The 70,489-nt window shown below is 39.2% G+C and overlaps 5 protein-coding genes across 12 annotated transcripts; 2 read left to right on the top strand and 3 right to left on the bottom strand.

Annotated features, from left to right (window-relative positions):
• Positions 1-1,304: 1,304 nt before the first annotated feature.
• cdhr2 (cadherin related family member 2) lies at positions 1,305-17,241 on the bottom strand. Of its 4 annotated transcripts, none has more exons than XM_063490770.1 (31): positions 16,844-17,241; positions 16,271-16,316; positions 15,923-15,979; positions 15,781-15,840; positions 15,534-15,673; positions 15,389-15,439; positions 15,215-15,304; positions 14,671-14,760; positions 14,457-14,579; positions 13,236-13,382; positions 12,912-12,987; positions 12,729-12,838; positions 10,655-10,870; positions 10,401-10,550; positions 8,500-8,661; positions 8,339-8,400; positions 7,989-8,232; positions 6,531-6,770; positions 6,360-6,429; positions 5,694-6,278; positions 5,530-5,604; positions 5,351-5,400; positions 5,108-5,259; positions 4,795-4,891; positions 4,607-4,695; positions 4,423-4,491; positions 4,108-4,243; positions 3,021-3,142; positions 2,822-2,935; positions 2,644-2,721; positions 1,305-2,322 (listed from the first exon to the last, which is right to left on the bottom strand). In XM_063490770.1, the coding sequence occupies exons 1-31, from the start codon at positions 16,952-16,954 to the stop codon at positions 2,139-2,141; spliced, it is 3,996 nt and encodes a 1,331-aa protein (XP_063346840.1). In that variant the 5' UTR covers positions 16,955-17,241; the 3' UTR covers positions 1,305-2,138. The 4 variants fall into 4 exon arrangements, with proteins under 4 accessions (XP_063346840.1, XP_063346860.1, XP_063346850.1 ...); XM_063490790.2 differs by having other exon boundaries at positions 1,307-2,322; positions 16,271-16,396; positions 16,844-16,952; XM_063490780.1 differs by lacking the exon at positions 16,271-16,316 and having other exon boundaries at positions 1,307-2,322; positions 16,844-16,946.
• A 3,989-nt stretch (positions 17,242-21,230) lies between these two features.
• Positions 21,231-35,103, top strand: rnf44 (ring finger protein 44). Of its 5 annotated transcripts, none has more exons than XM_063490741.1 (11): positions 21,231-21,529; positions 25,985-26,119; positions 26,305-26,527; positions 26,714-26,881; positions 27,300-27,473; positions 27,594-27,755; positions 29,783-29,898; positions 30,624-30,711; positions 30,958-31,079; positions 31,164-31,263; positions 31,358-35,103. In XM_063490741.1, exons 2-11 carry the CDS (start codon positions 26,013-26,015, stop codon positions 31,418-31,420), a joined length of 1,323 nt encoding a protein of 440 aa, XP_063346811.1. In that variant the 5' UTR covers positions 21,231-21,529; positions 25,985-26,012; the 3' UTR covers positions 31,421-35,103. The 5 variants fall into 5 exon arrangements, with proteins under 5 accessions (XP_063346811.1, XP_063346797.1, XP_063346829.1 ...); XM_063490727.1 differs by having other exon boundaries at positions 25,927-26,119; XM_063490759.1 differs by having other exon boundaries at positions 21,232-21,529; positions 25,927-26,119; positions 26,714-26,833.
• Positions 35,104-35,561: 458 nt separating this feature from the next.
• faf2 (Fas associated factor family member 2) lies at positions 35,562-41,712 on the bottom strand. Its single transcript, XM_063490716.1, has 11 exons — positions 41,611-41,712; positions 40,701-40,769; positions 40,470-40,604; positions 40,115-40,191; positions 39,884-40,022; positions 39,694-39,779; positions 39,367-39,458; positions 38,474-38,651; positions 37,310-37,481; positions 37,080-37,223; positions 35,562-36,816 (listed from the first exon to the last, which is right to left on the bottom strand). Exons 1-11 carry the CDS (start codon positions 41,671-41,673, stop codon positions 36,634-36,636), a joined length of 1,338 nt encoding a protein of 445 aa, XP_063346786.1. The 5' UTR covers positions 41,674-41,712; the 3' UTR covers positions 35,562-36,633.
• A 1,419-nt stretch (positions 41,713-43,131) lies between these two features.
• pin4 (protein (peptidylprolyl cis/trans isomerase) NIMA-interacting, 4 (parvulin)) lies at positions 43,132-45,718 on the bottom strand. Its single transcript, XM_063484227.1, has 4 exons — positions 45,566-45,718; positions 45,325-45,392; positions 44,110-44,229; positions 43,132-43,415 (listed from the first exon to the last, which is right to left on the bottom strand). Exons 1-4 carry the CDS (start codon positions 45,600-45,602, stop codon positions 43,257-43,259), a joined length of 384 nt encoding a protein of 127 aa, XP_063340297.1. The 5' UTR covers positions 45,603-45,718; the 3' UTR covers positions 43,132-43,256.
• A 431-nt stretch (positions 45,719-46,149) lies between these two features.
• On the top strand, positions 46,150-49,524 carry nek12 (NIMA-related kinase 12). Its single transcript, XM_063488690.1, has 2 exons — positions 46,150-47,248; positions 49,328-49,524. Exons 1-2 carry the CDS (start codon positions 46,150-46,152, stop codon positions 49,522-49,524), a joined length of 1,296 nt encoding a protein of 431 aa, XP_063344760.1.
• Positions 49,525-70,489: the final 20,965 nt, after the last annotated feature.

The following is a 70,489-nucleotide window of genomic DNA, read 5'->3' as shown; positions in this document are numbered from 1 at the left end:
GATGAAGAGAAATGCGAGGAGCCAGTGCAGGAGGTGAGCTGGGATGAGAAGGGGATGACGTGGGAGGTGTACGGAGCTGTGGTGGAAGTAGCCGTGCTGGGCTCTGCCATCCAGAAACACCTGGAGAAGCAGGTGAAGAAGCAGAAGAGGCAATCCTCCATGCCACCGCCTCCTCCGCTCAACCCCTCAGCTACACCCCTGACCTCAGAGATAGCCCAGGGGGGTTCAGGTAAGGGCCGTGCAGGGAGGAGAGGGGAGCATGATGGGAAAGCGGGCCGACGCAGAAGAAACCCCTTCCGCCTGCTGATGGAGAACATGCAGCAGCCACACTGTTGCTCCAGAGCTCATACCACTGAGTGACAGGAGAGAAAGTTTACATGGGATCCGATACACGTGGTTGCTATCCAGTGCATCCACTGAATGACGTCGTCTCGATGGTGTGAGAAAAAGAAGGAAAAAATTCACACCTTCACTCAAGACAAGCAAGCACAAAAGCATTTAATATGAAGTTTGCACCGAGAAGCATTAACCGCTGAGAAAGCAGCCATAAATTATGATTTCTCTTTTTATCCCCCACACCCCCCACCCTCGCTGATTGGTATCTTATTCACAAATCTCTCTGCACACACCGACAGAGTGATGATGGACGTTTGGGGAAATGAGAGTGATGCGTCAGCGTCATCATCAGCCTGGCTCTCCTCCTTTAGTGTTTTTCGCTGAAACCATTCAGCCATCCACTGACTCATTTTAGCTGTTGGTGCTTTTTTTGTTGTTTTTTTTCCACTCACCTCACACAATATGAAGCCATGGCAACCAGCTTTTCTCCTGGTTGCTAAAAAGCTTGTTAAGCTTCGACAGAGAGAGAGAGAGAGAGAGAGAGAGAGAGAGAGAGAGAGAGAGAGAGAGAGATGATGGTGTAATGACAGGTTTTGAGTGTGATTTGTGACCTGGTGGCCTGGGGGATATTTAAATCGATTAAGTGTTGCCTTGATCTCTTTGTAAGAGGAGTCTACTGTCAGTGCAGGCTTTTGTATGTCTTATATATTGCTTTAGATTTGGCACAGTGTTTTGACTTGTTTGTATTGTGAAAAGTGTAAAAAAAAACAAAAAAACTGATGACGCGTACAATCACCTTTCGAGGAAAGTAATGACTCCTGATATCAGGGTATTTTTAGTCATGACTTCTTACGGTATTTTAATGCCATAATCTGTGATCCTGTTGTAAATTACGTGAAGGCAAAGATTTTAAATGTGTTTTAACCCAGCGGTTGTTACAGTGTCAGTGAATGTCCGTGTTCACCAGCATTAACTTCAGATCCACATTCAAAGAATCAGAATTTATTCATGGATTGCACTTGTGTTACATTCATTTAGGTGTCAGTAAACAGTGAATAATCTTTTCAATCTGCTACTTGTTGGAAGTCACTCTGCATGAGTTTTTTTTTCTCTTCATCAAGAATTTCATAGCAAACACTGACAAATGAAACAGGGAAAAGAGAGAGAGATTTTGGCAGACACACAGTTATAAATAAGGATTTCATTCATACATTGACATTTTGAAACCTTTTTTGAAATTTATGTTTTTCTTGATTTCTGTGTTGGCATAACTTTAAGAAACAGTTTCTTTCAAAAGCAATTCAAACCCTTTTTAAACCACTGCTTATTATATTAACAAAAATAAAGTGATTCACATGTGCATCAAGCAAGACGTTTGTGTGTTTAACCACTGCTGCTATTCATTTTTTTTATACTGCATGGATTGAAAACGTCTCTACAGAAAGATAAAGGAAGAGTTTGATATTTTTAGGCCATCGATATTGATTTCACTTTCATACCTATGTACAAACTATGAGGCTACAGCAAACAAGCAATTCGCATACTTCAGCTCTCTGACTGGATAAGAATAAGACATTACACTTTTATACAATTAGATCTTTTTCACAAAATAGGATCCCCCTTTTGGTTCAGTTTTATGCTTGTAAAGGGTGTTTAGGCTTCAAAGTTAAATCTGTAATACAGAGAAGGCTATTTGAAGATGAAGTCTTCATCAAGAACGATATAATAAGTTTGATTTGGTAAGCCTGATTACAAAGAAGCTACATTTGCCTAGCTGAGGCATCTGGCCTTCACTATTTACATTACAAATCTGTGGTGTCAAATACAGGGTTGCTGTACCCCACGAGGGGGTTGTCAGTGCTTTTGTTTTGGTCAGCCAGGTCCAGTGCTTCATACAAAGGCTCAATGTACACTGGTGGATCCTCTTTCTGATGTCGAGCACTTTCCGAGTCAGATTTCGAGTCGTCGGAGTTGAAGCTTAGATGGCTTTGGTGGAAAAACAAAGAGAAAGAGGGAAACAAATGATCATTTCAAGGTTTTTGATTTAAAAACAACAATCACATGGCATTGCTGGAAGCACAAAGCCAGCTCTGTCACAACATCCTGTAGTGGGCACTCTGTGGCAAAATGTTCACCTGGAAATCGTCCCAGTTTATTAACCAGCACAGCTACAGAGTCGTGAGCGCAGCTGCGTTTCACCGTGAGCCACCTTATCAAACTGTGTTGATCAAGCCAGTAACTGCTCTCTGTAGGCAGTGGACCGATTTACAGACAGGGTTCTTTGTTTCCTTGTTGTTTTTGTTTTACCTGTGTTTGTCATCATCAGAGCTGCTCTCTTCTAACTCGATGGTTGTGTCGATGTTGAGGTTGAGCACAGGATTAGCACTATCAGAGAGAAGTGACACATGTTAGAAGGCAAACTTATACATTAGGTTTCATACCATTGCCTATTTCATTTATCTGAATAAAGATTTTGTGTCCTCACCCTTCCATAGTGTACTTGTTGGTTCCAGGTAGCATAAGACCATTTTTCTGGTTGTCATAATTCATACTGGATGCAGATTCTGCAGCTTTAGCGGCCTTAAGCTTCCTTCTGTAGCTGTATGGTGGAATGATGAGTGGTTAGTACACAGACTCCCTGCTGGTCGTAGATGTTTGAAATAGTAGGTATCACGTTTTCTTACTTTCTGCGAGTACAGAGGAGTGAAGTGGTGAGGACAAGAAGCACAATGACAAGGCCTGCCACAATCCCCAGCAGGACATATTTTACTGTGTCCACCGTTTTTTCTTCCTCAGGAGCAGTTCCCTAAAAACAGAGGTTTCAGGTTTCGAGTTTCATATGTAGATCTTAAAGTTTTCATTCACTTATATTTACACTAGCTTCACACTTTTTACATGTCCTTTAATACTGATCAGACTTATCAGACCTCTTACTAATCTGGAGTTAATTGTTTTGTAAAATGAACCAAAGGGATTGCTACTGGTGTCTCCTTAAACCACATTTTAAATGTCTTTATCCCTGTAAAATAAATTTTACTTTATTTTTCTAAACCTACGCTCAAAAATGTTTATTCACCCTCAATATACACAAAGCAATAATTTTGAGTAAAATACAACTGTAATATATACAATTTATAAAAAGGTTTATTTATTCAAATAATTAAAAAAATGTGACTTCATTTGACAACATTCCATTAAATGTAGCATTTTACATTGTACTTACGTAATAAAATTACATGAAAAAATGTACATGTAAAGAAAATCAGTTACTTTTTTTTAGGGGGGGGGGGGGATTTCAAAATTTATATTAAAGTAATTTAATATAAGTAATTTTTCCATATAGCCAATATCATTCAAATGCACCATACACTGAGTCATTAATCTCAACGTAGTTACGGCTGTTTCTGAAGATCACATGATCCACCTTTATGGGAAATCATATGCCTTTTAACATTTAATAAATATAAAATCCTAAATTATTGAAAATTAGGCATGTTTGTTAAAAGTGATACGCATGAAACAATTCTGAATTTAGCCTGCTGGTGGAGCCAGAGTGCTTGTTGGAGCACACATTGAACTTGGTGAAAAGAATCAGTGAACTGTCCCCTACCCCTGTGCTGACTCTGAAATACTTTTTATTAGACTGCCACCAGCAATTTATCAAAAAAGAAGAATAAAAAAAAATGATGACGAAATGACCAAGAAGATATAAAGAAGAGGCAGAAAAATAGTGAGTTTTTTGCCGTGTTTAAAAAATAAAACCATACTTACAATGTTATCTAGTCCAAGCTCTATCAGCTTAGGAAAGTGTTCCGGATCAGAGAGCATTATTTCCACTTGAACAGAGGTAAGGGCCGTTCCATTGGCATAGACAAAATAAGCTACCACAATGGTTTTGTCTGTAGCCCTGAGAGAACCATTAAAAAACACACACATACACACAAATTAAATCAACACATTTCAGCTGTTTAAAACCTAAAACTTGGAGTTGCTGCCATTGTCATTTTGTCTACATGTGCAATTGCACCACCTAGTGAGGAAAAACAAAGCATAGGAGCAAGCAAGGAGATGTGAAAGGGAACTTACCTGGATGTCTCACTGTAAGGCCTAAGAGCAACAATTTCAACGGCAGCCTTAGTGGCAGTCATAAGTGCTCTAGAAGAGTCCCAGAAGATGACGGGGGGAAGAAAATGGGTAGATTTAAGTGGTGACTGAATGAAAATTAGCAGATTAGATCAGATATAGTCTTTACTAATGATTCAGACATTACCTCCTGATCTCAGTGAGCTTTTTTTCAACCTCAATCTGATTATTTGCAAACCTGAGTTCGACTTTGTAGGATTCATCGACTGTGAAAATCTGCAGTTATGAAAAGAATGGAAACATTAGTGTGTGCTGCAAGTTTTATAGCCTGTTTGCAATATACAACACAGGGTAAGCAAATCCCACGTCACTTACATCCAGCACGGTGCTAGAGGACAGGCCGCCGGGATCAGTCGCAGAGACTGTTACCAAATACTTCCCCTTCAGTGTCAAATCAAGTGTCTGTGTAGATCTGTGGATAGTTGAAGGGAAGCACACCCATAAGAACCATAAAAATACACCCATGACAATATAATTTTGGAAAAAACAACATGTGCATGGGCTCCTATAATCCCTGCTAAAATATAATCTAAATATATGAGTGCAAGTGTAAACACCGACGCTTGTGAGGAAAACACATTACCAGAGCAGAACGAGTTGTGACTGCAGGAGAGGACTTTGTACTCACTGAATAATCCCAACATAGCGGTCATTTTGCTGTGTGGTTACAGCCTCAAACAGTGCCCCCTTGTCACTTATTTGATTGTTGGTGTTTTGGAATTTGACGTCTGTCACTTTAAACTCGATCTGACTGTTTATGCCACTGTCACGATCTGTAGCCTATGAGAGACATGAAGTAGAGCATCATGCTTCATGCATCGTTAACATGCCGAAATGAGGTCAGGTGTTTTTGCTTTTCAGTCGTACTTACGGTAACCCCCGCAACTGATGTCCCTTTGCTTGCACTTTCTGACACCACAACTATAAAAGAAGAAGAAAAATCAGCGTTGGATTCATATAATGTTTTAAAAATTTAGGGCGATATGTGAAAGCACGTGGCCCTGTTGGTAAGTACTGCAGACGAGTGGTTATTCTGAGAGAAGGACTCACCAAACACCTGACTGTCTGAGAAAATGAATTCTGGAGCATTGTCATTGATGTCTTCAATGTTGATCACCATTAGGCCTGAAGAGAAATGACAGTGAACCAGTTTTTATGTAAGCTGTTTGTTTTAATGTCTTACTCTTATTATCAGTAAACAACCGATTACTGACCTGTCGTTGCACTGTTGTTATATCCCTTCTCTGTGTAAATGTCCACCACCTGAGCCTCTACAATCGCCTGGTCGCATTGTTCATAATCCACCGTGACCTTAGGGTTGACCCTGACCTCTCCATTTGGATCCAGGACAAACCAGTCGCAGGGATACAGGCTGTCGTTGCATCTGCATTTGACGGATTCCAGCTCAAAGACCAGAGAATGGTTCCCGTCTTTATCTTCCGCTTTAAAACTCCCAACAGCTTCCACTACTGTGGTGTTCTCCTTCACTGTCATAGATGCTATTGGCGTGAACTCAGGTCTCTCGTCATTTACGTCAAGCACATCTACGTCCACCGTCACTGTAGCTTTCTTCTGCTCCAGATCTGCTGCGTCTACCCTCATACTAAACGTTTTGGGGCCTTTCTCATAGTCCAGCTCAATGTCTGGGTCCACAGTGATGTTTCCCATGAAACCTCTTGTGGCAGCGGAGGTTCGAATGATGAAGTTCCCAAAGCTCCCATCAACAATGCTGAAAGAAATGCGATTAAACTCTGCTGTTTGGTCCAAATCCTCAGCTTCAACAGAGCCAACAAATGCACCTGAATGAATGATAAATATGACTTAAAACCCTGACATGCAGTTGTAAACACTTAAAACATTTTGCGGTGTGAAATACTTGCCTTTTTCTCCTTCTTTAACAGAGAATTTGTAAGATGGGGCAAAAATTGTTGGCACATTATCATTGATGTCCTGAAATGGATCATAAAGAAGAAACACTGGCAGTCATCAGCTGTACCAGCATTTACACCGTCTCTTGTAACTTGGTACTGTCAACTTGCTAAAATACCTACCTGTACATTGATGGTAACTGTGACACTGGTGGATAGCGGGGGTTCACCCTGGTCTGTAGCAGTCACTACAAGTTTAATCTCCCCTTCCAGCACTGGATCCACGGCCTCACGATCCAGTTCAACGCTGTTTGTCAAAACACCGGTTTCAGGGTCTATAGTGAAGTTCTTACTGTATGTGCTTGACACGATACCATACACAATTTGGCTGTTTGGAGTATTGGGCTCATCTCCATCAGTAGCCTGTCCAAAGCAGAGAAACATCAGAAGAGACACTTTTAGGAAGATGATTTTCTTTGCTGATACAGCAAAAATGCAATAAAAGCCTGAAAACAAATATTTATGGCCAAAATACTGAATTTAATCCAGTAATACCATGTATCGTATAGACTTTTAAGGCTACAAAAGTACAATATTGACCAAAACCTCATATATGTAACCTGAAATGTAATTTCTTTTTTAATATAATTTGTCAGAAGGTCCAACAAACACTCCAGTTTCAAAAAAATAAAATTTTCTGAAAATGATTTCATGGATGAGCCTTGACAGGGTTAAGTCATTTGATTAAATGTACATTTTTGATGTAATGTTGTTACATAGTGTAAAACAGTGTAAAACATTTATTGGAATCTGGTCAAATGAAATGTACCTGATCGGTATACATTTAGTTTATACCAAGCATATTTCCCTTAATAATTAATAATTTATATAAATAAACCTTTGCTTTTATTTATTTCAGTCACATTTAAAGTATTTTTAAAAGTGTGGTTTCATATTTATAAGGACATGTTTTGACTGTGTATGCATTTGAAAATGATAACTCCCTGTCAATTTCTGGGAAAGTTTTTTTTTTTTTTTTAATAATAGTTTAGGCCTGGCTACACACTTCATTCATGTCACATGACAGGCCATGATATTGGGTGATGCAAATTTCCCCAGAAATTTATGTTTGGCTCAGACTTCACTAGCTCTTATACATATCCTAAATCCATATTTCTTAATTTGAATGGAATTTAGCAGATTTTAAAAAATATATATTATTAAAAAGCTTTGAACTAAGAGTTTAAGGTCAGATACAATGACTGTTTTTCCATATAAAACCTTTTATGCTTCACTTTAAAAGTGTAGCTTAGTTTGGTTCAGTTTTCATCCTCAAAATTATGACCAGAACTGCAGCCCAAAGTTATAGTCTTGAACTTTTTGCTGTCTCTGCCTACCAACATTAACATGCACAATAAAGCGCTTTTAATTTTTCAGCAAAATGAAACCTGTTATTTATGTTCATGTCTTCTAGGCTCTTCAAAGTAGACGTGATAAGTAAATGTATGTATGAGAAGTCAGTGCATTTAAGCAGTTAATTCCTCCCAGCCAATGGGGATGCCTTTATTAACGCATATACAGACTATAGTACACTATTAACTTGACAACTATTGTCCTTAGTGCTCACCCTGCCAAACTTACCTCTATTTTGACTTCAAGCTCTTGGCCCTCTCTAATAAAAGCCACGTAAGAATCTCTGTTCATGACTGGAGACTTGTCATTAATGTCAGTCAGTGTGATCTCCAGTACTGTAGAGCCAGGCTTGCCATCTGTGTCTCTGGCCTGTAGAGTTGCTGTATAGAGAGATCTGAGCTCACGATCCAGGAGCTCTTGGCTTTTCACATAAACTCTGCCAGTATGCAACTCCACATCAAAGTAGGGTAATCTGAAACATAAGCGCAGACAGTTGGTGAGGTGTTGTGTGAACGACATGGACAGCAGCTGCACAAAAAAAGAAGAATTACTGCAGCACGCCACAAGTGAAGACATACATGCTGTCAGGAAAAAGTTTGTATGTCAGGTTGTCTTGATCCATTGTGTCTGGATCATCTGCCTAAAAGAGAGAAAAACAAAACAATGTGTGAGAGTTTCTAAAATAAAATAATAAAAGCTCAAGATGTCTGAGAGAGAATTCAGATTGCAAGGAACTTACGGTAATTATGGCCAATTCTGTCCCAATGGGTGAATGCTCTGACACATTTAACTTGTATGTGTCCTCTTTGAAGGTTGGACTGTTGTCATTGGCATCCTTGATGTTTATAGTGACTTGAGCAGTGGAGCTAAAGGTGGGTTTATCTTGATCTACAGCAGTCACCTGCACCATGATATGAGCAACTCATTGGAATTGTAAAGAGTTTTAAAAGTCACAAACATGAGTGGTATTGGTACATGCAATGGTATGTATGTTCAGGTCCTTCTCAAAAAATTAGCATATTGTGATAAAGTTCATTATTTCCTGTAATGTACTGATAAACATTAGACTTTCATATATTTTAGATTCATTACACACAACTGAAGTAGTTCAAGCCTTTCATTGTTTTAATATTGATGATTTTGGCATACATAACTCATGAAAACCCAAAATTCCTATCTCAAAAAATTAGCATATCATGAAAAGGCTCTCTAAACGAGCTATTAACCTAACCATCTGAATCAACGAATTAACTCTAAACACCTGCAAAAGATTCCTGAGGCTTTTAAAAACTCCCAGCCTGGTTCATTACTCAAAACCGCAATCATGGGTAAAACTGCCGACCTGACTGCTGTCCAGAAGGCCATCATTGACACCCTCAAGCAAGAGGGTAAGACACAGAAAGAAATTCCTGAACGAATAGGCTGTTCCCAGAGTGCTGTATCAAGGCACCTCAGTGGGAAGTCTGTGGGAAGGAAAAAGTGTGGCAGAAAACGCTGCACAACGAGAAGAGGTGACCGGACCCTGAGGAAGATTGTGGAGAAGAACCGATTCCAGACCTTGGGGGACCTGCGGAAGAAGTGGACTGAGTCTGGAGTAGAAACATCCAGAGCCACCGTGTACAGGCGTGTGCAGGAAATGGGCTACAGGTGCCGCATTCCCCAGGACAAGCCACTTTTGAACCAGAAACAGCAGCAGAAGTGCCTGACCTGGGCTACAGAGAAGCAGCACTGGACTGTTGCTCAGTGGTCCAAAGTACTTTTTTCGGATGAAAGCAACTTTTGCATGTCATTCTGAAATCAAGGTGCAAGAGCCTGGAGGAAGACTGGGGAGAGGGAAATGCCAAAATGCCTGAAGTCCAGTGTCAAGTACCCACAGTCAGTGATGGTCTGGGGTGCCATGTCAGCTGCCGGTGTTGGTCCACTGTGTTTTATCAAGGGCAGGGTCAATGCAGCTAGCTATCAGGAGATTTTGGAGCACTTCATGCTTCCATCTGCTGAAAAGCTTTATGGAGATGAAGATTTCATTTTTCAGCACGACCTGGCACCTGCTCACAGTGCCAAAACCACTGGTAAATGGTTTACTGACCATGGTATTACTGTGCTCAATTGGCCTGCCAACTCTCCTGACCTGAACCCCATAGAGAATCTGTGGGATATTGTGAAGAGAAAGTTGAGAGACGCAAGACCCAACACTCTGGATGAGCTTAAGGCCGCTATCGAAGCATCCTGGGCCTCCATAACACCTCAGCAGTGCCACAGGCTGATTGCCTCCATGCCACGCCGCATTGAAGCAGTCATTTCTGCAAAAGGATTCCCGAGCAAGTATTGAGTGCATAACTGAACATAATTATTTGAAGGTTGACTTTTTTTGTATTAAAAACACTTTTCTTTTATTGGTCGGATGAAATATGCTAATTTTTTGAGATAGGAATTTTGGGTTTTCATGAGTCATGTATGCCAAAATCATCAATATTAAAACAATGAAAGGCTTGAACTACTTCAGTTGTGTGTAATGAATCTAAAATATATGAAAGTCTAATGTTTATCAGTACATTACAGGAAATAATGAACTTTATCACAATATGCTAATTTTTTGAGAAGGACCTGTATATATATGGCTTATTTTAATTACATTTTTACCTGTAAAGTCATTTGCTGTTTTTTCTCAAAATCCAGATTTTCGGGTTGCCTGATCATGATCTGAACGATGCTGTCTACGGTGGTAAATTGAGGTTCCACAGAAAACACGGCTTTGTCCTCTCCATCCAGGATTAGCTGAGTGTTGGAAATCTGTAAAATCCCAGGACCCAAAAGTTTTATGTTTAATCAATAATGTTACACAGAGCTGGACTGGGGACCTCATCTTATAGATGATGAATGGTCTGTTTCCTTACCTTGTCGGGATCTTTGACAGTCATGCCAATGTTAATAAATCCCAGTGAGTGCTCCAAGATCTCACCAGTGAATTCAGTTGCTGTTACACAGTCTTCCCCTGAGTCTCCACACTTGTAAAACTCTGGCTTATTGTCATTGTCATCAAGGATGTTGATCTGCACAGTTGTTGTGACGCTGGCACGGACCCCGTGGATGTTTTCTTTAGACTCAGTGGCCTTAAATAGGCCAGAATGAAAAAAATGTTTTCAATATTCAAGATATTGTTAAAAAGATGAAAGATATTTAATATTTCTCAATATTTTTTATGACTAAATATAATAATAATATTAAATTAAATGGTCTAAAGAAGAAGATCATAAATGTTTTTTGTTTTTGTGGGGTTTTTTCTTGCATCATTGAGAAGTTGCTCCTGTATTATGGTGGGTTCCACCATGACACCATCTGCTCTTTGTTTTCAGCGACCCTGTGCTCAGCCTCCCATTCTGCTCACACCAGTTCCCATCTGTATTTTGAATCTGCTCTCTAAGGTCACTGTAAACACCTTCAAAAACTGCTACTAGTGCAACTTTGATGTAAAACTGTTATGTAGAGTAAAAAAAAAATCCCCCCAAAACAATAGGAAAATTAAACCATTTTGGAACATCATCACTATTAGTTTCATGAGTTTTGTGAAGATTTGTCTTCTTCAACCTTCAAAATGGTCTTATCACATTTTATGTCATGTTTGCTTGAGTTGTAAAAACAACCTTTGATTTGAGTTCTAAAAGAAGCTCCGTCTTTAAGGTTGTCTGTGGTACGCGGAAGTTTTTGTGCTGCACAGAGGCGTTCAACCTGCCTTTCATTGCTGCTAACATTAAGATAAGAGAATTTTATACTTGCTGTTAAATACTTCATAATGACTCTAGGGAGTGGTATTGTTCTTTGTTCAGTCTTAACAAAATGTTGAGTTATTCCTTTAAATCTTAATACGTAAAACTAAAAATAGAGGGACTAAAAAGTGTCAGAAAGCTCAGTTTGGTCACAGTGAAACTGTAATTTGCTGTAATCTGTATGAACTTCATGGGATAAGCAGCTGGACTGGTGCCAGCTGAACTACCTCCAGATCAACACTAGTAAAACCAAGGAGCTGGTGGTAGACTTCGGCAGGCACAAACATCCTCCACTACAACCACTGAACATCCAAAGTATGGACATTGAGGCTGTGGACAGCTACAGGTACCTTGGTGTTCATCTGAACAATAAACTGGACTGGACTCATAATTCAGACGCCCTCTACAGGAAAGGGCAGAGCAGGCTGTACCTGCTGCGGAGACTCAGGTCTTTTGGAGTGAAGGGCCCACTCCTGAAGACCTTCTATGACTCTGTGGTGGCCTCAGCCATTTTTTACGGTGTGGTCTGCTGGGGTGGCAACATCTCTGCCGAGGACAGGAAGAGACTGAACAGGCTGATCCGAAGGGCCAGCTCTGTTCTAGGATGCCCTCTGGACCCAGTGAAGGTGGTGAGTGACAGGAGAATGGCGGCTAAGCTGTCATCCCTGTTGGACAACATCTCCCACCCCATGCAAGAGACTCTGAAAGCACTGAGCAGCTCCTTCAGTGGCAGGCTGCGGCACCCACGATGTGGGACGGAGAGACTTCGCAGGTCTTTCCTCCCCACTGCTGTCAGACTCCACAACAAAGACTTTTGCAGCTGATCAAACACACACATGTGCAATAAGACTGCTATATGTGCAATTCTTTTTCTGACAAAGTTGTACTTTTGTATTTTCTTACTCAGTTGTATATAGCATTTGTATTCTATTTTATTCTATTGTATATATTATTCTATTTTATTCTATTGTATATAGTATTTTATTTTATTTTATTGCATTCCAGTGTTTTCTAATTTCTGCTACATAACTTTGCACTTTTGCTGTAACGAAACAAATTTCCCACCTGTGGGACTAATAAAGGTCATCTTATCTTATCTTATCTTATCTTATCTTATCTTATCTTATAACTTTAGTTAGTACTAATAGACAAGCTTACTGTAGTAACATACACAGAGAGAGGGAAATTGACAATAAAAATGTACCTTCACAGTCAGAGTTACAGTGTCACCTATAACTTCTCTGTCAATTTCTGACTGTACAGATATGACACCATCACTGCTTGAGATTTTAAACAGGCCAGCTTCTGATGACTCTGTAAAATAATGTGGAAATTACATATTATACTACCACTCACAAGTTTAAAGCAACAACATACTGTAGCTTACCTTCAATACTATAGCTGATTGCATCATTGACTCCTATGTCTGGGTCCACAGCAGTCACTTTAAGCACAGATGTGTCCTGGCAAAGGAAAGACAATGTTTATGAAATGTGAAACATTTGAAAGTCTTTTTATATGCATTAAAAATATGTTAACTCAAAGCAGGCTCAGTGCCTTTAGATCTGTGCTGTAATAGTAACAAACAAACGGTAACAAAAAGTTGTCAAAGTCTTTGTATACACTGGATCATATATTGTACTACCAGAAAAAGCTTTGTTTGCCTTACAATAATTCTTTGATATCATTGGTCAGGTTTAGCAGCACTCACCACAGGTGAATTCTCTCTAACACTTCCAACATAGGGACCGCCGATGAACTCAGGGTCAAGATCTGGGACATCCTCAACAGAAATGAAGGAATAAACAATGCTCGACAAGTATACTGTATCAGGAAAATAACACCTGCCTCCACCATCCTGTTAGAAAACATTTTTAAAAATCTCTTAGATTTTTTGGGTGATCAGATAAATCTAGAATACATTAAAACAGATTATATCACAGATAAACATGACACCTAAACTCAAAGATGCTGAAAATGTGTTATTCATTTTTGACAGTGCTTTCAAATTATAAAAACAAACAGAGTATGTAAATGACCACTGTTACAACAAGCAAAGGCTTGTGACTGTGACTTTCACAGTATTAAATTAATAATGAATATTCATCACTCCTCTTTATCAAACTGACAAAGCAACAGAATTTTTTATGCCTGAATGCTCTAGCTTCATTTTACACTTTCTTATTAGGAGCAAATAACAGGGCAATTCACTGCTTAACAAACAAAAATCAGACTCTGAATATTACAATATGCCCCTGTGTTTTATGTTACGTTAGCATTATTAGTTGTTATAGTGTTCTTAGCTGCAGGTTTATTTAGGAGAACACATATATTTCAATTGTTTTGGAAACATCTCCAATCGATTTATTATCAAACAGTTATATAAGAAAAATGGCATCACTCTTATATCTGTTTATTATTAAGTTTCAGCAGCACCAGAGTGGGTCAAAGAATGCTTCTTGTTAAACCAGTAGCGGTCTAAAGGTCACAAAAACTGCCAACCTATCACACTAAAGGTCACTTAAATTGTGTACTTATTTAATTATTACTATTATTTAATAATTTACAGTTTATTTATTTACAATCTACTATCTACAATCTAAAATGTAAAAACAAAAAGATGCATTTGTACAGGGGTGTAGGGCTATTTTCTTGGCCAGGAGTGATAACTTTGGGAATACTAGTAGAAACCAACAAAAGACTGACTGATACAAGATACATTTTTGTTTTCAAACTGTTAAAGCCAAAATACAAATATCATGTCATTCTCAGCTATTAAGGGAAATTCACATGCCAAACTTTTCCTTTAAGAAATTTGGAACCACAAGAATATGAAAAGCTGCTTTAGTGTTAGGGCAACCTTTACACTTTTCTTTAACCAATATTAGTATCATAAGGTGATGCATGTTTAAACTTGAACAATCACACTTACACTGGCATTAATCTTCAGTCGATAGTAAGTACTCAGTGAGGTATAATTCAGAGGCTTGCTCAGTTTGACTTCACCAGTTTCTCTTACAATGCTGAACAGACTAATCCCATCGTTTGGGATTACCTGGAAAAAACAATGTAAACAGTGCTTTACAGGTTCATCGAACATCTGCATTGAATATTATTACATTTTATGCTTTGCAAAGGAATCTTACTTCATCAATGGCATATGTAACAATGCCAGCAGTTCCTGTATCAGCATCAGAGGCTGACGCTTGAAACAAAGTTGTGCCTACAGGAGTATTCTGTTGAGTTAGATGGATAAAACACAAAAAACAAAACAGAATTTTAAAAACAGAAATTATTCTCTTAGTATTTTTTCCTTTTGATTAATGATCCAATGGTAAATGGACTGCTTCTTTCATAGCACTTTTCTACTCTATCTGAGCACTCAAAGCATTTTATACAACATGCACAGTGCAGTCAGACTCAAATGGATAAATCAGAGAGCTAGTTGGGGTTAGCATATTTGGTATGCAGCCTGAAGCAGCCAGGGATCAGACCAGTAAACTTCCAATTAGATGACCTGCTCTCCCTCCTGAGCTAAAACAACCCCAAAGAATGCTTTTCTCTCACAGCAACATGAAGTAAATATTTAAATGAACATTCTTTACTAACAAGGTAAGATGCTATGACAGAAAAAAACAAACAAACACAAAACCATTTGTAGAATTATTAATTTAAATATATTTGCCTTACTTCTGGAACACTTGTGTCATAAGAAGGCCTGTTAAAGAAGGGTGCGTTGTCATTGGCATCATCTAATATTATGCTTAAGTCTCCGCTTCTCTGTAACACATGATGCACTCTGTGAATATAATGAAAAAACTGACTTAAAAAAAACCAACTTTTACTAAGTTAAATGTCACTTACACTATTCTCGACATCAGAAACAGTAACTCCAAGTGTCAATAACACCGAAGCCTAGAAGAGAGAATTGATCAAATTTGTAAGTGAACATGCTTAACCAAAATTACGTTTTTTACAATAAAGGGTCTCTGCTCTACGTCTGCCACACCTCTCTATCAAGACGCCTTGCAACAGATACAACCCCTGTAGATGCATCAACTCTGAAGTTTGGAGCATCAGTCCCACTGATTGTGTAAGTCAGTGGGTCATTATCTGGATCTGATGCAGATATAGTAAATGCCCGTTCACCTGAAGAACAACAACATGGAAACATATAAAACATGGGCAAAAGAGACATAACATCACAAATGTGAGAAAAAAAAGAAAGAAAAAGTTTCAAAAATAATTTAACATACCAAATGGGGTGTCTTCACACACATTGTAAACAAATTCGGTGATTTCAGGACTGCTGTTTGCTGCAGAAGATTTAAAGGTTAAATGTTGACGTAAAGGTAAGAAAAGAAAAAATGAATCATCAAACATCAAATAAACACACACCATTAGTTAGACTGATTAGGCATAATAACAGTATGCTTCCTGCGATCCCCTCCATGCCTGCGAATCAAAGAGACAATTTCATAAAAGTAGCAAATATTAGATTTTCGTTCTTAGTGTCAAGATGAAACGGTAAAACCTTAAAGACAATTGCTCAGTAGACTTATCAGTATGTTAACAGGTTCATAATGACAATGTTCAGTTATTGGTTTTTACACTGACCACCTTATTAGTTATTTGTCCTAATCTCAAATAGTAGTTGAGGATGAATTTTTTTTTAATTTTTATGAAAACAACAAAATCATTAAATGTCATGATGCAAACAGAAAAATAAGAAGGTGAATCACATACTGGACAATGCTGGGTAGTACGCAGCTCTTGTCCTGATTTTTGTAGGCTGAAATTCAGCAGCCAATTGTTATTACAGCCACACCCAAACTGTTCACGGCATAGCAGGTGGTGAAAACACCTGGAAATCTTTGTTTACAGAGAGAACACAGCAGAACCTTTTTATAATTTAAAAAAGATGTAAAGACAGTTTACTTCATTTTCACCTGTTAAAAATTTGGTTGGCAGTTTTACACTTTGATCATATATATATAAAACCTTGAATAATTAAGTTAAATAAAATTAAGAATGACCTCATATAAACAAGTCTTTACTTGAATATGTAAGCCCTTTCTTTTAAAAGGCTTTACCACTTTTTTCACTACTGTTGTAGGAAAGAAAAAACACCAGAAAAACTGATCAGCATGTTTCAGGTTTCAGGTGTTCGAAGCAACACACTGAACTGATATTATTTATTGTTTGTTATTATCTTCTTCTTTTTTTCTTAATTATCTAAGCATTATCTAGTAATTATAATAACTAAATCCATATACTAATGCTCTAAAAAATAAATCCAAATGCAGAAGGCAAACTTACCAGCCAACATTCACAGAGGGCTTCTCCTTTACTGATTTCTGGATGAGACCTTTGACTCTTGTTCCTCTTAGTGATTGTCGTCTCACAGCAGTAAATATAAATGATTAACATGCGCCAGTGACGTCCAGCAAATATGATTTTGCATTTTACTCCACTTCCTTGTTTGCTTGTTAAAAAAGAAAAAATAAGTTTTAACTGTTTTCTAATAAGTAAAATAGAAGAAGTAAAATAAAACTTCACACAGTTGAAGCTGGTCTCAACTATGACTTCATGCTGGCTGTTTAAGTTTAGAAGCAAGCTCCTCACCAGGAGCTCAGTGCCATCAGCCCAGCAAATGGCACTGAGCCATACTGGGCCACAAGTGTCCAAACGAGAACCCCACAAGGATCTGAAATGCCCTTTTGTCTAAATGAGTGGTGCTGCTGTCATGGCAACAATACTATTCTGATTGCTTAGGTTTGGAAACCCAGGGCTTTCTAATGCCCATGCCTTCAGAACCAATCAGAGGTTCAGTCCCTTATCCAGAAACTACAGTTCCAGGCCCTAATGAGCTCTTCCCAGTGAAGCTCCACAACCCATCCAGCCTACTCTCCTCATTAAAGGGTATCACACAAAGGATTATGCTCTCTTGTACCCACTGGCTTCATTCATAATGAGGCAATATACTGAAAACAACATCTTCACTGTGACTGAAACAAATGCCAGTAAATTAAGTGTTGAGAATGGGGCTATTAATAAAAAAAAACATTTGAAAAATATTAGCATGAACAAATGTGCAGAATGCTTGAAAGAAAATCCCTGATATATATGTTCTATTATAGCAAGATATTATGATATATAGCAATATATTATTTGCTTCTGTCAAATACAAATTAAATTTAAAGAAAAAAACACAGCAATAAACAGCAACTGAAATCTTTAAGATATATAAAAGAAGAGAAGGCTTTCTGCCAAGTGATTGCATGTTTTTTCAAAAAGCTTACCACAGCCACCATATTGATTTAGCATATTGTCATGCTAGCACTGTCCCTAAACTCACTGTCTGTGTCTACTATTAATCCACTGGATCCACTGGATTACTGATACTTACCAGTAATTATTAAAACATTGATGAAAAATTATTCCAGTTTGTTGGTTTGCTTTGAGCTAAATGATAATCCCAGTGACAATAGTGACACTAAAAATGATAATGCTAAGCAGGTATTGTCTTCGTCATTCTATTACAAGGTGGTAGTTTTGTGGTAGCTTAAAGGTTTACAAAGTTTATCCTGTATGCCACAAGAGTGGCTCAGCCAAATCTGGTAGAAAAGAAACATTTTGAATTTTTTTATTTTATTTTTTTTTTACAGAAAACATAAATGTCAGCCTCTTGATAGTGTTACAGGAAGTCAGTGGACAGTCACCAGAGGCTGAAAAAGAATCAGTCCTCCAGGGACTGTTCTCAAAAGATATAAATGTGAAGATTTATTTTAGAATTAAGAAAAATGTGTCAGCTGTAAAAAAAAAAAGAAAAAAAAGAAAGATTTGTTTTAGAGGTTATGGATTGCATGTACCACAGGGGAACTCTTCATTTAAGCAAACGTGTAATCAACCGACGATATGCAGGAAAAAAATAGAGCAATATTATAATTCACAGGCTGACGTAAAGTGATTAAGACAAGATACTGGTGACAAAGAATTTGTTCCAAGACTCTTATCCAGTTCGACTTTGGTTTATGACTTACAGCATTTAACACAGCACTGCCACTCCCTGAGCAGCAATAGAAATATATGAATGGGCGGTAACAGAATAAAACTCTTCCTTAGCAATTCCAGTAAACAGAAACATAATTTTTTTTAAAGAAAAAAGAGTGATCTCAGGGTTACGCAACTGTTGAACCCACACAGTCCAATACTGATAAGATAAATGTTGCCAACTAGATCATGATTTAAGGCATATGATTGTGTAACAAAATGGACAAGAGAATGCCTGAATTCCAAAACAAAAAAAATCGATTTGCAGTGACAGGTTTCTAGGAAATTATATGAGTATTGATAAAAATCGGACAAATCAGCCATTTCTTCTGACCTACTTTGATACCTTCCTTGTTGGATGGATGGTGTCCTATTTTTCCCCCCACATTTTTCTGACTTCTCGTTTCCTCGTTTCCTCAAGAAACAAGACCAATGTACCACAGTGTGTTTTATTTGATTTTATTGTGTGTGTTTTTAATAACTTTATTTTTTTAAAATGGAATAAGACAAATTGTGATTTCAGGGTACTTAGACAAAAAAACACTTGGGGACAAACAAAAAAACAAGACATGATGAAATTGGTATGGAGATTAGAAGAGGTGCAGATGTGAGTGTGTGTGTTTTTAAGGATTTTTATTGTAATTGCAACATATTTTCACATCTGGTGCAACCAAATTTTACATTCAGGTCCCGGTAAAAAATCGTCTGGGGGGAGTCTGAGAATACTGTGAGAATTGCTGGAATTAATGCAATAGAGAGGGAAAGAAAAAATGTGAATGGAATATTAAAATTCAAAAAGACACTGGGAGTTATCTGGAAGTCCGGCCCAGGTTGGCAGGTTGTTGTGATAAAGAAATAGCCAGAGCACTGGAGGTCAAAGTCAGCCAGTAGTGTTGTTCTGTGGTTAATAGGTGGGATTTCTCCCCTGTTTTTTTCTTTTTAAACCATTGATTGAGAGCTCTGTGTCACAAAAACATGATCAGAGGGAACCAAACCAAACGGGAACAACAGGCTACACAAGCCTCATGCTCAGTGTAAAATAGTCCCTCTAGTGGCTCATAATAAAGTGAAAGGGTTCCTCTTTCCACAGATGGAGTCATAAATTGAGTAAATATTAATACAACTTTTGATCCCTGTGCAGTACTTGGCAGTTCTGAGTCATGCATGTATGTCTGCTTTCATAACGACCCTGCACACACTTTAAAACATAGTACTGGTAAAAAAAATATATATATATATATATATATATATATATATATCTGATTTCATGCTACTTAGTTCCTACATCAAGCCACCCTTCATTTATTTATATTTTCCTTCCCAGAAGCCAGACTTTCTTGATAGTTGTTTAAAATGGTCTTGAGCAATAAGTTCCCAAGGGTTTATGAAGGTCTTTCAAACATTTCCATGGGCACTGGCTGATTTTCACTTAGTCCAGTCCTTCTTCTTGACAATTTTCAAGAATTTTGTTTTTGTTTGTTTGTTTGTTAAGCCAATTAATACTATAAAATAGTCAAAGAACTCAAAGAATGAACTAGTGTTGTGTCTACATGGATTTGAACCCTCTGTTGATCCATCTACTGTTCACTGAAGCCTCATCAGAAATACTGTCAGTAGAAGGGTGGCTGTCAAGAAGCCATTCTTGAGGGAGGGAAAAAAGCTAACGTATGCCTTCTTACACAAGAACTGGACTGAAATAGGTGCTAACAGGTCTTATGGACTAATGAATCCTAATTTTTAATTTATTTATTCAAATCATAATTAATATGTACAAAGGAAATCAGAAGAGTGTCTACAGCCACTTTTAAAACACAGATCATGGTTCAATATTGTCAGATTGAGAGCAGCCTTATTTGTCAGCATGGCAATGATTCCAAACACACTCTCACTGCACTAAAAGCATAGCTGGATAGAAAAACACACAGTGGACCACTATCAGTCATGGATTGGCCTCCTCAGAGCCCAGATCTCAACATTATTCAAGTAGTGCAGGATCATCTTGAAAGAAATTGCGCAAAAGGTAGTCAACATCCAAACATCAGGTATAAATGCCTTTCAAGATGCCTGTAGAACTATTCCTGAAGACTACTAAAGGATATTACTATTAAGACAGTTCAGGCTGCATTGAAGCGTAAAGATGGTCAAACTAAATACTGACTCTCAAAAGTGTTAGAATTGTACAAACTCTGTTTTTGCCTTATAACCTGTATTTTCATGTGTATTTGCACGTTTCGATAAATCGCTGCACCTATTTTCATTTTGCTAGGAAAATATAAGATGGGTGAGTCAAGACTTTTGCAAAATGCTGTACATAATGAACACTTTTTGTATATTATATACAAAAAGTTATTCCATACTACTTCTCTAGGCGATTTTGCTTGCCCCGGGCTAAGATTTCTTAGGTTATGTAAAAACTGAAGGATAGAGTTAATTAGTTATCTTAAGTAACTAATTAACCTTTTTCAGCAAGATGGTGAAGATGTCTTTCCCCCCTTTTCGCACAAATCCCAGAAGGCAAATAAAACACTTTATGTAGGGAAACTATGAACTTCCTAGTCAGACTGGCACACTTTTTTCTGTCCATTACGGTAAAAATGGCAGCGCGCCGTGTGCTCTCCGCTCTAGAAATACGCAAAAATGGGGGTGTAACTGGGAACTGCAGAAAGTCAAAACAGACACGGGGCTGGACTGCCACTTCCAAAACGAAAAGGTGGCTCCAACGGAATCAGTCTCGACGGCTGAGAAGCCACAAATGCGCACAAGATATACACAGAACTTGCCGATAATGTGAGAGTGTAATGTTTAGCACCTTTTTTTTACAGCAGTGGTGAAATCCACGGAATGTTCCACACGGGAACAGCTGACCACAGGATGCCGCACTTAGCCTAACGAGATGTGAACGTTACAAGGGAAATATCAGTCATAACTAGATGGTTGCATATTAACAATCAGGTAACGACACATCTCCTCTTCTTATTGCTTTCAAATTTGAAGATTTGCGCTGCTTTTTTTAACGGGAGATGGTTAGACGGCTTATTAGGGCTGTCATCCTGCTCAACCTCCAGCCCCTCCTTGTTTTGCTGCTACCGAGTGCGATGTTGTAATGTTTACATTTAGTCTATGTTGCATACGGCTACTGCACTCTCCAGTCAGCTTTGCATTAGGTGCACCCTTCGAATGCATGCAAAATGTCAGAAATGCTCCAGTACTGTGCCTTGAAGCACCCAAAACGCCCTGTATTATTTATTAAGTCTTACAGGACAAATTGGGCCTAATAGGTAGCCTGTGAGCCCATTTAAGCTTGGTAATCTTAAAGTGCAGCATCACGTAAAATGTTTTGCAGCTGCATTCAGTGGCCAACAGAAACATAAAATCCCTTATTATGTCTGACTTGATCATGCAAGTGCAATATTACATAACCGGCTGGGTAGTCTACAGTAGGACATGGTGGCCTCCAATGAGAATCAAAACAGACTGTGTGCAACAGTGCTGTTGTTGAGTTCAAAAAGTGTGCTCTACAAACAAAAACAAAACCAAACCAAACCAAACAAAAAAACTATTAGTAGACTAAGTTTGATTGTAATTTGATTCTAAATATTCAAACATTTTTAAGTGAGGAAAAGTGAGAAAAGTGGAAAACTGACGTATGGAAATTAGTGTTTCCTACTACTTGAGTAAAATAAATAAATAAATAAAAATAAGAATAAAAGTCAGCAATACGAACTGACAAATAATAGCAGGTCGATGCAGGTACCGAATATTGCTGAATTATTGCGAATGCATTATTGAATGAGCAACATGTGGAGGTCGAGATGGGGTTGCTGTATTTACTGGTGGGTAGTTTAACAAATAGAAATGAATACATCATAGTTTTTAGTCAATCTATATGTGAAAATCTTTGAAAGTATAGTGTAAAACCTCAGAATTGCACTTAATTGTAACACTTAATTCAATGTTTCCGGTCATCTGCACTACTTTCCCTGCGACCCCTCCGGCAGCGTTTTGTTTATAAGCTACAAGTAAGAAGCGCAGCTGCTTGTTTTGATACATTGTAGCTAAGACTGTCTGGATGTCTGCCGTCTGTGTTTGTTGTATGCTGATTGGCCGCTCGGCGAAGGAGGCGTGGTTTCGCCATAACAATGCATTTCAAGGAACATACACGCGCCAAGGAATGTTTTCTGTCTTATGGTAGCTAACGTTGTCTTTGTTACACAATTAACGGTATTTCCTGCTCAGGTAAACGCTCCCGTTAACCGACGGGCCATTTTAGCGGCTTCTGGGGAGAGACGGACTCCTTATGCAGTTGTTAAAAGCGTGTGCTAGCTGGCTAACTTTAGCAAGCTAATAGCAGCTTCGTCGGGCTCAGTGTCAAAAAAGCTGTCGGACAGAGAAGATTGAAAGTCCGTTAACGTTGGGTTTTGTATTTTTGCCGATGGTGGTGGTCGTTTAGAGGCAGTTACATGCAAGGATAACTTGATGGGACACGACATTTCGAAGGCTGAAACACCTGACATCTCCCTTTCTCGTCGAACAAGCAGACTAGCTAAAAAAAGTAAGATATGGGCAGTGTGTTGTGACCAAACTCATTGCTGAATAATACTTGTATCTGTCTGTGGTGTAGAATTGTTATGTGGGTTTAGATGTGCAGTTGTAATAATATCTATCCAAATCTTGTAATAGCATGCTAGCTAACAACCGTTATTTGCAGCAGCTGCTGTATTGGACAAAGCGTTAGCCTAGCTCGTCTAAAGTTAGCTGTTCTCCTTCAGCAGGGGACATCTGATTTGCCCTGGTTATAAGGAACTGGTGGATGCCCCGATATCATTGTTTTTCATTTTGCAGCAATGCGTGTAGGGCTTTTACCTAATGTCGTTGTGAAATTATGTTGTGGTGCAGTGGCCTCACAAGCTGCACAGTAGCGAGCTTACTCGCTTACCTACCACATCTTTTGTTGTTGCTTTGTCTTATGAGCACATGGCTTTCCATGTTTTTGTTCATGCACGCTGCAGCGACCCCTGTTTATCAGCACCCACAATGTAATCGCATCAATTACACCGCCGCTTGCACATTCCTTAGCTGTTGATATTGCAATATTGTAGTTTAAACTCAAGTCATGTCCACGTATAATACAGACAATGCAGTAAAGTCGAAATAAAGTAGTGTATATTATCGACCTGGCTTTTTAAACAATTTATTATTCGTGGCAGTACCGCTGGATGTAATTATGCAGTTCCTGTTAGTCCAGTTAGGCACCTGTAACTAGCAACATGATGTGTTTATTACATTTTCACATCTTGGAGTAGACAACAGTAAGTGAATCGGACAGGAGGCCTCTCAGAGAAGAGGTGTAGTTTAGAATTTACTATTTTATACATTTTTTTTTTTAGCTCAATTGATATTTATTCGAAAATGTATAAATTAGTTATAGAAATGGTCAGTTTTAGTGTACAGCCTGGTAGCAAATTAAGGGGGGGGGGGGGGGGGGGTGACGGACCTTGAGCCTTACTTTAAATTAAGGGGATCTGAGCATTCTGATGCTATGATTTTTTTTCTTTGGCTCTGCTTGTTCAAGTGAACAAGCTTCCAAGTGGAAGGTAGGGCTGCTGAAAATCAATATAAAGTTGTCCAGAATAATATCCTTTATTCTGGGATGAAACCTTTTTGATCAGATGGCAGTGCCTGTGAAAGCATAGGACAGTGCTAGGTATTTTTTAAAAAGTGGCTAACAATCCAAGTTTAAAGTCATACATTGATGTGATTAAGTTGGAAATTAATGAGGAAAAATAATTGTGTGTGTGTGTGTGTGTGTGTGTTTGGGAACCACACCACTTCACTTTGGAAAGCTGGATCAATCTCTCTCACAACAGACACTAGTAGATGACTAAATCAAATTAGAGCTGCATTTGCTCTCTGATTTGACAGGCAATTTTACCAAGAATCACCGTATTATCTGAAACATCCAGGCTGCTGTGAATTGGGCCTATATAGAAGAGGACAACTGATTTATTTAGCATCAAGAATGACTGTGTAGGAAAGTGTCAGTGAAATTGATGATTACTTTTGCACCTCTTCACACAACACTGTGTGTGTGTTACATTTGCTATTAACTAGTGGAATCTGTTGTGTAGGTTTATCTGGCCTTGCAAAATAAAGATGAATTTTCTTGACAAAAAGAGGGTAAAATACTTTTTGTGGCTTATATCTTATTTTATTAAATCTGAAAGTGAGCTTTTTTTCTCAGAATATCAACCATGTGTTTATGTTTTGTTATTGCCCACCCCCAACGACTGTAATATAAATGTGTTGTACCCCTCTAGAGTTTTTTGTTTCCTTACCACAAAAAAGATCATCAGATCTGTTATAAAATTATCTTTTTAAATTTACTCATTTCAATTTGCATTTTTGTTTATCGAATGGCTATGAAAGCAATCAAAATGCATAAAACTCAGTTAATTAAGGTAACAGAGACTTGTTGCCTTAGTTGTATGAGGACCAATCTTTCTTATCTACCAAAGGCCCATTTTGAGTCTGGAAAAGCACTGTTCTGTTGTGCTGCCAGCCTGACAATGGCCACATCCAATAGGCACAAGGATCACTGAATGGTTTGAGTATGAAAATGATATGACTCATAAGCTTTGGCCTTTGCAAACACTAGAGCTCGACACAGTGAATGCGTGTTACACAGCTCTCTCACTAAAATCATCAAAACACCAGATGAGGGAAAATCTTTTGGAGGAATGGTTTTCCATTAATCTATTTGTTTCAGGGACTTGTAGAATGGTCACCAAAGGTGCACGTGTTGGCCCAACACCCTGCTATGTTAGTTTTCCCTTTAAATTTAGCACTTAAATAAAGGGAGCTGCGGTGAATGTACTTTAGCTCATTTTTCATAAATTCTGAGTCCTGAATGAGGTCATTAACACAAAGCAGTGAGATGTGGGCCTAGGAACAAATAAATCCTCTTGTGCCTTAGTAAAACATGAAGTTACAGACACTTTCTAAAGTCGCATATCTTGTTATGCTACTTGTATTATGAAATTTACAGGGTAGTTCATAAAAATGCTCTTGTTTCATATTTAATCTAACCAAAACAGTGTGCAGATAGTGTCAGTGATCCTGTTATCAGCCTTCTTTTTTTAATCCAATTTGTGTTAAGATCCTGGAAATCTTTGTGAATCTTACATAGAGGGTCCTAAAAAGGTTAATATGCGTTTTATTTTCTACCCATAAACTTCACTTATCGTTGGTGCATGCTCAGTTAATAGACACAGCAATAAGCACTGCAGCATAATCATGATTTTTAATGTGTCAGTTGGCATTTTTGTTGTTGTTGTTGGGTTTTTTTGCAGGGTTAAGACAATCAGAGGCAACATACAAGTGCCTCCACTGTACGATTTCCTTTCCCAGAGCGTGACTCGTCTGCACGACGTCACCAATGCGACCATGGGAAATAGCAGTAAATAGGCTGCCACCAACAGCCCCCTTAAACCCGAGGAGGTTCCTTGGAGAGCCCTGCAACGCCCCAGTGCACCTCAGGAGAAGGTAAACTCTCAGCCCTGTCTTTCCTTCCGGGATTGTTGTTTTGAGTTATTTTGAAGTGTAGTTTTGCATCAAGCATGTCAAATGGTTTCTAGAACAATTTCAGACCATATACCTTCATACAATGTACTCAATATTTGTACCAATCACTTGTTGTTGTTTTGTTTTTTCCTTATATGGACATATAGCCCACCAATAAGACGCCAGTGGGGGAGACGAGACAGACCTGTACTGCACACTTCGCCGGTCCAGGATGAGAACTTCCATCATCTGCTTTTCTCCCAACACCACCAACAGGTTCCTTTAGATGAGTCCAGACAGTACAGCCACACCAGCACAGCACCACGCATGCTTCACCCTGCTGCTCACCTGCCCCAGCAGAGCCCCATCATGGTGGATCTACATGACCAGGTAACAGTGAGAGTAACATGTTTCTACCATTTGTTAAATGTGTTAAGCTGTGCTATCTAACCGAATGTATTCACAGTAATATATTATTTTAAGTCTGTTGTGGATTAATGTGTAATAAATGTTTTTTAACAGACAGACATCTGTTTTTTTGCCTCATCTTGCCCCCTTACTTTGTTCCCTTAAAAGATGCACCAGGGATCGGTTCCTATATCATACACTGTTACGACGGTGACGACCCATGGATTTCCCATGCACACCGGGCAGCCCCTTCCAGGGTGCAACACTCAGCAGCTCCCAGCATGCTCGGTAATGTTCAGCGGACAGCTCTCTCTGCTCTGCTGCCTTCCTCCTCCTGTGAGTTTGAAAAGGAAGAGCCCAAATGTCAGTGGCATCCATGTAGCACGCCATAACAGCCATGCAATCTGTCACTGTTCATGATTAGCAAACAAGCTTCTTGGATTTGTAATTTAGCGTTCATGTTAGCATAAAAATGAGTCAGGCAGCCTGAAATAAGATTTTTGGCATATTTAAGTATTTTTTTTGTTTGTTTGTTTTTTAACTGTTATTAAGTAGACTGGTGTTGTGTTAGTAATGTCAGTGGTGTGGCTTTATGCAGCACATTGCTTCTATTCACTACATGCTTTCATTATAGCTGCATTATTGTGAATATAAGGAGCAAATTTGCTTTGGTTAAGTGGAGGCTTATTCAAAATACAGGGTTTGATTCTAAATTGACTTAAATGTTTGTTCTTGTGGTGTTTTCTCTCCTCAGCTCATACAGGCATGTACCATGCAGCATATACCGGTGTCTTATCAAGCCTTCCCACCCCTGATCTCCAGCGAACATTTTGCATTGCACCCAACCCCATCTGTACCACCCCACCAGCCACCGCACCTTACTCCTTTGAGCCAGTTTGTCCCTTTACAGCCTCAGCACCCACGCATGGTGAGTACTGCACTGTATATATTTGTTCTATAATAAAAATGTAGAAAAAGAGAGAATATTGTTGCTTGTTGGTCAGTCTGCATGTTTGACCCGATGCGGACCTTTTCTGTCTCCTGGCAGCCTCTACAGAGGGTAGACAATGAAGTTGACCTAAGAGGGGACCAGCACCCATTAGGCACCTTCTCCTACCCTCCCTCTCATCACCCACCAGCGCTGCCTCCTTCTTTGCCCCTTCAGTATCTTCCTCAAGAGCCTCTGCATCAGGAGCTTCCCTTTGGAGTGGTAAGACAGCCTGTGACTCACACAGTTAAACAGATTAACAGCTGGAGCTCTGTTTTTCAGGGAACTAACATTAATGTTAGCTTTACTGCTGCAAAAAGTTGGATGAGTCCTTCCAATGTCCCACAGTTACATTCTCTTGATTGAACGTTATGTACTTTTTGACTTTACCGGCTATATTTATATTTATAAGTCAAGATAAAGTCAGTAGTTGGTAAATGTGTGTATTCTAATTGAGTTATAACAAACTTGTCTGTTTAGAAAAACTTTTTTTCCACTTTGAAAATGTGAATCCACTGAAAGATCTCCCAGTTTTTGGCATGCCCCAATGGTTTCGGTTGAGCAGAGAGCATGGAAAGCGTCTGAGAAATCCACACACCAGTGTGCTCTAATCTGAGTAGGCGCATACACACTGATGCATTTAAGTATGCCAGAAGCTTTACAGAAAATTAAGATTTTTGAGGTGTGAAATTGAAGTTAGAAATCTCAATCTAAAGTAGTAATACTTATTCTGGTTACAATGTGTTCATGTATATATGAAAAAACAGATACATTGTGTTCATATTTACAGAGTAAGAGTCTGAACTGAAACAATCCTTTTTGAGTTTTTGAAATACTGAACACATTTTTGCACACAATTTTAAATTGTATTTTCTTGTTTCTCCTCCTCCTACTGTGCAATGTCTTGAGTCAACTCTCAGGAGCCAGACTTTCTGTAGGTTTTTCAAAGCTGCTCCTTTTTCACTCGTTTTCAGTCCATTCCTTGTACCTGACCATTTTCAGATGAGTTTGTTTTTTGACCTATGAAACATTAAAGCATAAGGAAAATACCTAACTCAATACACATAATAGAAAACTTGACAAAGAACCAATTTTAAATTTTATCTTTAGCTATTTTGTTACTAGCAGCCTGTCGCAGAATGAAAACACAGTTTGACAGGCATAAAATAGCACTTGTGCCAACAAGATGCAAAGAGCTATTAGTTGAACTTTTGGCATTTCTTGACATGTTGTCCAGTGTGTCCTTAAAAATTAAGGGCAATTGGAGGACAAAAAAAGTGTCACGCCTAAAAAAACTATCTGCAGCAGATGAACAGTGTCTGAAAGTTGTGTCCTTAAGAAATAGGGAAAAGCAAAGAACAGACACCTGAGAGACGCATCTGGCCCTTCAGTTGATCCATCTACATAAGCGTCATCAGAAGTGGTGTCAGTGGAAGGATGGCTGTCAAGAAGCCATTCTTAAGGAAGCAAAATGGGGAGAAAAAACAGAGGTATGCCAAATTACACAAGAACTGGACTGAAAATCAGTGGCAACAGGTCTTATGGAGTGATGAACCCAAATTTGAAAGATTTGGTATAATACGTACAGAGGAGGTCAGGAGAGTAGCAGTACAGTGAGTGTCTACATCAATCTGTAGAACACAGTGGAAGCCCTGTTGTGATTTGGGGCAGCATTTGAGCCTGTGATGTTGGTAATCTTGTTAACTGATGGAATTATGAACAGAGAAAAGTACTGTCAGATATTAACTCACCATATACACTGTAACTACAAACAAATATTGACTTTCAAGCCTGTTAGAATTGTACAAACTGTTTTGTTTTTTTTTTCAGCATATGTTTGCGCATTTTAATAAATCACTGCATCTATTTCCCATTTTCCTAGTGAAATATAAAGAAATGGGGTGTAGCTCAAGCATTTTGCACTGTACAGTAATTCATGTGATTCACGTTTGCGACTGGTATGAGAATAATTTCTCTGAATAATCAGCAGTTTTAGGCACATTACTTGCAAATTTTAATAATTGGCTCCCTATTTATTTGACACAGAAAATGTAATATTATTACTGTGCTTAAAAGTAGCTGGTCACATTCTGTTCCAGCTGTTTCAAATGTTGCTTTACATCAACTTCAAAGCATGAAAATTAATTTCCGTAAAATATTAATACTGAATTTACTGTCATTTGAAGGTAAAATGGAAGAAAAGGTACAACTTTAAACACTGAATTGTTTGACACTGTGTCTTTCTGCAGCCATATCCACACATGCTGCCCCGGCGAATGAGTGGACAGAGATACCGGTTGCAGCAGCCTCTCCCCCCACCACCTCCTCCCCCATCTTACTACCCAGGCTTCCTCCCTTACTTCCTGTGAGTATCTGCAGGAAAAGCACATCTCTTGATGAAATATAGCAGTTTTAATCATATACTTTTTTCAATAAAAATTGCCTGATTACACTGATTTTAGTGCATGGGCTTGATGATTGACTGCAGGGGTTAAAGGGGACATGAAATGCTACACATATAAAGGAGCCCTGCTCTCAAAAACTAACATAGATGCAACTCTGTGAAGCTGGATTTCAGAAACAAGTGCTTGAAGTTATAAAAACATGTTTAGCGCCATCTTCTGTCAGTACGGAGTGTGACGTCATGTGGTTGGTTGGTTGTGGCTAATAGACTTACATTCGTTTATATTAGCTAACTAGTGACAGATTTGATAACTCAGAGGAAACTAGCGACACTAAAAATAAAAGTCAGCTGGCTCTGGCTGCAACAATGTGTTTTATGTTGAGAAACTGAGGATATACTGTCCATGTTCACCCACTTACTCTTTAGCTGTAAGTGGCTCTACATTGTTTGGCTAGCTGCACTCAAACGGGAATATGTTTAGTGTTTCATATCCTTTTTAAATTTATGCGGATATTGATGATGATAATGACTTTTGAATCTCTGCTGTCTAAAAATAAATGGTTCAACGTAGCTGCCACTCAGTGCTAGTATTTGCACGGCATCTGCTGCCTTTTGTCAAGGAGAAATGATGTGTTTGGGTTCAGTTCTCTCTTACACCTGTTGTCTCCGTGTCTTTGCATGCTCAGGTCAATGCTTCCTGTGCCTCCAACAGCAGTGGGCCCAGCCATCAGTTTAGACCTGGATGTGGATGATGTGGAGATGGAGAACTATGAAGTTAGTTAATGAAGTTGTTAATCGCTGTCACATGTAAACTTGTTTCCACGCTGAATTGACGGTACATACCAAAGGGTTGCAGTAATACAAATGCATCATAGCGCTCATTGTTCTTGAATTCTGACTTCATGTACAAGTGCTGAAAAACACCTATAAAATACAATTCTCATTTCTATATGTGGATCAAAAACCTAGAAGGAACACCAAAAACATCAACATAATTTCCCTCTCTCTCTTTCTTCTTAGGCATTACTGAATCTGGCAGAGAGGTTGGGTGAAGCAAAACCACGAGGACTCACAAAAGCAGATATAGAGCAACTTCCGTCCTATAGATTCAACTCAGAGAATCATCTATCTGAACAAACGCTGTAAGATCATCTCTCACTTTTCAGTAGGATTCAGTAAGTGTAGATTGGCTTAATGATACTAACCAGTCCCCTCCATCCCTTCAGGTGTGTTGTGTGCTTTAGTGACTTTGAGTGTAGGCAGCTACTTCGGGTATTACCGTGTAACCACGAATTCCACGCCAAGTGTGTGGACAAGTGGTTAAAGGTAAGTGGATGTCTGCTTAAACCTTTAAAAAGCATATTTTTAGCAATTTGTTTAGAAGACTTTGTCTTTACACTGAGTGTTGTTTGGCTTTCAGACCAATCGCACTTGTCCTATTTGCCGAGCCGATGCCTCGGACGTACACCGGGAGGTGGAGTGAGAACTGTCTCTGAGTGCTGAACTGGAAAGCTGCACACACCAGAGTCTGCCCCAAAGCTGGGGACACCTGCCACCTGCCCTGCGTCCTCCAGTAATTATAGCTTACCAACCCACTACTCCTGCCCCTTCCTAAATAAAAAGCAATCCAGGATTGTTTCTGGAGCCTGTTGTACCTCTGCTGTGCTTCATCACCCGAGTCACATGAAACCCACTGCCTATCGCAGCCTATAGCCAGAGTTCTGGGATCGCCAGCCAGTTCTTTCTCTGCCCCCTCGTTGCAGATTCCAAAGATTTTTCCCTACAATGCATTATTTGCTGCTTTTGTTTACAGGGTTTCTTTTAAATTTGGTGGATTTGGTTGGGGCGTTTGTGAAAAGTGGGGGTCCTGCTTTGGAAGAGGTGAGTCGGAAGCCTGGATAATGATGGCTGGACACCTTGTGCAATTAGCAGAAAAATAATAGGAGTACTTCAACATGGGTATCTGTGTTTGGAGGCAACACCTAACCATCATAGATGCATGTTTGTGTAGGTGTTGGGCAAAGTGACTTGTTAATAATGTATGTTCTGCAATAATGTATTGATCCTTTTAACGGTTTTATCCATTATTTGTTTTTAGGGTTGTTTTTTTGTTTGTTTGTTTTTATTTTAGTTCTTTTGCCGATGCTATTGTGAAAGTGTGACTTGCTGTGGTTCAGTGCAGATTCTGTTAAGCCTGAGGTTTATGGACTGCAACCATGGGGTATCCTCTACCCCAGATAATCCACTCTGGAACACGGATCTGTACAAAAAGCAGTCGTAGATTAATGGACTGCGTCTTTTCGAGGTCATCCGGCATAACTGCACAAGTGCTTCATCCACCCTCCACGTCAGCATTGTTCCTCTGGCAAAGTGTGTACGCGTGTGTGCATATTGTGCGTGTATGTTTGTCCTGTTCACAGAGCCAATGCATTGTGTAACCACTGGATACAGGGCAGCATGCTAGGATTTGCATGAACTGTTGATTCAGACTAGCAATATTTTAATCAAGCATTGCCACCAAAATTATCAAATTTTAAAGAAATAGAAGAGACAAAGAAGCATACTAAATGAATTGCTTGCTTGTTCAGAAAGCGCCATGAGAGAAGACTTAGCATGTGATTACACCATGACTGTGTATTTAATGTATGGGAGCACTCTTCTGAGGGGTATGCTGATGCCATAGTGCTCTGGAGGCCTGTGCAGAAAGCAATATGTGCAGTGAGTGGCGAGTTTTAAATGAACATTTTTCTTCCCCTTTTAGGAAGACTGGGCTTTTTATTTCATTGTTTGTGAGCCAAATCCTATATACATATATAGCCTACTGTTGAAGATTTCAGATCTGCCTTTTTATGACCTTGACAAGCACAAACCTGTTACTAATCCTGAAAATACTATGTCATTTCCACTTGTTTTGAAAGTATGCTGTTTTATTTCCTTTTTTTAAGGTTTATTTATTGGTTTTATGTTCTAGAGAAAATGCATTGAAGGAAACAGTTAGAGCACTAACAATGTTTGTGTAAGTGTTATAATCTGGTAACTCGGTCAGGTCATTGTCTTAGGCCATGGTAATGGTGTTGTAAAAGAGCAACTGTATGTATAGCTTCAGTGTGAATGCTTTTAGATAAACGTTTGAAGACAGAAGAATGTTGACAAAACCTTGTAGAAGTCACTGATGACACTCCACCAGCTCTACAGTGATCAGAGCGAGCTTCAAGTGACACAGAGCTGGAGTGTTCAGTAGTGTAGAAACACTGTTTGACTTCTAGTTCCCTGCTTGCGTTGATGCTAAAAAAAGAAAACAGGATCTATTAGGGGTGGGAGGGAAAAGAGCAACAAATGAACTTTTGCTTTTAATTCTCTCTTGCCTCCTAACTGCCCCACTAAGCACTAACAGGCGGTTGTAACCTTTGCTTTTATGTGTAAAGGGATCTTGCCTTTTTTTTCCTTTTTAATTTTGTTTCTTACGTGAATGTGAGTCGTTGATGTGTGCCACCTTCAAGAGAAAAAAAGCCATTTAATGAGTTAAACCCACAGCTTTGAGAATTAACCTATGTGTACATATCTATTCGCTGGCATATATTGTAAGTTTAAAAAAAATCACTCAGGGCCTCTCGGTATATAAAAATAAAGGAGAACAGTCCATTTCAGATGGAAAGGATGCCATGAAAAGGGTATATCTGAATTTAGTTTGGTCATTTTCCTCAGACCATAAATAATTTAATGTAATCAATTATAATATTCAGTTTTGTCTGAAATAGTAGATATTACATCATTTAAAGACAGGCATGCAAGAAAAAAAGATCAGTAAATATGTTAATAATATTCACTGAAAAGAGGCAATGTACACTGCAACTCATTTACAAGTGTATTATTCAAACCTGTTTGACTTTTGTTCTTGTACTCAAACCATATGTTCAGACATAGCGGTTGTGATCCCATTTCTAAACGTGCCACAGTGCACACTATCCTACCTAATTCACTCCCAGATCTATTTCAGAGGTGTTTTGCATGACTTTAAAAAAAAAAAAAAAAACAAGAAGAAGAAGGAAAAAAAGTAAAAACAAGTGTTATAGTGGAGGATCTCTCAAAATCTGGTGGGGACCTATTTAATGGTGCACAATATGCATGCTTGTCAACCAGATCCCAACTGATTTTTAGCTCTAGTTGGCTTCGGGTTCTGGGGGTTTGGATCTTAACGCTCAGCTGATAACTGCCATGCATTGTACTGCACACATTTGTAATAGAACTGAATGACTACAAGATTTTATTGCGCTAACTTCATTTTATAGAAAAGAAGAAGAAAAAAAAAAGACTGGTCTTGAATCCAGAAATTCTTACATACATTGTGTTACTGTTCTTGCCCTGACGACTGAAAATTACATGCTCTGAAACTACTGTAGTTTATCAAAAGCCATAGTGAAAAGGTGCTAGATGTTCTGCTTTTAGGTATGAAAACTCACTTGCGTGAATGCAATAGTTTGTCATGGATCCCATGTATTCTTAAAGCATGTTATACCAATACCCCTAAACAATGTAAGTGAAAACCAATATAGTTTAAGGGATTTAAAAAAAAGAAAAAAGGAAAAAAAGAAAGTGTTGTCATACTTATTTCAGTGTAGTACTGTACCTGCCTATCAGGCTCTTGCTCTCAGTGTATCAATATCTTAAAAATATATTGTTCACATATAGATTACCTTAATTCATGTTAATGTTAGCACTGTTCTTTTTGGAGTAAATATTTAATTGACAATATCCAGTTACCCTATTAATTAAAAAGAACCTCCCATTAAGGCCTAGGTAATGAAGTAATTTTAACGACAATTGAGAATAGAGTCTTGTAGTCTTTCTGTTAAGAGTTATTGAATAATCTCACAGCTTGTGTGGTGGAAAACTGTGTTCCAATAAGCAGCTAAAATTTATTTAGGATTTGTGATCGATTGCTCCGTAGACACCATTTATTGTTTACCAATGATTTTTTTCTTTTTTTGCTGTGGTGGGATAGTGGTTTACTGTTCTTACTCTCCTTGGCCTCTAGGGGCCCTCGCCTGAACACCAGACTACCCACCCACCAACAGAGCCAGGGGCATGTGTTCTGTGTTAGGCAGATATTTTGCTTTGGTACTTGCACATTTACAGTTACCTCATTTTTTCCATGTTTGTATTGGGGCGGGTGGGAGGGGGAGAAAACAACTAATATATATTATATATAGGAAATGGTTCTTATTAATGTTATAATTTTTCATTCCATTGGAATCATATTGTTTGTAGCATTTAACATAACTAGTTAGTGTATTATATATATACATCTGTATACTGTTTGAAATTTTTAAGATTTGTACTTTTTTTAAATGAAAGTTGCTAGTTATGCTTTACCAAGTAGTGCAATCATATTTTTTTTTAATTGTTGTGGCTGATTTGAGAGGGTTGTTCACTAATAAATGTATGATGTATACCAATATCACAACTGTCATCTGACTCGCTATTCAAGGTTGGGGGGGATATATGGCTCATTGTACTTTAAATCATCATCAGGTCATTCTAAAAAAAAAAAAAAAAAAAAAGACGAAGAAGAGAGAAATAAGATCTCATCACTGCATGCAAGGGTTGTTCATTCTCAATAAACCCACGTTTTTAAAATGTTTTTAATTTATAGTTGGAAAATTACATCTTTACATGAGCCCATTTAGATGTTACAGGCGAACAGGCATCTATGAGTAACCACAGGCACACTATGAGCAGACTCGCACTATACTAGATAAAGCCACATGTAAAAGCTGTGGCTTCTTGTTAAATAATGTATCTTTGAACTTCATGAGCTTGCGGCAGTCTGCTTTACATAGTAACCAATCTGCATTTGGTCATTTCATGACACAAAGGAGTCAAACAAAACATATGGTAAATTTAGGGATTTTAAATAGCTAACTTATGTACAGGTCATGGCTCATTTATAACAGGGTTCCCATTTATCCTCAAAGTCCAAAGCCACTAACCTGCTCCCTGAAGTAGGTACATTTGTTCTTCAAACCACATGGATTAACAATCACAGCGGTAACAAACCCAACTCAGACCGATTTTGTTGTGCTCATTAGTCAGTGTGAGGGAAACATAAACTCAAGGCGAAAGGATGTTGAATGGGGACAAGGATCAAACATCAAAACTTTGACCAAAATTACAAAAAAAGTAGTTAGCTAAGGAAACACACCATCATAGAAATCTCCATTCTGCATCCTCAATGTAACTATTAACACATTCTGGTGGGTCAAATGCCCACAAAAGAACGACTCTGGGTTATGATTCTGGTGTTGCACAAAGCTATTGTGCTGTTTCAGAACATTTCAGTAGATGATTAATCTGGTGCTGCAGCAAATACTGGTGTGAAAGAACACGAATTAACCGGGGGCAAGTACAAGTGATGGAAATCAAACTCTGTCCACACATAGATGAGTTCAAGGAAGGACTTCAAGAAATATTTATTTGATAAAATTCAAGACTTTCCAGGCTATTGGGAACCCTGTAAACACAACCAAACAAGGACTAGAGATGTAGGGTGGTTTAATTTTTTTTCCAGGTTAGGGTTTTATCTCAATGATCCCTTATGCATAATGGCCATTGAACAAAATAAGAAAAAAGAAAAAAAAAGGATGGGTTGGTGTCAGAGGAAAATGTTTCCTCGCTGTAGAAGAGGTATGTTATCTATTAATCGTCCGTAAGGTCCTGAACAAAAAGCACCTCGGAGCGGCTGAGTCCTGCCTCTTTCAGCGTGGGTGGGTTGGGCTGCTCTTCAGTGGGAAGGCAGGGCAAGACTCGGCGAGGGAAGTTTGTAACTATCTGAAACTTCTCTGGAGTTTCTTTCAAAGAGAATAGGAAATCGTGTATTACCTGTGAAAGAAAAATAACAAAATGACGCTTTTCATAATGAAACAAGAGAAGAAACTTTTTTCTAATAACATGAAATTATATAAAAATGAATTTGTTGACATCTGAATCAAGACTGCAATTAGATGAGAAAACCAAATAAGGAAGCTAAACCATGTGGCTACACAACATCATTTACTAGAAACCTGACACTTTGCCAAAACAATTATTAAAAGTAGATAAATTAAGCAAGGGCAAATGGGAGTGTACAACCGAGTGATGCTCACCGTCAGAGACTGACCAAACAGGAATCGCCTCTCTACTCGTGTATCGTTGGGCAGCTTGAACACTATTTTGACACTTTCAGGATCATCTGCAGGAGGCTCTGGAGGAAGACATTCCGACTTCCTCTCCTTCTCCTCTTCAAGTGTCTGGAAAAGTGACAACATTAATCAGAAACTCAGAATGCAAACACGAGAAAAATTTCTTATTTCCATAAACGCAAAACAGGACTCACTTGTCGTCTCCGCTCTTCAGCAAGAGCACTCTGTCGGACCTTCTCCTCCTCTTGCCTCTTCTGCTCCTGCTCCTCTCTTTTCTTTCGTTCCTTCTCCTGGTCGGCACGGAGTGAAGCCAGATAGGCCTCATCCTGCTGCTGCCTTAGCACTTGGGTCTGGTTCCTCTCCTCGCTGAAACAAAAAGGTGACGTCTTTATCCGACACGAAGTGTGGCATTAAGCAGTGAATGATATATTATTGTTTTTGTGTATATCCGCAAATGCCGGCCATGTCTATATCTCTGACTACCACATCTACATCTACACATCACTGTCCATGCCATAATAAGCTGTGGTCATTAAATCAGCCTTGTGTCCTGTCCTTGCACTTCAATTAAATTAAACAATATGGGCCTCCTACCAAAACAAACATGGGTGTTTTTCAGAAATTGAACTTTTCCATTTTCATTCATCTACTAACAAAACTGACCTTTGGAAATCCTTCTAAGGCAAAAATATGTGCCTTACACTTCTCTGTGTTAACATTATATTTTAGGGTTATATCACCTCCTACTGGTTGGGCATGCTCTGAACAACATCTAAGTTGTGTTTTTGGATTCTCATGTGCACACTTATTTCAGAAAGGGGAAACAGTTTAAAAAAAAATAATATTAGTGTATGTGTGGACTAGGTCTAAGGCAGAAGTACTTCATACACCAGTGACTGACAGCTGGCAAATAACCAATCAGCACTCAAAAGGCGAGCCCACAGGGCTTCGATTAGCTTTTACGATGAGCTTAACTAGTTGCCTGTTATCTTTTTTCACAAACATCACAATGGTCAGTTTTGCTTTCAGTAATCAGGGAAAGAAAGTGATGAAATAATTTGTGATGGTTACACTTCAATCAAAACTATCACACAATTAAAGTTAAACATAAACAGAGAACAGAGAGCAGTTTTGCTCACGGGGTGAATGGATGACCATATGTCACAAGGCTGAATACAGCGGCTTAGGTTTTAGTCCAACCCAGAGCCCTTTACTCTCTCTCTCTCATTTCCTGTCTACTCTCCACTACTACACTGTCTAATGAAGGCAAAGACCCCAAAAAATAATGGGGTTTTTTAAGTTTCAAGAAGATCTTTTAAAGTCATGCAAGTCAGTGTTAGTTAATCAATTTTCTGTACCGTTCAAGGCGCTCTGACATTAGATATGTTTGGTTAGCATCCATGATGAACGTCAGCTGGTTGATAAGGTCCTCTGGCTGAATGAGACCCTCGAGCCTGCCGACCACTGTCATCTTGCGATCCTTCAGCATTATCATGGCCAGGAATGGGTAGGTGTTCTCTCGCAACGCTTGGGACACTTAAAAAGAAATTACACTGTCAAATCTCCTGTAATAACAGTGACACTACATTTTAATTAAAAGTCAGTTCACACCAAGCACAAATGGACAAACAAATCCTACCTCGTCGAACATGTGGCAGCTTACAGGCAAATCATTTCTGTTCAAATTAGGTTTTAAACCCTCCACAGCCAGCTCAAAGCAATAAAAGGGATTTTGTTGCTTCTCAAAGCATCAAAAATGACATTACAGACTCAGCATGTGACCGTTTCTAGAAACAATGTCCCCATTAATGATGATAAACCACATAACTGCCTCCTGTCTGTCTGATACATTTATGCTTTTCAGACCAAAATTCCATTAAACTTGGATTAGGGTAAGAACAGTCTTAAAGGGGAACACAAACTTGTGCAAAACCCAAACTATCTGCATGTCTGAAAGCCACGAGTGGCTTGTTATGATTTGCTATATGCTCTACCCACCTATAAAACATCCATGTGCAATAAAACCACACATGGATGTTTTATAGATGGGTAGAAAACCCTGCCAATGAATAAATTCAAACTGAGCGTGTTTTTATTACAACTAGACCGCCTCCACACAACAAAGATGGTGCTCTCTTTTCTTATCATTCTTTAAGTCAAAGACAAGGAGGGCACTTCCTCACTTCAACCTGTTTTATACTTTTTTTCCATTTATCACAGCAACTCAGTAATAAGCAACAAACATGCATACCTCTGTAGCCCTCAGGCTTGCTTGTTGAACATGCCCAAAAGAGCATTCGTGTGTTGAGGAAGGTAATGACCTCTTCAGTACATAATGTGGAGCTGGAATGTGACAAATCAGGACCATAAAAACATTTTTTCATGTGTATATGCTTAGAACAAATAAATTGTTAATTAATTGTTAATAAAGAAAGGATGTGTCTTCACATCATGCAGCAAAAAGCAAGCAGATGTACCTGTACACTAGCAACTGTACAACACATGCATCAGGCAGTATGGGACCTATAGTGGCTACAGGTGATGTGGGCATAAAAAAAAAAAAAAAAAAAAAACATACCGGCAAAACTCGTCAGTGTCTTGATGATCGTCTCCGTGAAGGTACACTAATAGGTAGCGGAGCTCCCTTTTGGCATCGTTCAGTGCCTACAAGTATCACAATAAGCAAAGGCGGTTTTATCTTTTTTGGCTGTCTTAACATCACTTCAGAAACGAAAATATACTTTTATCATTAATATCCATGTTCTCACCTGGCTGTACGTTCCCTGGTAAAAGACAGGGTGTGCCTGCCCATACTTCTCCTCAAAACTATGAATGAAAGACACAACGTCTCCAACGGGGTCTGTCACACGACCACGAGGATCAGGCCTGATGAACCGCAGGGCGAGCCTTGGAACAAAAAACATTTTATATAATAGTTGCAATCAGGAATTTTGCTTTATGCAGCAACTGTGAGTTAAAAACCTAAAGGCTCTAATTACCTGAATATGTCCAGAAGTGTGTAATATGTAAATCTGAATGGTAGCATTATCAAATAGTAACTCCATCCTAGTAACCCCTGAAAAGAAACACCAGTGCAATCCATCACACCTTAAACATTTCCAAAATGAGAGATTCTCTATCTTTTTAACTATAAAACACAACTAAAAACTACAAAATCACTTAGACTGAACATTTGTTCAAAGACACTTAAAGGTTACACACGTATTATTACACACAGCATATAAGTAGCACTATTTCCAAGAGAAACAGGTGAGGCATGTGCAAGAGTTCCAAAGAATCTAGTATGCCATTTTTGTATAGTGAAACAATAGACATACGAGTCTCCAGACCTACCCTGGGTTGTGGCCTTGACACGATGTAACTATATACTCTATGATCTGCTGTATTGACCTGAAGTGGTCTGGATGGTGGAGGGTTAAACACACTGGGCACTCCTTCCTGCTCGTTAAGCCTGTCTTGTACTGCAGCCTGAAATAAACAAATGTTTAAGCCAATTGTTCTTATTTCAGTAGTCATATGTATATTAAGTCAATAGAAAATCATTAAAAAGCATGTCTCCTGTACCTCTATGTTCCAATTGTGCTGCTCTAATGTTCGACGACATTGGTCCATTGATTCCAAACCGGTTAAATCCTATTAAAAAACAACAACAAACAAACAAACAAAAAAACCCCGAAAGATTAAAAAGACCGTAGGTGGACTATAAAAGAAGAAAATTGTCGTCTCTAAGCTTTGGATTGTCTGTCACAAATTCTTCATTAAGAATGAGCAACAATGACACAATAATAGCCTGAATCACTTATCTTATTTAGTGTCCTTTATCGGGGTTTGGGGAGGAATCTGACCTCGAAAACAAGATAAATCATCCAGAGAACAAAGCACGATGGTATGCAATGTTAATTCAAGTGGTTCCAATAGTTAGCTTACCAACGGCCAAAGAAAGCTAGAGCAGGCTACAAATGGAGATGGAGCAATATCGCATGTATTGGGTTTATTATCATATAATGACAGAGTGACTTCGCGTAGCTACAACTATTGTGTGGCTCAGAAACTTCAGTGACAGCTGTGCTAATGTTAACTCAGCAAGTGTTATGTAGGGAGCGTCAATGAAAAGCTAGCCTCAGCCCAAGTTGACGTTGAGTCAAAAATGGCATTAAACACCAGGTAATGGTGGAACTGACTGACCTAGCTGGAGTGTTTATACCCGCGTGAGAGCCGCGCGACAAACATATAAACGTTTAAAGTCTGCTAACTTGTTAGCCAGCCTAGCTAGTGTTCGCTAGCTTCGCTAACGTTAGCTCTGACTCAAGTTGACGGGTGAGGGCTGGGGGTAACGTTATCGAAGTTGACTGTGCAAAAAAGCGTTGAAACATGCGGGCCCCACTACGTTCACACCCTGTTACTATCGACGACAGAGCATCGCCACGCGAGGTCTCAAACGGACACGAGTTGAGGCGGATTATCAGCTGTCTACCTGAAATTGGAGGAGTTTTTCAGTCTGCGCCTGGGATAATTCTGGCTCCTCTGGCGCCGCCATCTTACCTCGCCAATCATCTAGCAAGGCCTAACAACGTCAACTGTCTTTTCCTGATTCCAGCCGCGCAGGTGCGAGCTGCGCGGGCTGCTGCCGCCTAGCGGTTTGGATGTATTTGAGCCCCTCATTATGGCACCCATGAAAGTTTTTGTTTTCCATTAAAAGGAAAAGCAAAAAACCAATCAAAAGTACAAAAATGTTCATTTATTCAAGCTTTATTCCATTTATTTGTTTATAAAATACTAAAATTCACTGACTCCTTCATCAACATACACCACTGATGTGCAGTACAGTAATAACTCAGCCAATTCTATATGCAGTAATGCACAATAACAAGTCAGATGGTCGCTCTTCTCCTTAGTCTGGAGGATGCCAGATCCATGTTTTCCAAAAGAAACTTGAAATTTCAATTCATCACAGAACAGCTTTCTGCTTTGCCATTTAAAATGTAATTTGGCACAATGAAGAAGGTGCTGTCTCCGGATCATGTTCACATATGGTTCTTCTTTGAATGATTGAGCTTCATTTGTGCATGGCACAGTGAACTGTGTTCAGAGACAGTGATTTCTGAAAGTGTTCTTGAGGTCATGCAGTGATTTCCATCTAATGATCATTCTTGTTTATAATGTAGCGTCGATGCAGAGCTTAAAGATAATGGCTATCCCATACTGATTTTCAACCTTGATCTTTGCACAGAGATTTTCCAGATTCTCTGATTTTTAAGACCTTAGTATGCATGGCAGATGATAAGATATTCAAAGTCTTTACAATTTTACAATGAGGAATTTTTTTGCTGAAACTGTTCAATGATTTGTAAAGTCTTTTGAAGATTGGTGAACCTCTGCCCCCCTTTCCTTCTGAAAAACCCAAGAAAATTTACAGCCTGTTTTGAGCCAAGAAACACACTGGACTGTATATCATATATTTACAGTCTGTTCACTTGAGATTTAGCATGCAGTCCAATTCTTGATGATAAGGTGGGAGTCTACCAGACTGTCCATCCATATACACTACTGATGTGCAGTACAGTAATAACTCTGCTTAAAGGGTTCATGTTTTAGCATGCATCTTTTATACATTTTTACACAATTCTGATGATTTCTAATTCATGTGACGTTCTCTATAATTAAAATGTTCTCTATAATGAAACTCTTCTTCAGGATACACAATAATAGAAACTCCTACATTATTCACACCCACTGAAGAATTTCCTTTTTTACTATGGTAATTTTATTTATGGAAGCGAAGAATTAAAAGACACCACGTTAAAGAAAAAAATCCCCATTTCTAAAAGATAATAAGGCATTAGATCTTTTTCAATAATGAGTCTAACTTCTAGCAGTCTTGTTATACCCTCTCAGTCATACCAGTAAACTTCTTTATTACATAAATGCATATCTTCTCCCTTAAGTTAAATTTTCAGTATGGCAAGCACATTTATCACAGACAAATCTGACAGAATTCTACATCAATGTTTTTTTTATTCTCATGTGTTTTGAAAAATATAAGAAAATCATCAGAAGTTTAACAATATAACACATTGGGGAATTTACATGTCTTGATTTCAAGTGTTGAACTGGCCCAAGTTACTTTTTCCCCTCTACCATAATGATGTGGTACCCAAATTTTGTCTTGACAGGAGGGTCTGTGTAGACTGGTTTATCCATGGAGCTGACAGGGAGGGCGAATGCTGCATCCTGGAAAGGTCCGACCATCGATCCTCGCGTCATCCACCCCAGATCACCCTGTCACAAACATAAAAGTCATGAAGAGATCTCATGATATGCATCTGGGGAAATGTGTAAATAAAGACCATGCTGATGCTGTACTGAAGAGGCAAACTGATATTTTGACAAACAAAAATAAACTTTTTTTTAAAAAAAAGGGGGTGTGAAGCAAATGCTTGTTTGCAGCAACTCTTCACATATTTCTGTGGTGACCTGAGTAATAGCCTAATCTGGACTGGAGTTTCCCAGCAGCTCAAAATACATCAGTGTAGATGTTGTGGTGGGATGGTCAGCCATTGAAACTCATTATCTGTGATGCTAAACATTACACATCCTATGAAACAGTCAGGTTTTCCCTCACAGGACTTTGTGACACACAGAAAGATAAACAGCAGTGTAATAAAGCAATCTGTAACCATTTCTATTAGTTTGGATTTTGTTTGCTCTAATATAATCCAAATGTCAATTATCAAATGGTTAAGAGAAAGGACTAAAATGGATAGATTTCTGCCAGAGCCAAGAAAAACTCTCAACAATGACCTCATCTAGGCCACGTACTGTGTAAAATGATAACTAAGGAATCATATGACAAATTTTCCATGGTTACGTTACTTCTGACTGGGATGATTTCAGTTAAACATTATAAACAAACTGAGAATGTCAATAAAGGGAAACTAACACCGCACATCTGATTATGAGTGCAAGCGCTTACTCCTTGTCTGGCTTTGTCTTCACTATACTGTGTAGCTACTTCACTGAAACGAACTCCAGCCTTCAGTTTCTCCATTGCTTCCATGCATTTTCCATGTTTTTCACACAGGATATGCCGGACCTGCAGAAAAAAAAACAAAAACAGATGATTCTGCTTGACTTGTGGGAGAGAAAAGTTGTCCCACTCTTGTCTGATATAGGATTCTAGCTGCCCGTTAGCCCTGAGTCTTTTTTATTTTTTATTTCACAATGTGTTAAATGTTTTGCAGTTTGCAGTAGTATGCAGTTTAGCATTCTCTTACAAGCCTTTCCCTCGAAAACACATTGTCTAGATGGAAGCACACTTTGGTCTAAAAACCTGTATATACCTTTCAGCATTGATGGTGCCTTTCCAGATGTGCGAGCTCCCAAGGAGTGCACTGTTGTACCCCCAAGCCATCAGAGAAGCTAGTGGACGAGTGATGATATAACAAGTTGGATGGTCGCTCTTTGTCTTTAGTTCAGCATCCATGTTCTCCCCCCCCCAAAAAAAATATTCATGTTCCTATTCGTCTCAACCCAGAATGGTTTTCCACTTTCTCTCGGTCCATTTTAAATGAGCGAGGGAGGTTCTGGATCATGTTCACATGACTTCTTCTTTGCATGACAGAGCTAGTGATTTCTGGTGGAGTTCCTGAGCCCATTCAGTCATTTCCATGACAGAATCAAGCCTTTTTTTTAACGTTATGCCCCCTGAGGGCTCGAAGATCGCAGCCCTTGTGCACAGAGATTTCTCCACATAAAAAGATTCAGATTTTGATATTATTGTTATTATTGATATTATTTGGTATTATTTGATATTATTGGTACTAATAATATCAAGTTTATGAAGTGCTTTTTCACAGAATATTTTTTTTAACAGAAAACCTTTTTTAAACAAAAAAGTTTAACAACAGTCTCTCTGAATGTACCCAAATAAGGCGGGAATGATATACTGTGCAAAGGATAATTATTAAAAAGACAAGAAAAGGCAACAATTGTTCAGACATTTCTGTTAAAGCAGAAAGGTTTGGATTATTCTATTATTAAAATAGCATCGTACGGGACACTGCACGCGGCATGGACTCGTTCATCTGTGCTCTCCTTTCAACTCCCCCAAAAGTCACATTTTTGTTGGGAAGGGAATGAAATCTGTCATTAATGTTGCAGTTTAGCTTTGTCTTCAATGTAACGTTACCTTGACAGCGGTCCCTCCCTTTGGGCCTTTTTCTTTCTTGTCGGTGTCTGCACTCCCTGAAGCAGCTCCTACATAGTGACAAGATGGGAGATGAACACACCACAGCACCCGTTAAACCCATTAAAACTGCACTGTAGTAGTAACCGTTGTGATAAAGGCGCTTCTGGAATCACATGGAAAAGTTGATAGCTGACTTTAATTATAGAATACATATACAGTTAGTAAGTTATAGGACACTAACCTTTACCACCCTTTCCCCCTTTTCCCTTTGGTGGCATTTCAGGCTAATGTGCACTTATAACTCAACAATAATCAATGAAAAATAACAGTTATAGATCAAACACTTGCTATGTTGTGATTAGCATGCGCATAAACCTGCGCAGAGAACCCAAACTCTTCTTCTTTCACCACTCGTTGGTAGATCAAAGATTCTTGACACAATATACCGCCATCTACTGTATAGAACCATAAACGCGGTTCATTCATGTAGATGGTTCTTCCTTTTCTTATGAGACAGTACCAATGACTGTTTTTTACAGTCATTGGACGGCACTCAATGTTATCCCCTTTGCTGGCAACATAAAGGCTCACGCATGCACTGCGAGCTTTAATATTTTGATTTATTAATAAATTCATATTGTCGAACCACAGTTTAAAATAGTTTTAAAATTAAAAAAAGGGTTTTAAACAGTTTTGTAGGGCAAAGGTAATTAAACAGGCAGCGTCATGGGTCACTATGGAAACGGCAGTGAACACAAACGGCTCGTGACGTGCGGGCTGCAGTCTGGGTGTTCGCCTCTGTTTTTCTGTTTCTATGACACAAATATGGAGAAGTACGACAGGGTCTTGCGGTTGGGCAGCGGAGGAGCGGCAGACGTGTTTCTCATGAGACACGTAGAGCGGAAGTGCCTGTACGCGGTGAAGAGGATAAAGGCGGAGACCACGAGGAGGGCAAAAACGCAGAGGGCCATTCTCCAGGAAGCTGAAATTATCAAAAGGCTGGAGCATCCTCACATTGTGAAATGCAGCGAGGCCTTTGTGAACTCCGACGATGGGTTCGTTTACATTGTTATGAGCTACTGCGATGGAGGGACTTTAGATGACAGAGTAAAGGAGAGGAAACCAGGGGAGTTCTTCACAGAGCACACTGTGATGGGCTGGTTTGTCCAGGTCGCTATGGCTGTAAATTACATACACACAGCCAAAATACTTCACAGGGACATCAAACCCTCTAATGTGCTGCTGACAAAGCAAGGTGTGGTAAAGTTAGGGGATTTTGGCATATCCAGAATAATGACTAACACAGCCGATATGGCTTCCACATGTGTTGGGACACCCAGCTACCTAAGTCCCGAGCTTTGCCAGGACATCCCGTACAGCTGCAAGTCCGACATCTGGGCTCTTGGTTGTCTCCTGTATGAGCTCTGTGCTCTCAGGCCTGCTTTTGCAGCCACAAATCTCCTGAGTCTGTTCAATAAGATCACCAAAGGAGAGTACCACCCCGTGCCTGACTTGTTCTCAGATAGTATTTCCTCATTAATCCAGAGCATGCTCAACCTCAATCCGGACAACAGGCCCAGTGCTGCTTGTATACTTAGCAGTGCCTATGTGCGAGATCACCTGCAATCTATCAAAGCCACAGAGACAGACTGCTGCACGCCTGTGGCTCACATTAATGTGGAAGTTCAAAAAGAAGACATTAACACAACACTTCAACCCTATTTCGCCAGTCAGCCCTACTCTTGGGAAGAGAAAGAACAAAGTATGGAGGTCAATTTCTCCTCTGCAGATGTAGAGGAGGAAGATGAACAGAACCAATGCCACTATCCTGAGGATTTTGATGATGATGGAAGCTTGTCTTCTCTGGAGGGACAAAGTAAACAGTATGGGTTGGCAATGAGGAGCAATTCTGCTGAGTCCATTGGTAATGCGTCCCTCCAATGTCCATAAGTATTCAGACATTGGGCATATGACATTTAAAAAAAACATTGAAACACCACGGTGGATTTTATATCCAGCAATCATGATGTGACTGGCGGGCCGACTTTAGGTTTAAATCAGAGTTTAACAAAAAACTTGAACTCTTTAGGAATTAGAAACATTTTTATAAACAATCTTCCATTTTCAGAGGCTTGAAAGTAACTGGAAACTACTTTAATAGCCCAGTGAGGCATCTTTGTGTTATTCTATGACAAATCAATCACGTAAAAGATTCATAGGCTGTCATTAGGTTTTTTAAAAAAACAAAATATGTCTATTAACAAAAATTTGGGAATTGCCAGATTAGTTATGTAGTACTGTCCTTACAAGAATGAATGTACTGGCCAGCTCAGCATCAGAAAAAGCCTGAGAGACCACAAAGAAAACTAAAGTGAATGATCACACAGGTCTTTCTGAGGTTGAGAAAAACTACTTCACAACATCTAATGAAGTTAAGAATACTCTTGAGAAGGCATGTGTATCACTGCCAAAATCTACAATTAAGAGATGGCTTCGTGAATGGAAACACTGCAGGTGTACAACAAGCTGAAAACCTCTGGTTACACTCAAGGACAGGAAGGCCAGATTAGATTTGTCAAAAAAACATCTAAACAAGTCTGCACAATTCTGTAAAAGGAATCTGTGGATCAATTACGGAGAAGGAGAGGAAAAAGCTCATGATCCAAAGCATACCGCATCATCTGTCAAGCATGGCGGAGGCAGCGTTATGGCATCGACACATATGGCCGCCGATGGAATCGGGTCTCAGGGGTTTATTGATGCTGTGACTGCTAATGGAAGTAGCAGGATGAACTGTGAGGTGTACAGGGCTTTACTCTCTCTCTTCTCAGTGCAAATCAAACCAAAGCTAAGTGCAAAAGCAACCCAAGAATTCAGTCACCTGATTTCAACTCAGTAGAGCAGCTTTTCAGTTAATGAAGACAAAGCTGAATGCAGAAAGACCCAAAAAAGCAGGTCTGGCAGAGCATCTCATCATCTCAATGATGATGTTCACAGGTTCTGGACTCCATGTACTCATTGGCTGTATTAAAAGTAATCCTTATATTTAAAGTTAGTTTGTCCGGTTACTTCTGACCCTCTGGAAATCGTAATATTTTGGTTAAATCCCCTGATTTAAAGCTGAATCACTTCAGTCACATACTGTTAATTGTTTATTGAGCAACTTATATCGAATCCTAAACTTTTTTTGTTAGATCTTATAGTGAACTGATTTGCCCACTATCGGGGGCTATGGTTATTGTCTGAACACTATAAAAACACATTTGTAACATTTATGTAGACGTGTGTGTGTTATCAAGCAAAAATATTATTTCTTCAACTGTTTCAGATTCTCAAATCCGAGAATTTCTGGTGGCACTTTAGGGATCACTAGTGAGTGTGTAGTTTCATGACAGCAGCTTAGTAAAGTTGGAATAAGCCAGAAATTACCAAACAATGCAGTGATTATTGTTTAAGGCCAGAAAAATGTGAAATTCCATTTTTAGTTATTTAGTTATTATTACAGATCTTTTACAGCAGCAGCATCAAAGTGCAACATATCTACCCTTATCTGTTCCAACTTAATAATGTAAGGGGTGTTACAGTGGTTAGCAGTGTGGCCATGTACCAAAAAGGTCCTTGTGACAGCTGGGATAAGAAAAATATGGACGGATGGATGGATTAATAATGTAGACAGTTTGGGGGAAAATGACAACATGTTCTGAGAAACATGCTAGACTTTTTTCAGCTACTTAGCATTATTGTGGTAAATAGCTAATTCATCTGCTAAAGGGATAGATGAACAGAGTGATAAACTGAGGGAAAACCTGCTTTTCCAGTGGGACCTTCTGTTGATCTGTGATGTGTGAAAACAAAACAATCGACTACTGGTGATCAAAACAATGTGTGAAAGATGTTAACAGCTCTCCTATATCAGGTCTGTTAAGAATAAACTGACTTACAATGCCATTATTAAAACCAAACGTGTGTCATCCCTTTAATCTTGTTTTTTTTTTTTTTCCAGAGATCCCTGACACTTCAGAACAAGTTGACTATCCAGATGACTTTGAGGAAATTGAGGACAAGGACGATGATGAAGGAGACTGTGTGCACGCTGATGCTGCTCAGCAGCCACACGATGAAGCTCTGGTGGAAGAGTTTCAGCTCTGCGATGCTGGAGGTTTGACCATTACACTGAAAGTGCTGAAGGAGAAGGGGTAAAGAGACAATGCATTGTTAAAATGAAATACAGTGTTAAATAACGGGACCTTTGATGCTGAACGTATTTTAAAAGTGCCTGGCTTGATAAAAGCTTTATGCGCCTCAGTTTGAAAAGGACGCGAGGCCTCCTGTCAGCTGTCTTATAGCACATTTCCCCTCCATAAGAGACCCTTTGGGGATAAATAAGTTCCTTTTACTGCTGGATGATGTTCAAAACACTTGGTGGGGCTAAAGAGAACAAATAGTTGCGTTGTGGCTGCTCAGCTGTGTGACAAATGCTGAATGAATGTGATGCATTGTGGCCAGAGAAGTGAAGGTGAAGTTTTATAATTTTATACATTTTGTAGACTCAGTTTGATATTGTTTTCTTATGGAGGATGAAACACCAGCAATGACTTTTGAAGGCTTTCCAAAAGCAGCAGTGGACGTTTGGATGTGGATGTTAAACCTTAATACACAACTTCCAATATCAGGCTTCCATCTGTATGTGTATTTGTGTCTTTATCCCATTACTTTCAATGCTTTGTCTTTTGTGTTATTACACAATATATGTGAAATGACACGGCCTTTCTACCAGCTATTTTTTAACCTCTGCTTAATTACATGGCACGCATTTGTTGAGAGGAAGTATGTGGTGCATGATGTTGGTCATAAAGTTAACCACGATAACATATGAGCACAGAAAATATTTTATTTGATCAAATATTTAGATATTTGATGCCCCGAGATATAATGGGTAAACTGCTTAGAAGTCAAAGGTATGCAAATAACGGAAGAACTGCCAGGAAACATTATTATCATCACTCGGTGCGCGACTTTAAACTTGATAGATTGCATTCAGGATTCAAAAGGCCCCACAGCGAACGTTAGAGCTCCTTATCTTTGTGTGTTCAACTCAATGAGCTCATTGTTTTTGCTAAAACTGACTATGCAGCAAACCAGTAACTGACATTAAAAATATTATGGTATGTTATTTTTTTTTTCCATCACCGAATCCACGCAAACTCCTGTGACGCACGCCATTTACGTTATTTGCAGATTTTAAGGCGTCTTTTTCCTGTCAGTCACAATTCTTAAGCAATCATGTTTACATGCAAATGCTCTTCACTCATCTTACATGTCATTCGTAGCTTAGTCATACTGGCAGCGAAAAGAAAAACAAAGTGTGAGCCAAATATGGCAGCATGAAAAATTGGTGAAAAAAGGGCAACGCAAGTGTGGTGTTTATATTTGCTGAAAAGCTAGGATCTACCTAAAGCATTTGCTCGCTGTGGGTAAAAGCTGTAATCTGGGATGGCACTGATTCAGCTTTCTGTTACTTTTTAATTTGAACGTTTTAACCAAACGTTCAAATTAAAAAGTAACAGAAAGCCCAGTGCTGACTGGCAGAGCGCACACATAGCAACACCCTCCTTCACTGTCTCAGCATTATACCGGGCAGGCACTACCGAACGCTGTTTCCTGTGATCGTGTCTGTTAAGAAAGAAAAAAAAAAAAGTGAAACCGCATATCTAAGATTCGATATACCGTATTAAAAAAAAATTCATAATGAGGAGCTTCATAATGCTCGCACTTTATTTGACTCTTTCAAAGTCATGCTATTTTGTGTTATTAAGGTGTGCGCAACATTATTACATCAACTTAGAATAGAACCTGGTGTCATGTGCTCACTAGCCACTTCATTAGGTACACATCACTAGTAGTGGGTGATTCTTCGTGCAGAAGATTCAGCAAGGTGCTGAATGCATTCTTCAGCTGTTGCAAATTTGATGACTGGACATGCATCGTGTGAAATTCCTGTTCCATCACATCCCAAAGGTACTCAACTGGATTGAGATTTGTTGCCCGTTAAGGCCACTTGAATACACTGGACTCATTGTCACATTTAACAAACCAGTTTGTGACGATTTAAGCTTTGTGACATGGCAAGTTATCTGCTGGACGCAGCTTTCAGGCGATGGGTACACTGTGGTCACACAGTAGCAGTAACAATACTCAAGTATGCTTCTTCTTCTTTCAGCTGCTCCCTTTAGAGGTTGCCGCAGCCGATTATCTGCCTCCATCTCATCCTAGCCTTAGCATCCTCTTCTGTCACACCAACCCTCTGCATGCCCTCCTTCACTAGATACATGGATTTTCTCAGTGTTTTTTTGCTCCTGCCCGGCAGCTCCATATTCAACAACCTTTGTCAAAAATATCCACTATCCCTCCTTTGCACATGCCCAAATCATCTCAGTCTCAAATCTCTAACTTTGTCTCCAGTCTGCTCAACCGGAGCTGTACCTCTGATGTACTCATCATTAAAATCTAAATACCTTCTACTCTGCAACCAAATTCCATCTTTTTGTTTGTGCAACAGTCTCCAGACCATACATAGTAGCAGGTGTCACTACCATCTTGTAAACCTTCCCTTTCATACTTGCTGTCCCCTATATGACAAATCACCCCAAAGACTCGTCTCCACCCATTCAATCCCACCTGCATTCTCTTCTTTACCTCTCTTGTTCCTTTGAATAGTTGAACCCAGGTATTTGAACTCAAATATTCAAGCTGTGAAGTTTGTTTAAATGATGCTCAGTTAGCCGTAAGGGGCCCAAAGTGGGCCAAGAAAATATCTCCCACACCATTACACTACCACCACCAGCCTCAATCATTGATACAAGACAGGATGGATCCATGCTTTCATGTTGTTTACGCGTAATTAGAATCCTACCATCTGAAAGTTGGATTTTTCCAATGGTCTACTGTCCACCACTGGGGATTGTGGGTGAACTGTAACCTCGGTTTTCTGTTCTTAGCTAGAAGCAGTGGCACCCAGTCTTCTGTTGTTGTAGTCCATCTGCTTCCCATCAAGGTGGGAAGCAGATGGGCTACAACAGAAGGCATGCAACTAAGTTGTCACTACAGAGTTGTGCAGAGGAAAATCTCGGCATAACTGTGCTGTAACAACTGGGTGTTGATGTTGCTGTTGCTTTCATATCAGCTCAAAGCAGTCTGCAACTCCTTAACTGTTAAGGAGTTACCACCATGTTTATACATAGTCCCCTCTTCTGTAGGCTGAAAGAGTGGAATAATTCTAATCCACAGTCGGATTATTATAGTGTGTTTTTTTTTTACAATTTCCTCAACAATTAAGCTGGTTTGGTATTTGCATATAGAAGCAGTTGCGGTATCGATGCAAGTGAAACAGACTGTACGTGAGCTCCAAAATAATAGGAGTGGCCAAGTCAATCATTCGGTACTTTCTAAGGAAGTCTGAAGAAGACAGCAGGGACTGATGATCACATTTCCATGGTAAAGAAAGAAAAAAACACTTCTCACCATCCAGTCAAGTGAATCAAACTCTCCAAAAGAATCATCATTTAAGAAATCAATATGGAAAGATTCGACAAAAACAACAACAACAAAAAAAGCACAATCAGCTTCAAAAACAGGACAGGCAGATTTGTCACAGCCAGAAAAATCTTTAGACAGATAATGAGGAGGTCAACCTACTTTTGTTGTTGAAGGAAAAGAAATGTACTATTCTGCAGTAGCCAAGTCAATTGTCTGATTCCAGCTGAGCAAGTTACCTTTTTATTTGTTGAAGACAAAACCGAAGACAGAAAGACAGCTGACGACAACTGCAGTATAGGTCTGGTAAAACACTACAAAGCAGGATGTCCAAATGGGTTTCATACTTTAGAGCCGGTCATTGTCTAAGAAATAAACTATTAACTTCTGATTAAGTTAATTTGAGCCCTAAGCTAAGTGACGAATCCTTGACATTTCCTACCAGGAAGAATCCTCAGGACAAACCCAGCACAAGCTGGAAATATTACAGTTGGGGTCAGAAGTTTAGATTCTCTTGTCACAGGCATGAATGTAACGGGAATTTAGGGATTTTATTTTAGTAATTTCTTTGAACTGTTCTTTTTTCGGGTTGGAATGATTACACAGTGTATATATTTAGTGACTTTTAAAAAAGCACTGTGTGAACAATTTTGAATTTATTTTGGATTTTCTCTCATGCCAGGGTTAAAAGTACAGATACACGCCTAAATACACTAAGTCAGCTGCCTTCATGAGTCAGACCCAGATAAGCAGCAGAAAATAGATATGGATAGAACTCATGAAACCTTGAATGACTATTGCAATCTTTCGTGGATCAAACCATATATTGAACAGAAGAATTAGCTGAATTGTCATAGCAGCCTGCGATTTGTGGTTATTTCAGACAGGTTCAGTTTTGTTGCAAGTAGAAATGAGGGACAAAAAACTGCCTTATTATGATGTTATTTTATCATAAGGGGACAAATCAACTGTCATGCCACAATAATTCATCGATTATAGCATTAGCATTCAACATGTACGTTTTTACATTGCATTTGTCACCTCTGTGTTTTTCCTCAAAGCAACAGTCATCAAAGCAAGTTTTAAAATTCAGAAATATCAAACACAATCTTAAAATGACCCTTTGGTGACCTATTATATAAACACGTCAAAAGCTAATCCTCTTTTGATACCATGAAGATGCTCAGGCGCTCAGATCATACGGATCACACTGTCATAGTGCTGGGCCTGCTGTAACAGAGCAGACAGGTAATGTAAAGCTAACTGCCACTAACTCATTTCACTAACCACTATCTCGTTACATTTTCAAGAAGATGGTAGAGAGTAAGTTTTCCCCGCCATCTTTCTGAAAGTGTAATGAGCTTTGAATGTGCCAAATTCAAGGTGAAATGTTGTCTCAACGGAAAGATTCACCTTTTATCAGCACACGATCTTTTCATGAGCTAACCAAGGTTTTCCGAGCTCGCAGTCAGCAGTCTCAAGTTCACCCACAGTAACTTCGCCATCGCAACATAAAGGTCCCGCTCTGAGATGACAGACACAAGTGAATTGTTCCATTAGTAAATACTGTACACACAAATGCAGGGTTGGCAATATTTTCCTTACAGAAACTCCACACCACAACAAAGGGAAGAACCAGGTAGACAGATCATGAATGAAGTCATGGGTCAGTGTTAAAAAACCTGCTACAAACCTTCTATTTTCCTCACACTACTGACACACAATTTGTTTATGAATTGGAACAATGAGTCTCGAAAGCCAACAATTTATGTATTTCGTTTCATGGTTTTGAAAGACATCTCGAAACGCATCCTCACTCTAAATATACTGCTTTAACCTCCTAAGACCTGGACTCTTTCATGGCTTGAGTTTTTAATTTCTCTTTGATATTTAGGCTGATTGGGACCTGATGTAAAAACAAAGAATTACCAGATTTTTTTTTTTACCTGATTTTTGTTTCTAAGAAAAATGAGAGCCACATATAAGGATATTCGTTTAAAACTTTGATAGGACAGTAGCAGTATAATGTCCTCGTAAGTGGATATCAGGCCCTGTAGAGCAAAATTGAGTATTTTGGTCTAAATAACCCAAAATGTGATGTCCACATATGTGGACGCCAGGTCCTAGGAGGTTAAAGAAGAAACTGCCTGGTGAATGATACAGTGAATATCATCTCAGGATCGACTGTTAGGATTAACGACATTAGAACACTTCTGAGAGGCCAGGCATGAGTTTCATCAGATCTATGAGTGCCTAACTATCAATGCTTAAATCCGCTTCCGTTAACAACATTCTGCGGAATTGGGAATTTTGATTGTAAACCAAGAGTGCCGATTTTATGTCGCCCTGCATAAAGATTCCCCTCCTGTGCAAAGAAAGAGCTCTTATGTTCCCCTCAGTGCTCCTCACACTGACACCTGCACAGTCATCTCAATGTTAATTCACTGATGGTGTTAAGACAAAGGCGCCTCATTAACTTCCATGATGAAAGGTGCAAAACGCTGCAGCGGCATCATCACACATCTTAGATGCAATGAGTCATATCAGGCTGCGGCAGTACAAAGATCTAAAAAGATATGACATGTAACTTTTGAAAGATGCTTATTTTGTAGATAAATGTTTTTTGGAAATTAGACCATGTGAATTCTTCAAACTGTGATTTCTTCTTTGATTATATCTTTTGTTATCTTTCTTTTCAACCACAACCGCTCTCAGATGAATTTGCCAGGACTTGTACTGTCCAGTATCATATTATGCAATCATTCAGGCATGTTTCATAAGCTATTAATATGTTTCACAACATGCATGTGAGTGCACCATTTGCATGAGATTTTAACTGGTCTTTGTGGCCTCTGTCACAGTATATAGACTAAACTACCCAAGGAAGTGAAACTTGAAAAATGTCAGTCAGATTTTCAGTTGACCTGAAAACATACAATGTAATGATGTAAATTAAATAGCTTTGAGTTACAACTTTAATAGTATATCACAGTCTGACCACATCTGTCTTAGTATCCATGTGATATGTGGAACCTCATGTGGAAGCAATAAAAACAGGAGCAAATTCTTAACAAAAGTGTCATTTTAAAGCAAGGTTTACTGAACAAAACCTAAAAGTATCAAGGGAAACACTCACTTTATTTAAAAAGTATCCAAAGAGAGGACAGTTCATTTGACATTTCCACGTGCGACTATTAATATTACCATTGTTAACAAAGAAACAAAAGATCCTGTCCCTATTTAGCGCTAGTCTATGAGTTAAACACAATATTTAATGTTAAAGCTGAAAAAGCTGAAAAGCTGAAAAAGGGAATGAAAGGCCAGAACTCAGTTCCTACAATGTAGACTTGAGGCTGTCTCCAATACTAAGTAACTCCCCCATTAAAATGTCAAGTTTCAGCAGTGAAATGAACAATGTTACAACCTGATTTCTTGCTATTTTAACCCTTCATAATGCCAGGATTTGATGAGTTGATTTCCTTTTTTTTTTTGTTTTTTTAAAATAACTCGCCTATTGGGCTTTTTTTAGGGCTTAAAATTGGCGGTGTAGCTGCTTTGAATTTACTGATACAAGCAGCTGTATCTAATAGCTGTCTGAATGCAGAGTGTGTACAAATTCTTTTGACTGGTAGCGGATATAAACATAAAAGGGACCAAACACTTTTAATCTCAGGTCATATCTTATTTTACTATTTTACTGCATCACCGCAACAGAGCGCTTCACTCTCCGACTGCTGGTTTACTTGTGGTTCCTAGTATATTTAAAAGTAGAATGGGAGGCAGAGCTTTCAGCTTTCAGGCCCCTTCTCTGCTCCCCATTTGAAATTCAGGCATAAGACACCCTCTTTAATTTTAAGATTAGGTTTAAAATTAGGTGGCGCTTTATAATAATGTTACACTCTCCACGCATGCTTACCGGGCCGCGAGAGTGAGACTCGGGTGTGAAATGTATGGTTTTCAGGGTTTTTATCGGTTTTTAGCGTTATTTTGTTATCGTTTCATTAACTCGGTTTTCCTGGGTCTTTTCACGTGTGTTATGAATAAATCTTCTTTTTTTCGGTACCGGTACTAGTTTTATTTTTGTTGTATTTATCCGCGACACCTTAAAGGCCGGTCCATGAAAATATTGTCGGGCACAAACTGGTCCATGGCGCAAAAAAGGTTGGATGCCAGCTGCATTGGCTGTGGCCGCCAGGCAAGGAGAAGAGGAAGTGGAGTAGAAGGCGAAGACGGTGGAAAGAAACGATGCAAAACGTGGCTGTGAAGAGTACAAGGTCAGGATGGTAGAGGTTGGCTGTGATGGTGATGAAGAAGAGAACACAGATGTACCAAACGGGCGACCGTGGCTCAGGGGGTTGGGAAGGGCACCTGTAACCGGAAGGTCGCCGGTTCGATCCCCGGCCTCTCTGTTCTGGTCGTTGTGTCCTTGGGCAAGACACTTTACCCTACCGCCTACTGGTGTTGGCCAGAGGGGCCGATGGCGCGATATGGCAGCCTCGCTTCTGTCAGTATGCCCCAGGGCAGCTGTGGCTACAACCGTAGCTTGTCTCCACCAGTGTGTGAATGAAAGCGCTTGTAAAGTGCTTTGGGTGCCTTGAAAAGCACTATATAAATCCAATGCATTATTATTATTAAACAAACAGTGCAAATCTTGCAAGGAATGCCCAGTCTGTTGTTATCAGATTCTGAAATGATACATACAACATACAACATATTCTTGGCTGGGGATACAGGTACCTCCTTACGCTGCCTGTGACACAGGTAGCATATGAGAGAAGTTTCTCTGTTCTCAAACACATAAAAAGTAGAATAAGAAGCACACAGTCGCAAGAACACCTGTAGGCATTCATGCCTACAGAGAAAGACATCCTCATGTCCCTTGACAATGACTTGGTCATAGACAGAGTTGCAGAAAAAAGCGACTTGTTGAAGAAAATACTTATCCCCCAACATTGAGTAAGGTGAGTATTCAAGTTAACCTGCATACTAAAACCTCTTTACTTTGTGCTTTATCATAACTCATTGTGATGGACCGAGCAGTGAAGGAAACTTAGGCACAGGTTAAAGTCCAAAAAAATGATTTTTTATTTAACCCAAAAACATAAGTGGTTAAATCATGCAAAAAGAATCAAAATCTTGGGCCCATAAAAGAGGTCAAAATAACAGAACTCTACTCAAAGTTGACAACACTACTGATAACTCAAACAAACTGACCTCACTAACGAGACAAAGGGGAAACTTAAATAGTGGCTGATCAGCCCACAAAAACAGGAGAAGGGGTAAAACACACAAAACCTAATTAAACCTAACATAATGAACTCCAATTACCCCCCCCCCCCCCCCCCCCCCCCCCCATGGTCCAGAGTTATGGAATGAACCAATTAGCAGTCTTCCTTTAAAGCTCGCTCCGCCCCTTTTCCACCTCTTGGCTCCTTAATCAAGGGACTGGAACAGCTGCAACTAAGGTAACTCAGAAAACAAAAGATTAATCATACATAACAGTGTAAACTAAAATGTGCACACTTATTTTAGAATGCAGTGTTATGTGGATATGTGAATTAACTCTAAACCAAAACCGGTTATTTATTGTCCTGTAAATTAATTCCTATATTTAAAGAAAGACAAGTGTGAATGCAATGTTACTTATAAGCCTCTACACTAACATGGTGGGTATTACCACTGTGTGGCTGTAAGTGCAGCCATCACACTCATACAGTACTATGTGTTGTGTGTTTCAGATAACTGTTTTGTATTGGTTCAGCCAGAGGGACTACAGTATGTTGAGACCTCCATTTCTATATGAGTATTCAAGTTAATCTAGCATAATATTCTTTTAATACAACATCTAGTCACTGTTGCTATAATTTCGATGGTTTGATAACATAAGCCACAATTAAAGTCTTGTAACACTCATGCCAAGCATTATTGTTGCCGAGTTTTCGCACGCCGATTACTTTGGGCCAGGCCCAGTCAAAGTCCAGGGCTGTTTTTTAGTCCCAGTCCATCCATGCTCAGCAGTATAGTACAGTAAAAAATATAGTAAAAAATAAAATATTTATAAAATATAGTGACAAATATAGTAAAAATGTTAACAGACTAAACATATATATATAAATATATATACACACTTGTATAAATAGATAAAGAAATCTTAAATAGAAATGTGACCGTTGACATGTATGGGAGGAGGCAAATTGGATATTGCACTTGGGATAAAGTGGCAGGAGTGAGCATCAGTACAAACTGAGCAGTAATGCAATTCAATTCAATTTTATTTATACAGCGCCAAATCGCAACAACAGTTGCCTTAAGGCCCTTTATATTGCACAGTAGATTGTACAATAATAGATATAGAGAAAAACCCAACAATCATATGACCCCCTATGAGCAAGCACTTTGGCGACAGTGGGAAGGAAAAACTCCCTTTTAACAGGAAGAAACCTCCAGCAGAACCAGGCTCATGGAGGGGCGGCCATCTGCCATGACCAGTGAAGTGAGAGAAAGAAGACAGGATAAAAGACATGCTGTGGAAGAGAGACAGATATTAATAACAGGTATGATTCAATGCAGAGAGGTCTATTAACACATAGTGAGTGAGAAAGGTGACTGCAAAGGAAAAACTCAATGCATCATGGGAATCCCCCGGCAGCCTACGTCTATTGAAGCACAACTAAGGGAGGATTGAGGGTCACCTGGTGCAGCCCTAACTATATGCTTTAGCAAAAAGGAGGCTCTGCCTCCCATTCTACTTTTAAATACTCTAGGAACAACAAGTAAGCCTGCAGTGCAAGAGTGAGGCTTTTCAGGGAGGTTTTAGGACATCCTGATAATAATGAATTACAGTAGTTCAGCCTGGAAGTAATAAATGCATGAACTAATTTTTCAGCGTCACTCTGAGACAGGATATTTCTAATTTTAGAGATGTTGCGCAAATGGAAGAAAGCAGTCTTACATATTTGTTTAATATGTGCATTGAAGGACATGTCTTGGTCAAAAATGACTCCAAGGTTCCTCAGAGTGTTACTGGAGGCCAAGGTAATACCATCCAGAGTAAGAATCTGGTTAGATACCATATTTCTAAGATTTTCAGGGCCGAGTACAATAACCTCAGTTTTATCTGAATTAAGAAGCAGAAAGTTAGCGGCCATCCAGGTCTTTATGTCTTTAAGACATTCCTGCAGTTTAACTAATTGGTGTGTGTTACCTGGCTTCATGGATAGATAGAGCTGGGTGTCATCAGCATATCAGTGAAAATGTATACTATGTCTTCTAATGATACTGCCTAAGGGAACCATGTATGATGTAAACAGAATTGGTCCTAGCACTGAACCCTGTGAAACACCATAATTGACCTTAGTGTGTGAAGAGGACTCTCCATTTACATGCACAAATTGGAGTCTATTATATAGATATGATACAAACCACTGCAGCGCAGTACCTGTAATACCTACAGCGTGCTCTAATCGCGCTAATAGAATATTATGGTCAACAGTATCGAATGCTGCACTGAGGTCTAGCAGGACAAGCACAGAGATGAGTCCACTGTCAGAGGCCATAAGAAGATCATTTGTAACCTTCACTAAAGCTGTTTCTGTGCTGTGATGAGCTCTGAAACCTGACTGAAACTCTTCAAATAAGCCATTCCTCTGCAGATGATCTGTTAGCTGTTTGACAACTACTCTTTCAAGGATTTTTGATATGAAAGGAAGGTTGGAGATTGGCCTATAATTAGCTAAGACAGCTGGGTCTAGGGATGGCTTTTTAAGTAAAGGTTTAACTACTGCCAGCTTGAAGGCCTGTTGTACATAGCTGATTATTAGAGAAAGGTTGATCATATTTAAGATTGAAGCATTAATTAATGACAGGACTTCTTTGAGCAGTTTTGTAGTAATGGGGTCTAAAAGACACGTTGATGGTTTGGAGTACACGATTTTAGAGTGGCAGTTAGTACAGTATTGCACACAGTAAGGGTTTTTATTTTTATTTAAATACTAATAAAAATGGGGTGACCAATGCAGAGTGTAGTATGTACCTGTGAAACTGTAGGACAGCTTCTGTGTGCATCCTGTGGTGTGTGTGTTTAAGGGTTGTGGTTGAGGTGTCCAATGGTTTGGCGGTAAAAACTGCTTTTAAGTCTTTTAGTCCAAGCAGACAGACTCCTATAACGTCTCCCAGATGGTAACAAGGAGAACAACCGATGTGCTGGGTGGCTGTGGTCCTTGATAATGCTGTGCTTTACGGAGGCACTGTTGAAGATAGATGTCCTGAATGGCTGGAAGCCTCATGCCAGTGATGTGCTCTGCTGCTTTCACCACCCTCTGTAGTGATTTACGGCTGCTGGAAGAGCAGCTTCCGTAAAAACTGTAATACAGCTCGTCAGCAAACTCTTGATCACACACCTGTAGAAATTTGAGGTGGTGTTGGCATTCATGCCAAAATTCCTCAGCCTCCTCAGAAAGTAGAGTTGCTGGCGAGCACTGATTCCAGTGTCTGTGTGAACTTATTAGCAAGGTACTGGCAAGTGCTTAACCCTTTCACGCACAGTGGTCACTACAGTGGACAGCTATTCAAAGGCTGTTTCCTTGTATTTGTGTCAGGGTTGATGGTATACTTGCACATAAACCACTACATTGGACACTGATGTGTCACTTCATACGCATCAGTTGTCCACCTAAGTGGAAATGTAAAAAAACTCTTTGAAAAGTACATGTTTTGAAAAAAATTAAGTTCAAAAAATCTTTTTTTCATGCCTAAAGATTAATAAAAATACTTAAGAAAAAAATCAAGATTGAGGTTGTCATAATTCATGCATGAAAGGGTTAATTCATCATAAAGCATTATTCCTCCTTAGTATGCCATTTTATAAATACAGATATATGAATATGATTATGACTATTACTGGCAGTGATAGCTATACATGTTGTAACAGTAACAGATGGATAAACATATCTGTGTTTGTAAATGACATACTAAGGAGAAACAATGACACATGCATGATGAATTAAGCACTTGCTAATACCTCACTAATAGTGTGACATTAGTGACATGACAGAACTTTCCTTTCTGATAAGGCATATAGTTGGGGCTGGATAAGCTGGCCCTTAGTTATAACACAGTCGACCAGGCTACTGGGGGCTTTCCATGATGCACTGAGTCTTTCTTATTCACTCAACTTTTTTCACTCATATGTGTTCATACACCACTCTACATTTAATCGCTAGTTCTTATTAACCTCTGACTCTCTTTTGCAGCATGTCTTTGTCCCGTCTTCCTCTCCTCAGGCAACTGAGTTGCCCCCCTCTCCCTAAACGTCGTTCTTCCTGTTAAAAGGGAGGTTTTCCTTCCCACTGTCACCAAATAACTTGCTCATAGGGGGTCATTTGATTTTGGGGGGTTTCTCTGTTTTCGTTGTATTATTGTAGAGTCTTTGCCTTAAAATACAAAGCACCTAGTGGCAATTTATGTTGTGATTTGTCTCTAAATGAATAAAATTGAATTTAACTTATTTAATTCAGTCACCATGGTCACAAAGTTGTTTAAATGTTGTTATTAGTTGGTTGAAATCTTGATCCTAGCAATTAACTAATTTCAAGCTGTAAAATAGTCAAACCAGAGTAACCAGGTAAACCATAATACATGAACTGTATATTGTTTTTTATTGTTATTTTTTATTTTTGTAGTATTCAGTAGCTCCTGCACCTTTAGTAGGTGTATTACTATCTCAAACCTCACCTTCGAATCTTCAAATACTGTATGTAATGTGCAAAAACCAGCGAGACCCTAAATAATTCAGAGGAGTTTCCCTGTGAAAAGCGTGAACCTTATCGACAACCACGTCAGTGGTAAGAGGCAACACCCCCACACATCACGGCCCCTCTTTAACATCTGTTTAAGAAAGTTCCCGTTTAAGAAATTCCTAGTCACACATCTTCTAGTGACACATCTAAGCAACACAGAAACTGTGAGGTCACCGAAAAGTGCTGAGGAATAGTCTGACATAAATATATACATATGTATCATTTGTGTGTGTGTGTGTGTGTGTGTGTGTGTGTGAGTGTGTGTGTGTGTGTGTGTGTGTGTTAAAACTGTGATGACAGGAGCTAAAGAGAGAAAAAGGAGAAAAAAAGGAGGGGAGCCCATATCAGTTTCTCTGACTCTTCAAGTATGTACTTCCTTTTACTTGATGAAACCTGCTATATCTATATATAACTCTCTCAGTCTCTCGCTCTCTTTCTCTATATATATATATAGATAGATAGATAGATAGATAGATAGATAGATAGATAGATAGATAGATTATTTCCTGTCTCTGCCAAGTGGGACATCACATCACAGTTCCATCCTAACACTTATATATTTTGGTCTCATTTGCAGTCATCTTATTGGTTACATTTGTTTTTGTCAAAAGACCACCTGCACCATCCAGTGAAATTTAAAATATAGTAACCCTCTGACACAGAGAAACAACTCATGCATTTGATTTCTCACTATGATGTCAGCTTTCTGCATATGAGTGCTGTGAAAGAAATGATAATAAAACTGGTTCTTTATAGATAAATTGCATCACCTCCAGACCACATGCAATACACTGCACCAAGCCTGTGAAGACAGCTATGCTCATTTTGTATTACACAAGTTGTAGCTTTTTACTCGCTAAACCAAAAGCGAGTAAATTCATGAAGTAAATGTATTTACTTCATGAATTTATTGTTTACAAAAGTTGAAAGATAACAATCTGTCTGCAATACTGAGACAGAAGTGAAACTTTGGGGCGCTATTTTGAAAACTTTTGGCATACAATAATCTTTTTTTAAACGGTTGCGTCTCTATGAAAAAAAAAAGAAAAGTATTTTTACGTAGGTGTGTATGGGGTTTCTTCCGCTTTCCTCCTATAAAACGCATGGGCAGAGGTGCTGATCACATCAGTGTTACTCTCAAAACAGCTGAACGACGCTACTGAGGAAGAGAGAGAGAAGCCACTGCAGTACGATGAAGTGCGTCTTTGTTCTCGCCTTGTTGCATCTCTGTGTCAGTGTTAAGTCAGACAGTAACTTGATTACTGAGATCATACATGGACTCGAAAGTCTCAGCAAAGTCAACTTCACATACGTAAGTACTCGAAATGTTTATCGCAACTCGTTATTTCACTCGCAGCTCTATGTTACAAAGTGTACCGTGGCTTCACTGATGTTTATTACAATGTTATAATATTCAGTTCATAATGCAATTAACTGATTTATTTTTCTGTTTCTTCAGAATGTTAGTGTGACCTATAAAGTCCCTGCAGGATGTTCATTAAAAATGCCTGTAAGTTAGGCACATTATCACCTCCTCAGATGATAGATGCATTACGTTTGTTACGATAAATGAACTATGCCTTATCATTTTACCATTGCAGCACAATTGTTCAGGTGTGGTCATTAAAGAACTGGAGAAACTTCTCAGCAACGTGATTGTGCAAGAAGAGGACAAACACTATATACAAGAACTTCTGGGAAACTTGGATAATCTGCTACATCGTCACAATAATGCCAATGTAAGACAAAAAAAAAACTCTTAACAAGATCTGTTTAGATCTGCTTGTTTATGTCAACATCTCCATCCAGATGACATGCAATGTAATAGCTTCTTTTTTCCTTTTCCAGAATCCCAGTTGCTGTTTGAAATCTGCACACATGTCCAATCAAACCTTTCGTCTCTACAAAAACTTCTTCAAGAAACTGAACACCAGGAGGTTGAAAATCAAAACCTGATTTCGCTTACATGCAGGTCAACTTTTAACATAAAATTATGGCAACTTGGAATATATCTGAAATATAGTCTAAACTATCCAAACACACCAAGGTACTTTCAAATAATATTAAAATCTTGAAAAGCACAACAACAGCACCTCAAGTGAAGGTAGCTTGAGTCCAGGAAGTTTTCCTTCCTAATAACCCTTGACGTATTAACTTTCCAAATTTCAAATTCTGAATATTAAAAAAAAGCGCTTCCATATATTTATGTATTTATTTCATCATATTTATATCTATTTATTTTTAAAATTTACTGTTTTGTATGCAACTGAAGACCTTACCTCCCAGTGATACTGTTGTAATATTCACCATGTGAAAATAGTATAGAGAAAGGACTGCGCTGCTGTCTTCAGTAAATTAACTTGTCTATACTTTATTGTCTATTTATTTATTTATTTATTCAACTAATTAGTTTGTTTAAAAGCCTTTATTTAAAACATGGTAACAGTTGACTATGTAACACTGTTTGCTGTTTTGCCTTTTCTTGTTTGTTTTTTTTTTAAGCACTCAGGTCTGTGGTTTTCCTTGAACTAATAGTGAAAATTTTGTGGAATAAAGAATTTAGAAACAAAGAGTTGTCTTTCTGAGATTTACAGCCTCCAGCTGAGAGTGTTTACGAATAGAAAATTTCTGAAAACTTTGCAGTGGCCGTCTCTTCTTTTATGAAAGGAATTGACATCATGATGCCAGAGTTGTCTCACTGTTATTTGATATACCTTTATTAGTCCCACAAGGGGAAATTTCATGCTAAGGCTGCCGACCTATTGCACGCAATGGCGGCGCCATCTTACCCTCCGACCATACATACATTACACAAAAACATCACATGGGGAAGACAGGTCAGAGAGGTATAACAATGGAAAATGCACCACATGAGGAAAGATAAGGAGAAAAAAATAACTCCCCCCAGACTGAGCTCCAATAAGGAGATCAGTTTGAGAACAGAAAAAAACACCTCTGCACATAGCACATGAGAAAACTCATAATACACCAAAGAAACACATGACAAGCAACAGGGGTGGGTAAAGGGTGAGAGACAGCCAATGTAGACAGTACATCCGGGCCTGCAGTCTATGTGCTGGTCTCCTTGATCCACCGTCAGCATCGGAAGGGAATAAGCGCCGAAGGCGTTTGGAGGGGGGAGGGGGGATGAGTGTATGTCTGCATGTGTATATATATGTCTGTGTGCGTGTGTGTGTATGTGTCCAGAGTTCAGCTGAGACAGTGTCCTTTGCCCTGCCAGGCTAAGTAAACAGTCTTCCAGCCAACCCAGGTGGCCTTGCATAGAATGGGAAGAATAGTCTAAACACAGTCGTTATCAGGGTGTTGTTGTTCAGGTCCAGCCTTGAGACCGCAGCTGGCGCTGAAGGGGTCTCCGCAATGAAGTGATGGTGGTTTTTACTTTAGTGCGAACAACTCATATGAATTTCAAAGCTGTTTTAACAGTCCGACACTGGTCTCTCAATCTCCTGTTGGAGAGCCGTTAGCTTCTCCATGATGTTATCAAACTTACGCTCCGTGATGTTGTCATTCTTGTGCTCAAAGAGCAGGTTCTGAGAACTCACGACCGCAGTGAGCTTCTCCAAGATGTGATCCAATTTGCGTTCAGAGGTGTTATTCCGAGCGAGCCCCTCCAAGATGTAATCCAGTTTGCACTCAGAGGTCTTATTCTGAGTATTCACGGCAGCCGTAAGCTTCTCCAAGATCTTATCCGTGCTGCACTCAATGAGCCCATTTTGAGAAACTCACGCCTCGTCCCATCGTTTCAATCCCAGCGGGCAGCCTTGTGGGGTTTGAACAGCCGGTTCCGCTTTCTTAATTCTTCGTTAAGCCAGGGCCAAGCCAGCTCCAATCAGCAAGAACCCTGTTATCATGGTTCCGAATAGGTAGATATCTTCAGCACTCAGGCTCACCCAAGCCCAGACTTCTCGTTGAGAAAGGGGTGTCAATTGCATTCAGGGACCAGTTGATAAAAATCCATAATTCTCTTTTAGGTTTTAGAGAACAGACTGTGAGAGAGTGTTCCAGGGAAAAGTAATACAAAAAACACGAGACTAGACAAGGACACAAGAGGCTAAGCAGGGAAGCTAAGGGAGGGGAGGAGAGGAGAGGAGAAAAGTGCGACCGCCTTCATCAAGAGCAAGAGCAGCCTTAAACAGTCACAACGATATAGAGGTAGTTCTAACTGGTTTGGTTTGGTTTTAACTTGACATTGTACTTTTTAATGATAACACTTAAACTAAAGATCGGTCATAGACTACCTAAAACCTGGTTGTTAAAGCATCGCAATGAAAGTCCAGTTTGGCGTGCATATCACGCAGCATACTCATTGCCATGATATTAGTCATTGAAGTGTAGGGTCACTGTTAGAATGACAGTGTTACCTGTCAAGAAGTCTGGTAACGAAATCCAAAGAGATGTGGGACCATGGCTGCTTAGGAGCAGGTAAAGGTTTTAGGAGTGCTGCAGCTGGATTGTGGGCAGTCTTATTCTGGGAGCACATGGTGCACTCACCAATGTACTCCCAGAAGTCTCTAGATTAGGCCATAAGTGCCACTGCAAAAAAACGAATGGTCTGCTGGACCCCAGACAGTTATGTGGACCTCCTCTGGGATCAGGTTTGTTTTTCTGTGCAGATTGGATGAGGGTCTCGACCTCCTAGGTAAGGGACCCAATGACACATGAGGAAAGTAAGATTACTTCATCTTCCACAGGGGCATCTAGAGGAGCAAAGTGCCGGAGTCTTGTTTGTTACTGTGATCTGATTTAGACTGTGGTAATCTATGGAGGAATGGAGGTTTTTTTTAATCTTTTTTCTCTACAAAGAAAAATCTAGTGGCCAAAGGAGAAGAAGATGGCCAAATGATACCTGCTTTCGTGGAAGTATTTCTCCATTGTTATAAAGACAACCAGTGGGGGGAGGAACACCAGGTAGGGCATCCATGACACAGTTGTATGATCTGGGGGGAGGCAAAGAAAGAGCAATGTCTTTGCATAAAACATTTGCATTTGGGGTTTTCAGACTGAGAGCAGATCAAGTTACTAACTAAGAAAAACTTCTCTGAGTGCTTTTCCTCCCAGCATCTCTCCTCAGCCAGTATCCAGAAATTCACAGAATAATCAGCCACACTAAGTTTATAGATTGAGCTGCATCAGCGCTGGTTCCCTTAACAAAAATACATTTGAACTTATTCAGTAATTCAGTAAGTTAACTCTTCTCTGGCCTGTGCCCATAATAAAGCTCTGCCTTGCTTCAGATTAGTTACAAGCGCAATCTAATCTGAGGCATACATTCTAATTAACTGTTTATATATCAGCATAGTGTTAGAAAGCCCTAGGCCTTTACTAACTCATTCGTGAAAGGCTCTGGTGGGGATAATGCTCATTCTGGAGGCTCAGGGGGGCTGTGAGGTGTCAACGGAGAGGGAGAGGTTGGTGAAGTGGGCAGAGAGAATGAGGGGGGCCTGCTCAGGAAATGGCAGAGGTCCATGGTGTAGAACAGGGGTGCCCAATCCCAGTCCTCGAGAGCTACCGTCCTGCAGCTTTTAGATGGATCCTTGTTCCGACACACCTGAATCAAATGAATGGCTTGTTATCAGGCATTTGCCAAACTTGATGGCATGCTGAAGAGGCAATCAAACCATTTGATTCAGCTGTGTTGGAGTAGGGCTGCATCTAAAAGCTGCAGGACAGTAGCTCTCGAGGACTGGGATTGGGCACCCCTGGTGTAGAAGCAGCAATGGCAGTGGTGAGAGGAATTGAGGAAACAAGTGGATTCTGACCAAACCACAAGGAAAGACATCCAGTCAAAATTAAAATGCCTTCTGCTGTGGTGACCCATGGGATCATTAGTAATACTACATCTTTAGGTATGAGTCAAACTATACACACAGTACAGTTTTTATGATCGCTATGTTTTATGTATTGTACACTATAGCAGTTACATTCTGATGGCATCTGCATGTATAACATTTAAGACACAATTTTACACTTTTTAAAAATTAATTAATGATTAAAATAATTCTAGTGTAATTTATTTTGTAAAAACTCTTAATGCTATTTACTTAGCATTTCGTATTACAAAGTCGTAATAAAGGTTTATTGCTGATCAGTGAGCCAGTTCTCATGGCCAGGTCCTTAGATAATACCACTCTGTCAAAAGTTACTGGTTTGTCACAGAAACCCACAGCCCGTACCACTGATCCTGTGACGCATGTGTAGGTTCAAATGTGTAGTCAGGCTTATATTATAATTTAAGCACAATCTTTTCCAAAACCTAACCCAGTTCTTTTGGTGTAACTCAACCACTAACAAAGTGAAACCGCTGATTCAACCTTTTTATAACAACTGAAATAATGATTATAGATGCATCACAGAGTACATTTTTACCATATAACCCTGGTTTAACCCTGTCAATGTTAAGCCAGTTGTTAAGCAATCAGTAAAGCTACTTTAGGCTACTCTTGCTACAAAGAGTTGCCACATTTATTAATTAAATTTTATTTATCCTCATCTTATAATCAGTCTCATAATCCCTCTTGTAAAATAAGTGTAAGAAAAAAAAATATTGCAAGTATAGATACTAAAAGACTGTAATTAAGAAGAGTGGGAAGGGATGTGTTGGAGGATAGAAGATGCAGAAAGTTCCCCACCCCCATTTAACTCGGTGAAAGGCATAGTGGGAAAAGCATGAGAGAAGTGCCTCTTTTTTTAACTTCCCTTAGAGAAGTAAAAGTTAACAAGCTTGCATGGCAGGGCACAAAACACGCACGCACAGGCATGAAGTTGCACAGACAGGCATGTCTGATAAACACGCAGGGCTGTATCACACATGCACTCACACTAACACACAGGAGTGTGATAAGAGGGCTGGGGGTTTTTGGCTTCCTAAAACGGCAGTTTTTTTTGTTGGTATTTTTTTGCTTTTTGGTTTTCTTTTGCTCTTAGCCATCTTACTTATCGCTTTTGCATATTTTGTGGGTCATCACCAAGCAAAAAAAAAGAAAGAAAGAAAGAAAAAGAAACAAAACACTCTGGAGCCTTCTCACGACTTCAAAAAAAAAAGCTCACAACTTTAAAAAGACTTTAACCCAAGATCTCATGATTGAAAACTACATTTCCTTAGGTTCCCACAAGAGCACATCAAGATTGAGAAAAGGAGATCTACAGATAACTTCTGCTTATCTAGTCTCACACATTTTTAGTCACATCATGTTTACTGAAGAGTAACTTACTCAGTGACTCATTATATTGCTAGAAAAGATAAGTAAGATAAAGAGGTTATCGTGGCACTGGTCACGTGTGGGAAATCACACAGCACAGACAGCAGCAACCTTGGAGTGGCATCCATGTCTTTGAAGTATACATGAGTTAGAAGAGTAGCAGGTGCACCTTTGAACACAGAAAACCAACACAGGAGGATGCAGCGAGAGAGAAATATAGGCAACAGTGCACCTCAACTTGTCTATTTATTCTCTGACCCTTTCAACTCTTACCCCTGCCTGTTGTGTCTTTAATGTCCTGGCAGCCAGGCAGAGAGCCTGAGCCGCAAAAGAGATGAGAAAGGACCAAAGGAATACGCTTACAATATCCTAATCAAAATGATTTGTTTTTAAATTAAGCACCCGTGAACTGATACTAATATATGGATAATCATAGATAATAGAGGAAAGAAAGGACCTCAGAATTTGATTTATCTACATCGATTTGGGGTCAGTTTAAACAAAAATGGATATACTTTAAAAGCAAATACACAACTAACATACTTCTTTATCTTAATGTGACGAAAGAATGCAGAAAAAAAATCCTTAACAGGATGCTGCGCCCGCATTTCTTTT

This window comes from Pelmatolapia mariae, linkage group LG2, assembly GCF_036321145.2.
Source record: "Pelmatolapia mariae isolate MD_Pm_ZW linkage group LG2, Pm_UMD_F_2, whole genome shotgun sequence".
NCBI lineage: Eukaryota > Metazoa > Chordata > Actinopteri > Cichliformes > Cichlidae > Pelmatolapia > Pelmatolapia mariae.
Note: the sequence above shows the minus strand (reverse complement) of the source record. Positions and strands in the feature narration are given on the sequence as shown.

What these genes read in the sequence shown, in the direction of transcription:
- cdhr2 (XM_063490770.1), bottom strand. Translation starts at nt 16,954, where the DNA reads ATGTTAATCATTTATATTTACTGCTGTGAGACGACAATCACTAAGAGG. An exon ending in TAACAACAGTGCAACGACAG is followed by an intron (nt 5,605 to 5,693) that starts GTCAGTAATCGG and finishes ATTTCTCTTCAG; the next exon opens with GCCTAATGGTGATCAACATT. An exon ending in CATCAGTTGCGGGGGTTACC is followed by an intron (nt 5,260 to 5,350) that starts GTAAGTACGACT and finishes TGTCTCTCATAG; the next exon opens with GCTACAGATCGTGACAGTGG.
- rnf44 (XM_063490741.1), top strand. Translation starts at nt 26,013, where the DNA reads ATGCGACCATGGGAAATAGCAGTAAATAGGCTGCCACCAACAGCCCCC. An exon ending in TCTGCTGCCTTCCTCCTCCT is followed by an intron (nt 26,882 to 27,299) that starts GTGAGTTTGAAA and finishes TTCTCTCCTCAG; the next exon opens with CTCATACAGGCATGTACCAT. An exon ending in AGCCTCAGCACCCACGCATG is followed by an intron (nt 27,474 to 27,593) that starts GTGAGTACTGCA and finishes GTCTCCTGGCAG; the next exon opens with CCTCTACAGAGGGTAGACAA.
- faf2 (XM_063490716.1), bottom strand. Translation starts at nt 41,673, where the DNA reads ATGGCGGCGCCAGAGGAGCCAGAATTATCCCAGGCGCAGACTGAAAAA. An exon ending in ACACTTCTGGACATATTCAG is followed by an intron (nt 40,023 to 40,114) that starts GTAATTAGAGCC and finishes TTTTGTTCCAAG; the next exon opens with GCTCGCCCTGCGGTTCATCA. An exon ending in ACCAGGGAACGTACAGCCAG is followed by an intron (nt 39,780 to 39,883) that starts GTGAGAACATGG and finishes TGATACTTGTAG; the next exon opens with GCACTGAACGATGCCAAAAG.
- pin4 (XM_063484227.1), bottom strand. Translation starts at nt 45,602, where the DNA reads ATGCCACCAAAGGGAAAAGGGGGAAAGGGTGGTAAAG. An exon ending in AGGGAGGGACCGCTGTCAAG is followed by an intron (nt 44,230 to 45,324) that starts GTAACGTTACAT and finishes TTTTTTCTGCAG; the next exon opens with GTCCGGCATATCCTGTGTGA. An exon ending in AAGACAAAGCCAGACAAGGA is followed by an intron (nt 43,416 to 44,109) that starts GTAAGCGCTTGC and finishes TGTTTGTGACAG; the next exon opens with GGTGATCTGGGGTGGATGAC.
- nek12 (XM_063488690.1), top strand. Translation starts at nt 46,150, where the DNA reads ATGGAGAAGTACGACAGGGTCTTGCGGTTGGGCAGCGGAGGAGCGGCA. An exon ending in CAATTCTGCTGAGTCCATTG is followed by an intron (nt 47,249 to 49,327) that starts GTAATGCGTCCC and finishes TTTTTTTTCCAG; the next exon opens with AGATCCCTGACACTTCAGAA.